The sequence below is a fragment of the Phaenicophaeus curvirostris genome, chromosome 6 (genome assembly GCF_032191515.1).
Source record: "Phaenicophaeus curvirostris isolate KB17595 chromosome 6, BPBGC_Pcur_1.0, whole genome shotgun sequence".
In the NCBI taxonomy this organism is placed as follows: Eukaryota; Metazoa; Chordata; class Aves; order Cuculiformes; family Cuculidae; genus Phaenicophaeus; species Phaenicophaeus curvirostris.
The window spans coordinates 38933703-38989807 of NC_091397.1; the positions used below are offsets into that span (position 1 = coordinate 38933703).

The 56105-nt window shown below is 38.2% G+C and overlaps 1 protein-coding gene across 1 annotated transcript; it reads right to left on the reverse strand.

Annotated features, from left to right (window-relative positions):
- Window positions 1–1471: 1471 nt before the first annotated feature.
- On the reverse strand, window positions 1472–51871 carry DPY19L1 (dpy-19 like C-mannosyltransferase 1). Its single transcript, XM_069859820.1, has 23 exons — window positions 51847–51871; window positions 50618–50686; window positions 45738–45762; window positions 44434–44521; window positions 43661–43798; window positions 38664–38784; window positions 36914–37007; window positions 33374–33431; window positions 29900–29991; window positions 24803–24902; window positions 23155–23232; window positions 21094–21180; window positions 19548–19607; window positions 16971–17051; window positions 16135–16236; window positions 15327–15398; window positions 14157–14206; window positions 13027–13051; window positions 11819–11938; window positions 8790–8964; window positions 7876–7975; window positions 4341–4466; window positions 1472–3362 (listed from the first exon to the last, which is right to left on the reverse strand). The coding sequence occupies exons 2-23, from the start codon at window positions 50679–50681 to the stop codon at window positions 3206–3208; spliced, it is 2013 nt and encodes a 670-aa protein (XP_069715921.1). The 5' UTR covers window positions 50682–50686; window positions 51847–51871; the 3' UTR covers window positions 1472–3205.
- Window positions 51872–56105: the final 4234 nt, after the last annotated feature.

The window sequence follows — 56105 nt, forward strand, 5'->3', positions numbered from 1 at the left end:
TGACAAGGCTTACATAGGAAAGCACTACTATCGGTTAGTGCTTTGACCCCTTTGTCCAGCTGCCAAAATTACTCAGGAGCACGTTATACTTCAGGGTTATAAGATCCCACATATTTTTATTGTAGTCCTTCACATTACTTAAATTAGGTGAAGCAAAAGGAGTTACAGAAACTACACAGCAATGCAATCTGAAAATATAGGTCCCAAGCCATAATTAGCACCTTGTAATTGCTTTCAACAATGCTGACTTTTTACAACCATGTGTTTATAATCTTCCTTACATATTTGCTTTGGCTACAGGAGTTTTCTTTATTTCACTTGACGTGAGTCCAGTATTGTGGAACTCAATGTCTTAATCAAGAAACTCCAAGTGACTGATTTAGTTTCACCATTTAGGTTGAATTGCAAAAAAAGAAAAAAAATAGTAGACGAGAATGACTGAGAGCAAGGCAGTACTGACAGCAAAATGTAACTGTGCCCATTGTACTGAAGAAATTTATTGCACACAAACTTAGCAATATTTCATATTCCAGGCAATAAACCTATCTGATCAAATATCACTAGAATAATAGAAAATGTTTTCAAGTACAGAAGTATTCCAGGCTTGTCCCTAAGTTATGTTAAGGCCAGCGCAAATTTAAAAATTAGTTTACTTTGAGTTACAGATTTATTGACTAGGGTCTTGCAAAGCGAAAAAACACTTCAGTGAGAGCCAAGAAATCTCAAACTTCTGTTTTCTGGTTCAGGTTGCAGTGATTAGCATGTTAACATGGGGTTCCTATGTGCAAGATGTATTATTTATACTCAAATTCTTTCCTTTGGAACTGAGAGCAAATTACTGAGATTACAAGAAATTAATAGCACGATACACCCAATTCAAGAATCTTCCCCACAATCATATATTACATTTTTTCTACTTCCTATTTTTCCATTACTAGAATTTATCATCTTAACATTACAAGACCGTAACTATTTGGGTTTAAGACCAGTTGAGAGGGATAGCATCATATCACTCACTGTAAGATAAAAATTTACAAATATGGTCTGGCTATGTACTTATAACAGCCTCCTCATCAAATGAGGAACATTTTTATCCAACCGCATCTTTGAACCTTAACTTTCAAATGTTTCTTCATTCTACCAGTATTTGGGCTTCATTCTTGATTACCTGAGTTTAGAAACTTAGAACAACAAAAAAGAACAATTTTGAGCTGCCTTCTAAGTTCACTTGGCATGTAAACAGGCATTTCATATTTTCTCACTGTCTTTTCATGTATTCCTGCACTGATACTCAAAAAAAAAAAAGGAGGTCAGAAAGAGCTGTAAGAGTTTGGTTTAATCTGAAGCACTACTTTGCATTGTTTGGTTGAATGTTGAGCTTCATTCATATTTGCTGTGGCAACTGTATTAAAATTCAGTTTAATAGATGTAAAAGCAGAAATGCAACATCCATCAGAAACATGAGAACAACTTCCATCTTTTTCTTTTTTATTTATCCACATAAGTACATGTCAACAGTTGGCATAAACTTCATAAAAATACAGTACCTTTTTGTGCTGTAACACTAGTCACAATATTTATATAAAGATTTTTTCCTGCTTCCTTGAATTCAATTAACATTTTAAAAAGTGACTTCCCAAAAGGCCTTTTTGCAATCGTCTCCTTATAGAAATTTTTCCAAAATCTATTTCTGTAAAAGTTAAAAAGCTAATGCATTTTCAGCCATTCTCCCTCATCCTCTCAATAAAACAGATATTAAAAAAATAAGGAGTCTTCTAATACTGATCACTTGTTACACTACTACTTTATCACAGATTTCCATTTAATTGATACTGTTATAGGCATGACGGATGCTATTCCTATAGCATCTGATATTGCTAGATGCTATTAGGGCTAAAAAGATCAGTCAAATCAACAGACTGATGTCTGAACAAAAACCCAAGCCAAAACAAAATCAAAACATGAATTATACACAGAGAAACATTAGATTTCAGAAGAAGTCTTACACTGTAGAATCACAATTACTGTGATACTTCCCAATAGCAATGAACAAACAAAAGTTCTATCAAGTCACTTAAACAACTAAAAGGTGTCCTTGCACTGGGTATCTTTTCTAAATTCTTTATTACTTATAATATTGGTGTGACACTGAGATGACAGAAAAACTGCAGAACCAGTCTAATATTGTTGGAGCAATTATTTCCACACAATTGAAAATACCCATATCACAACTGGGTTGAAGTTCATTTTCTTTTAATGCTGATGGTAAAATCCAGGCAAGATATAATACATAGTGAAAAAATAGGGCATAAATTTTGAAAGTAATGTCTTAAGTTAGGCGCTGAAGGTCTAGTTAAGGCAGTGAAGAATTTACTTTAGTATCTTTCTAAGGCTATGACAGATTTTTCCTGAATAAAGCATTTTCCCTTAAAAATTTCATGTGTATTATGCCAAGCTCATTCTGAATGCATAAGAATGCTAAAAATCCTCGGACACTGAGAAGCTGAACTATTGCTCACTGCAAATATTACCCTTATTAGTCTTTTTTTTAACGTCAGTAAGATTCCAAGAACATGCACCTAAAAAATGAAGTTTCAAGGCTGCCTACAAACTTTTCCATTTCAAAAGCAAGCTTAAAAGCATGTGGTAAGTGATCCAAAATGACAAATGTTCTTAATCCTCTCAAAGAAAAAAAAATGTGTTTCTCTCAGACATGACCAGTGAAACTGAATTTTAAGAGAATTTCTGTTATCACCTTGTCCAGAAGGGAGATGGGTAATGGAAGAGACATGAGAAATGTGATGCCAGATGCTATAGCACCATTCCTTTGTCCTAGCTGCTAGCACCAAAGCTTTAAACAAACTTGCTTTGCTAAGTCATTCTGACAGTCTCATTTCACAATATCATTGGTTTTGAGAATGGAGTTACTTTCCATAGCTACGTTTAACTTTTTGGATCAGTGTTAAATAAAATGTGCAAACATATAGTCATTTGCATAGCAAATCTCAAGGGACTGACCCTGAAATAGAAATCCAAACTGTTAGGTTTAAGATATTTCTATAATCAGAATTCACTTAAAATGCTAAAAAAAAAATAATATACATTTTTCCATTTTAGGTCTAGTAGAAAAAGTATTTCTGATTTAGAATTCTTACAGTTACTAGTTTAAAAAGTTGAAAGACTGATGGTTCTTTGCATTGAAATGTCATTCCTTTGGAATCTTCAAGACTCTGTAATTGCTATTTTCAAATACTGTGATGAAATATGGCCTGGAATCCTTGCTCATAAGGGTACATAGAGGAGTTTTGCCACTATTAGCAGGATCTTCAACATCCCAAATTTCAGGCATACTGCAACCAGGCCTAGAAAATATATGAATATGAAAAAAGAAATGAAGAAAAGCCATCAAAAACCATACAGGTTGCTGAATGCAGTTTTCTAACTCTCCCCATGAATATGTGATCGCACCATCTATATTTTTTAAGTTTGTCTTTACACTAGAAATTCTTATCAGATTACAAAATCAATAAATACAGAATTAATTTAAAAAACTGTATTGTCAACACATAACATTTGCCTGCTTTTGTGGCTACATAATTAATAAGAATTAATCTGGAAGAGGAAACATGTAAAACAACTCTAATTATACAATATACATGGCCAGGAACACTTACAACTTCCTATAGAATGGAAGGTGATGTTCACACTCCTAACGTTTCTAAAGAAAACTCAGGAAATAAAACACTATTTTTAAACAAAGGTAAAAACTCCTTGCTTTCTATATTAACGCATGTAACCAACATCAGTTCCCTGTACAGTTATACTTCAAAGCTAAAATTACTGTGAATTTCCTAATTTTGTCAAAGATAACAGCAAAGAAATAGAACAGATCCCTTCATTTTATTTTAAATGCAAAGAAAATAAACTAAAAAAATTCAAAACTAGTCATGTTCTGAAGGCCAAAAAGAGAAGGGGGAAAAAAAAGCATAGCATAATACTTTGGTGCTCAAACTACCTTGTACTCTATACCTTCTATTCATACTAGGGTTTCATTACATATGCTATCATAGAATAATGACTTGTTTGTGAATAATTTCTGTATTTGACAGTGAAGTTTAGAAATACATATAACACTGCTTTTCAGGTGCACACAAAGACCACAAGGTCGCTAATGAGGGTAAAGTTAATTATACTTGTCAACATCTGCAGTGGCTGGACAAAAACATGTTTTGGACACCTCAATAAAGCAGAGCCAACATTTCAAAACTACTACTTGATATGAATCTTAGACTACATATTCACATGGCATATCATTCTTGTAATAAAGAGAGATTACTCACTTTTTTCTGCTTACACACAGTGACTCTTCCAGAATGTAGTAATTCACTCCTAGTTTTACCAATTCTCTTTTTACTTCTTTTGCAGGTTTTCGACTGTACATGGAATACACCACTTTAGTTCTGGCCCTTCAAAAAGAGTAATATAAAAGTTAGGTAGCCACAAAAAGTCAAGAAGTTAGCTAACAATTAACTTTAGACTGGCCAAGAACACAAGTAGGCTAAGACAAAGTTTAAATTAATAGTGCCATTTGCATTTATTTCTTCACAAATACAATGATTCCAAGAACAATGTATACAGCTCTTTGTTTTTTTCTGTAGCAGAAGACAATTTTATAACAAGATCCATGGTTATGATGAATAGAAAGTGTAGAGATGTCAAAGCAACACATCCACCATAAAATATTCAAGACTAGAAATGACCTTGCTTGGAATGGAGGTGATCAGAAGAAATCATTTGCCCAGTCTCTCTGCAAAAGGTCATGCTCATTGCCTTTGTTCAGACATTTTTAAATGCAGAGTGCAAGACACAATGTCTCCCTATGCTAAATCAAGCAAAACCGTCATTTGTAAACCGTGATCCTTTTAAATTACTCAGCAATATCCTCTTTTGATTGTGCAAAGCATGATGTTGTTAACTCCTGTTCATTTTCTGATACTGATAGCTTTTTCTCAAACATGCCCTGTCCTATATTTTTGTAGTTAGAATAGAACAGAACAGAATATTCCAGTTGGAAGGGATCTACAATGATCATCTAATCCAACTGCCTGACCAGCTCAGGCCTGACCAAAAGTTAAAGTCAGTTCATGCCAGACAGAACTAAGGACATAAGGCATGTAATAAGAATCCTCTCCCTCCTTTTTCTCCTTTAGCCCTATCTTGTTTTCTTGTTGTGTTCTTTTTCCCAACAGTTTTACCAAATTATCAAAAATGATGCTGCAATACTAAAATTAAAAGAAGAAATTCAGGACCATTTCAGATAAATCAATTTCAATTTAGAAAAATATCCTAATTTTGAAAATAACGAAGTAAAAAACTCAGTAATTCAATTAAAAAGTTTCAACCAGGGCAAGGGAGCCCAGGAGGGCTGGGAGCTCTTCAAAGGGGTGGTCCTAGCAGCTCAGGAGAAAGCCATCCCCGTGGTCCGGAAAAAAAGCCGGCAGGGGAGAAAGCCAGCTTGGTTGAATAGAGAGATCTTGAGGGATATCAAGAAGAAGAGAAATGTTTATGGCCTCTGGAAGAAGGGACAGGCCTCTTGGGTGGACTACAGGAGGGAAGTGAGATTGTGTAGGGAAAAAATCAGAAGGGCTAAGGCTCAGCTAGAAATTGGATTGGCCAAGTCAGTGAAAGATAACAAAAAATCTTTCTACAAATATATAAATAATAAAAGGCGGACTAGGGAGACCATACAGTCCCTATTGGACACAGAAGGGACAACAGTAACAGGGGATGAGGAAAAGGCTGAGGTACTTAATGCCTTCTTTGCCTCAGTCTTTAGTCGTAAGGAGGGTCGTTCCGCCTGTGTACAAACCCAGGAGCTAGAGGAGCATAATGAGGCTCCCATGATCCAAGAGGAGGTGGTCAGAGCCTTGCTAGCCCGACTGGACAGTCACAAGTCTATGGGGCCGGACGGGATTCACCCTAGGGTACTGAAGGAGCTGGCGGATGTGCTGGCCAAACCCCTTTCCATCATCTTCCAACAGTCCTGGAAGACTGGGGAAGTCCCACTGGACTGGAGGCTGGCTGATGTTGTGCCCATCTACAAAAAGGGCCGCAGGGAGGACCCAGGAAACTACAGGCCTGTCAGTCTGACCTCAGTGCCAGGGAAAGTCATGGAACAGGTGATCTTGAGTGCTATCATGAAGCACATGCAAGAGAACCGGGTGATCAGGCCCAGTCAACATGGGTTCACAAAAGGCAGGTCTTGCCAGACTAACCTGATCGCCTTCTATGACAAAGTGACTCGGCTGCTGGATGAGGGAAAGGCTGTGGATGTGGTCTTCCTGGACTTCAGCAAAGCCTTTGACACAGTTTCTCACAGCGTTCTGCTTGAGAAACTGTCAGCCTCTGGGCTGGACAGGCGCACACTCTCCTGGGTGGAAAACTGGTTGGATGGCCGGGCCCAGAGAGTGGTGGTAAATGGTGTGAAATCCAGCTGGAGGCCAGTGACAAGTGGGGTTCCCCAGGGCTCAGTGCTGGGTCCAGCCCTGTTCAATGTCTTCATCAATGACCTGGATGAGGGCATCGAATGCACCCTTAGCAAGTTTGCGGACGACACTAAGCTGGGTGGAAGTGTCAATCTGCTGGAGGGTTGGGAGGCTCTGCAAAGGGATCTGAACAGGCTGGACCGCTGGGCAGAGTCCAATGGCATGAGGTTTAACAAGGCCAAATGCCGGGTCCTTCACTTGGGGCACAACAACCCTATGCAGTGCTACAGACTGGGAGAAGTCTGTCTAGAAAGCTGCCTGGAGGAGAGGGACCTGGGGGTGTTGGTTGACAGCCGACTGAATATGAGCCAGCAGTGTGCCCAGGTGGCCAATAAGGCCAATGGCATCTTGGCTTGTATCAGAAACGGCGTGACCAGCAGGTCCAGGGAGGTTATCCTCCCTCTGTACTCGGCACTGGTGAGACCGCTCCTCGAATCCTGTGTTCAGTTCTGGGCCCCTCACCACAAGAAGGATGTTGAGGCTCTGGAGAGAGTCCAGAGAAGAGCAACAAAGCTGGTGAAAGGGCTGGAGAACAGGCCTTATGAGGAGCGGCTGAGAGAGCTGGGGTTGTTTAGCCTGGAGAAGAGGAGGCTGAGGGGTGACCTCATTGCTCTCTACAACTACCTGAAAGGACGTTGTAGAGAGGAGGGTGCTGGCCTCTTCTCCCAAGTGACAGGGGACAGGACAAGAGGGAATGGCCTCAAGCTCCGACAGGGGAGGTTTAGGCTAGACGTTAGGAAAAAATTCTTTACAGAAAGGGTCATTGGGCACTGGAACAGGCTGCCCAGGGAGGTGGTTGAGTCACCTTCCCTGGAGGTGTTTAAGGCACGGGTGGACGAGGTGCTGAGGGATATGGTTTAGTGTTTGGTAGGAACGGTTGGACTCGGTGATCCGGTGGGTCTCTTCCAACCTGGTTATTCTGTGATTCTGTGATTCTGTGACATTTCAATACTTAGATGTATTATGGGAAAAAAGTTACAACCAATCACAGAAAGCTAATAGGAATAACTAAATCGGTTATATTGAGAAAAAAATTCAAGGCTGTCTAAAATGTCAGGAGTAACTAGAATACTACTACACGTTAATTCCAATTCCATTATGATTCTGTGATTGGCTTGTATATAGGTTTAAAGCCATATCATCCTTTCTGATGAATACAAATGCTGAAGATATAAAGTGTGTGCTTTCAATTTGATTAAAATAAAAAAAATCAAGTTCCATGAGACTTTAATAAATTTAGCAATAGAACGTGATACTGTTCCTACTGTATGTTACCAGCCCTAAGAGAACTAATAGCAAATAAAAATAAATCCCCCACTTCAAAATTTACCTTAACCCTGCGTCTTCATAGTGAGGATGATTTACAATAGGACGGAGGGTAGACAACTTAACACTTGCCATTGTAGGCATTGCTCCTGCAAAAACTGCATCTGAAACAGAATGAAAGGCATGTATGAAATGAAGCATCAAGCAGCAAAACCAGAGAAGTAATTTTCAAGTATCTAAATAGCAATCCTGTGAAAAAACATGAAGAGCGTGGGGTATTCTTTTTGAAAAGGCCTTACATGACACAAACAGGAGATGCACAAAATCACTTTATGGTTTGTTTTGGTTTTTTTTAAAACCTGGATTTCAATATAAGTCATTAGATAACTAAACATCTAAGAATAGGGATTTAATACATCTTATTTTTCTTGAATGGGTAGAATAATGTATTTGTTTTAACAAGTTTTCATTTGTCACTTCCTACACTATCGTTAAATGAGCAATAAAATCTCAGTCCACTTTGGCTTCAAAGTATATTCCTGCTGGTTCCAGCTGGTCTTTTGATGCTTTTACTCATTTTAGTCAAAGGACAGGTGCAACCACAACACACATACTTCAAATTCTCTTCTAGCAAAATTACAATCATGGACCCACATACAGGACCAGTGTAATTTAAGCAAAAACCTATTTTAATTGGACGTTGCAAAACCACTTTTGTTGTAGAAAATACTACACCAGTGGCTGGAACCTCCAAACTGGTAGCCTGGAGCCTAACAAAGCAAGTTTTTGGTGCTTTTTTTTTTTGCCTTTTTTTTTTTTTCCATATGAGATAGCTTATATGTGGACTAAATCATAGCTTTAGGATAGTTCCAGGGTAAAGCCACAAATAGCAGCAATATCTCTGTGGTCATTCATGCCAAGTTGTATATTTACATCTCACACTAAATGTGGAACATAATACATTATTAAACAGTTTACCTTGTCTGGTATTGACTTTTATCCACTCTAAAAGTTCTTCCTGTGGCAAATTGCTAAATTCTCCCATGATATTCCACTGAGTTTGAAGGTTTGCCGATCCTTCAATTGCCATCAATGCTAAAATAGCAAAGACCAATGTTTTGGGCTGGATTTTACAGAAGAGCCATCCAAACAACTGAAATGCAAGAATTGATTAATTTCTAGACAACATTTCTGTAATGTTGTATGCAGCACAATTCATTTATATTTCTCCATACGGAAGGCAATGTATATTATTACAACATGAAACATCTGCTATTGCTTCTCCACTAAACTTCAGTGAGACCTCATAAGAAGTATTCACATTTACCAAATGCAGGGCATTGTATTTGTAATTCTACAATAAAAAGAAAATTTACATTAATGCAGCTTTTAAAGTTGTAGTTCAAACGTCAAATTGTGCAAGTAAAGATGATTGAATAATGCCAACGGCATTTTTACAGTATATGTCCTATTTACATCAAGAGTTTCTAGCTGTAGCACATGTACTAGACATTGTACTGCAAGCCTCCAAAAACATATCAGAATAGCAGACTTTGGGGATACAAGATTAAGCGTTGCTTTATATCCTATACTTCCCTTTCCTGAATTGAAAAAGGTGGCCCTTCCATTTTTTCCTAAATATAGTTTGCTGGAGGCTCTAAACAAATACTCATACAAATGTGAAATGAATAGTTAAGGAGTACCAACTGTGCTATGCTGAAGTTTATGTCGAGCAAGAAAACCTTACCTCATCCATATCTGACCTTCTTTTTCCAAGCTATTGTTAATTAAAACTAAGGCTTCACATTTCAAAAATATCAAATCTGCACTAAATATATACCTTTCAAATGTACTCATATACCTTACTTACTTTTTTAATTAAAGCATGAACTGATAAAACGAAGTTTCACAGTAAAAGCTCCCACCAGGCAGACTACACCAATCAGGTGGTTTTTAACAAAGGTAACATATGCTATGAACTATTTCAATCATTAAAACTCTCAAGCCACCTCTCTAAAATACAGCGTACTCTATTCTCAAGGACTTACTAAACACTCTAGCAAGGATGGCAGTACTATCCAGGGATATGCCAAATATGCCTGACCTCTGTGTAGGTCTGGAAGAATGAAGGAAAATTAATTCATTTGTACACTGCTATGCATGAGCATACATAATAATATAAACTATTCCTAGCTGCTCATCTCCCAGGTATTACCAGTTGCAAGGCAATTTCTTCTGTCTTTCAGAGTCTATTTGTCTCTTCACAGCAAAAAAAAACAGTTAAGATTTTTTTTTTGGCTTTCAGTTCTCAGAAAGCTGAGAGGCCTTTTCTTACAGCAAAAAATACAGAAACATTTTTAGCTCTAAGCTTCAACCACTAGAAAAGCCTACCAAAATTTTTCAACAATAACAGAGCAGAAAAGTCTATCAGTTTTATTCTAGAAACACACAGTTAAAACAAGAACAAATTAACTTTGGACAGAATTAATTTATGTTGTAATTGTTCTCTAGAAATCCAGTGTTAGAAAAAACTAATGTTTTTTCTTTTTGCTTTTCTGACTTGTGAAGAGCAACTTCATTTCAAATTACTTAAACACCCAAAAGTTCGTTTACAAAAATGTAACCAGAGTGTAACTGCTATTACTTAAACAACTAGACCACCTAAGAGGACACCAGCACTTTAACACAACTAAATAAAAGCTGGGAAATAAGACCCATGAATTTGTACACATTGATAAGATTTCCCTGAGCCTTCTCTTTTCCAGACTACACAGCTCCAGCTCTCAGCATTTCCTCATAGAAGTGATGCTCCTTAACCACCCTCATGGCCCTTTGCTGGCCTTTCTCTAGTTGTCTGTGTCCCTCTTGCACTGGGGAACGCAGAATCTAACCCAGGCACTCCAGCTGTGGCCTCAACAGTGGTGATCAGAGGGGAAGGATCACCCCCCTCAACCTCCTGGCAACACTCCTCCTAACGCAGTCCAGGATACCATTGGTGGTCTTTGCAGCAAGTGTACATTGCTGGCTTGTGTTCAACTTGGTGTTCACCAGAACCCCAGGTTCTTTTCCACAAAGCTGTCTTTCAGCTGGTCAGTGTACAGCATGTACTGGTGCCTATAGCTTTTCCTCACCAGGTCCAGGACTTTGGGACTTCCCTTTGTTCAACTGCATGAAGTTCTGCTAGCCCCTTTCTTCAGCCTGTTGAATTCCCTCTGGATAGCAGTATATCTGCCTGGTGTATCAGCCACTCCTCCTGGTTCTTTACCATCAGCAAACTTGCTGAGGTTACTCTCTGCCCCATCATCCAGACGATTAACAAATATGTTGAACAGCACTAGACCTCGTACTGACCCCTGGTGTACACTGTTATTACTGGCCTTCAACCAGACTTTGTACAACTGATTGCTTATCTCTGGTCCCAGCCACGTGGACAGTTTTCAATCTACCACCATCTCTGTTTCCCAGACAAAGGATTGCTTATCTTACTTCTGCTGCAACTGCAAAGCTTCTAAAGTAGCTATTTAGATACAGATTCAATCAACTTCACTGCTCAAAACCTCAGATACTGAGACATGGAAAGCCAGTTCTAAGATCTTCTATATCTGGAGAAAATCCAGCAACGTGTTATGGATGATTTCAAGCAAAGAAAATTAAATCTGAATTAGGTATCTGACTTGAATTTTAAAGCTGAAATGTTTTCAGAATGCAAGACTTCAATACCATACTTCTGGAGAGAATTAATATACAAAAAATATGCAAGGCAATAAGCTCTAAAGAGCTATGAAAACAGTGCAAAGTCAAACGCTGGCTGGATAAAATTAATAGTCAATAAAAAAATTTGCAATGAACTTGTGTGACCATATTTTTTGACAAGCAATATAATCCAGTTTATTTTTAACTGGTACACTCAGATTCAGCACTTACAAACTCAGAAATTTGCTTCAGGACAAATATTTGGGTAATTCTCCAAGTACTGAGGTAGGCATAGGATTAAAAAAAGACCTTACCTGTTTTGAACACACCAAGGAAGCCATAACACAGAGATGTGGTGTCAAAAACAGTTTTAGTCTCATGATTAAAATTGCTAGGACACTGTATGCCAACAGCTGCAATGCATGGTATACCAGCTACAAAAAAATAAACCATAAAACATATTTAATTTTTGCATTAAACATAAAACTGCATTTTCATTATAGCTTGAATGGCAAGCTTGTCTGAAGAAGAGTCAAAGTAAAGATCTTCCCATTTCAGACAGTAATAAGGACTTGCTGCATGTAGTACAGCAAGGTATGGAACAACAGGAAAGATAAACTTTAACAATAAAAACAGTAAGACCTGGAGAACCTGCTAGCTATGCAAAAGATTCTGAAACATAAAACAGACAATAAAACATGAAAATTTCTTGTATAACCTCTTCAAAGAGGTGAGAAGACCTTGCTACTTAATATCTAAAATACCTAAGTATAATGAAAGTAGTAAATAAAATCATCCTTGGTACTAACACAACTTCGGGCAGCTTGCTTTACTATCATCAAAAAAGGTTTAAAAGCAGAGATGTCACTCACCACTCCTGACTTTGAATCTATGTTACTTCTGGAAGTGCTGCTCTAAATCATAGCAGCATTTTTTGAATCAATGCTTCTGTTTAACCGATGGATTATCCTATTGTGAGTGGCATGATATTTCTCCGATAGCACAAACCACACATGAACTGCTGTTAAGAAAGTTTTGCACTGTCCTTGTTTACTTAATTGTAAACAAAGAAACCACATAAGAGAGCTGATATTCAGTCATACTTTTTGGGTAATTTTATTACGAGAACCATGTGTAGAATTATTTTCATTGTGGTATAATTTAAATCAGAACTTGAACATTATCTGTCATGTGAAGCCCCAGTGACGGAACCAATCTCCTTCTCAGTCTGTATGGGGAAAATGGAAGGTCCAACATAATCTCAGTGTCTTTCTGCACTGCTACAGGAAAAGCTCAAAAGCTCTGTTGCACTGTCACCCCAGCATTAGTTAGTACATTTTTTTGTTTAACATTCCAGAGTTATTCTGGTAAAGTACTGGACCCCATTTAAGATAAAGGAATAAAAGACACAAATAATTACCTTCAAGTAAATCACATATCAGGATTAGACCATTGCAATCTGTATTTCAATACTGAGCATTCACATTAATGCAAGTAAAATTGTGCAGAAAAAGAATCTTACCTCACCATGGTAAAAACGTTCTTCTCTGAAAAACAAAACCAAAAAAAATCCCCAGAAGAGTCACATTATTTTTTTTATGTACTACAGAGGCATTGGTTTCACACTGAAGTCATCCATACTGGCTCTAGACAATGGAACTAACCTAGTAAGCATGAGTTAGCACCCTAAACAGATCTTTTTCCCCTTTATAACATGCTCTAAAATATACAGCAAATCAGTTACTATCCTCCATAATTCCTATATCTACTGGGAAATCTGACAATTAATTTTAGTAGCTTTTTTAATTACTTCCATTAATTATTGCTATATAGAAGAGCTTATTTAGAGAATGAAACTTCAGGAATATAAGAAAAGAGTTAGTCATTTACTCAGGTACTAGATAGGTCAGTTTTGGATTCTCAGAAGGAAATACAAATGTTAAATGAGTTAAAATAATGTATACTTGTTGCTGTCCAAAAACATCTTTGATAACATGATGCCGAATCCTGCTCACATGTGTTGAAATATTGATCACAGCCACTAGGCCATAGAAAGCAGAGATCACTGAAATGATTAGTGATAAATCAAGAAAAAACAAACAGAAAGTGAAAAGATACATCAGGAAAATGACAGCATTCAATGGGACAAATCGACTGCTCTTGAGCACAGGATCAAGTGATGCCAAATATTTGTGACAAGTAAAGCATTTATTACAGACATTTGGAAAACAAAATTAATACAGTTGGGATCTCTCCCTAAAGACAAAACTCTGCTACCTTTATAACCTGGAAATAAAAAATGGGGAGGAATGAATTTGCATTCACTATTTATAGAAGAAAAGTAAATAGGCACACAAATACTGGTGCAGGAAAAGAGCAGAAAAGTAAACTATTAAATAGAAAATTTGGTAATTTTCTGGTAAGAGAGGTAAGATGTCTACAACTAAGTTCAGCAACTAAACAATTTTAGACATCCTATAAAAACAGCACATATAGTACATGCAAGCCATTCAGTTCCTGAACTCTACATAATCTACTCTTTTGAAAAGGGCCAACATTATGCAGAACTCTACATTATTTAGCATATAGCAAATAAAATAAACTTCCAGCAAAAAAATTCAGTTTTATATTTAAAAACAAGACAATATTTACCTTTCATGTTGGTCTGCCTGAGATAAGGCCCACATAAGATATTTAACTGCCTGAGGAAAACAAGAACAAACAAAAAAGTACGAATAAACTTTCAAAAGAATTCTAAAGCACTTTCAACATTTGCTCAATTAAATTACACCTGGGTAATCTTATTTTGAGATAATGCTAAGATAAAGACTTGCAATGTTTTAGCTCGAAATTCTTTTTGAAGATGCTTAATTAGCCAGGCAGTTAGCAGTTATCCCATCTGTTCCTGTGTAAACTGTAAGTTGTTTTCACACAAATTATACATAATCAAATTTACAAAAACAGTTATAAACCAGTTATAGCACTCATCAGCTAAGCAGTAGAAATTTTTTTGATGCTTAACATCAAAGCAAGTTTTATCACTGATTCAGGACTGGCCTTTTGCAACAACCCATGTAAAGAGAATACAGAGTTTTAAGCAAACATTTCTGAAAACAATGTATGTTATTTAATTGTATTGGGTTTACATGGCAAGGTTTTGGTACCAGGGGGGCTGCAGGGGTGGCTTCTGCGAGAAGAAACCAGGGGCTGCCTTCACGTTAAAGATAGTTCCAGATAGCTCCAAAACTGATGTATCACTGGCCAAAGCTGAGCAGCACATCAGTGGTGCATGTTGATAACTTGTTTAAGACAAGGTAAAAAACATTGTGCTGCAGTTTTAAGAGAGAACGATAAGAAAAATGTGGGAAAAACAACCCTGCAGACGACAAGGTCAGTGAAGGAGGGGGAGTAGGTACTCTATGGAAAGGACCGATGCTGGAGCAGTTCTTAAAGAACTGCAGCCTGTGAGAGGGACCCACCAAGCCTGGAAATAATGGAGTAGGGACGAGAAGGTGTTTTTAATTTTGTTTTTGTTTCTCACAATTCTACTGTACTTTGAATTGACAATACATTCATCTTCCCTGCTTTGCTCATGACAGTAAATCAGTGAATGATTTCCCTGTTCTTATGTTGACCCATGAGATTTTTCAACACCCACGCCCCGTTGCTGAGGACTGGGAACAAGAGTGTGGCTTGGTGGGCACCTGAGAGTCAGCCAAGGTTAACCCACCACAATAACATCTTCCCAACTCAAAGTAAGCAGCAATTCCTTCAAAAAAGCTAAAAAGCACATCGGTAAAGGTAATTCACTAAATCACTCACCCTTTTGATGATTACCCCAAAAACCACCAGGACAACTGGCAATAGCAGAGTTTTTGTATATCTTACTGGAGTCTGTAATAGAAATAAAATGCATTAATTGCTTTCCGTTCACATATAATTACTTCAATGGTAATTTAAAAGAAAACAATACAGAGAATTCTTCCTCAAACAAAATGTAAATTTAAAATTTCAACAAGAATAAAGTAAGTTTAAAGAAACTCCACCCAGCAATCACACCAGAAACCATACAGTAGTAGGCTCATTAGTAAATTATTCTCAGTTCTTTGGCAAGCCACCCAAACACTAAGTAGATTGTATCTCATTTGGATTTGAGTACTATGGGTTAAGTAACCTATAAATGTTCTAAACACATACCTATAGTGATGAACTGAAGTCTACTAATGCCACGTTAAGAAGCTCCAATGATCTTTCTGTAGTCTAAATTTACCACGCAAGACCTTTGCAGCTCTCAACACATTTTCCATATACTCAAAACCAGTTGCTGACAGCCACATAAAACCTTAAGTTAACAGAAATGCAACCTTTCATTTACCCCTAAGCAAGCACTTCTTTCATTCAAGCAAGCACATATCTTAGACAGAAATCAAACACTGCTTTGGTTTTAGTTCATTTAAAAGCAATAAAACCAATCAAATTTAGCCTAAGTTCATTAATGTCTCCAACTTCGTGAGTAAGCACTTGAACTTATGATGGCTGTAGAAGGTTATGGCTCTCAGATGATTTAAGTTATAAATAAGACAAAACAAAACAATCCTTCTTCCATAATCATCTATTTTGATCAAATTACCTCTTTTTCCATGAAGTCAAACTCTGCAGCACAGGTATACATTAATGTATCAAAATCCTTGTAGCCAATAAATTTAGATTTTAATATATTTCCTATATGAGCCTAGTAGGATATACAGGAAAAAAAAAACAAAACAAAACAAAAAACTGTGGTAAGCAAAATCTGTCCTGTTTTCTGCAAAGTAATTTAAATGCACATGAGATATTTTTAATTAGAACATAAGTTTATACCATTTACCATATTGTTAATAGAGCATCAAAAATCTATTCCTGGTATATTAAATGACATCTTTGAGTATAACACAGATTGGACAGTGTTAAGTAAATAGTAGAAAGCAGAAGGAAAGGGTGTTACCATCGCAACCAGGTTCAACAAGAGTATAGTTTTGCATACTCATATTTTACATTATGAGCCTCCCCTCTTTTGTCCCTTGATGCATGTGTGCAGATAGTTTTTAACAGTAAAACTGGACAATGAAGGGGCTGAAGTGAAGCAGGAAGTCCTAATTACATAGTAAATAAAGTAAGTAAATATAGTAAGTAGAGATGTATGTAGAAGATTTACAAAATAAAGATCTATAAATCCACGTTTGAAAACCTACATACAGAGCATTTACTAATTCAATAGTAAAAATATCTGTCTTTTCACAAACTGGTAATAACACCTCAAAGTGATAATACACAATAAATGAGAAAGAAAATATGCAATTCCTCTCCAATTTTTGCAAAACAAATCTTGGAATTTCAGGAAAGCATAATCGGTGAGATGCCAAAATCAAGATATTAAGTACAAAATTTTTGAAATTCACTGGCCAGATACTCAGATAGAAAACTTACATCATCAGCTATTCCAAAGACTAAAGAAGTTAAGTACTTCAAGGTGACTGTCCCAAACAACCAGGCACATGCTTCAATGACCTTAAAAAATATAGGCAGAATGAAATAAACACCTCAAACTTCTAATGAAATAATTTCTTTCAAAAGATTTATTAAAATTCAGCTACTAACTATCAGCAATAAGTATAGTAATTTAACCAATTACACTTCCAAACTTCAGTACACTGGAATGTTTAAAGTTTTTTTTACTATTACATTTGAAATAATTTTGTGCAATTGATTTATACTATGGCTGTACCACTGCACACAACACTGTGGCAGCGAATGTGCCCCTGTTAAAAACAGGGGCAGCCTAATTGTCAATTCCATCTTTTTTGCATACACCAGTGTGCAGTGATTATTTCCCACCAATCGCTTCTCCATATTATCAGGTTGTACTGCCTGGTAATTCAAATCTTTAGCAGAATTTCCTGATTTTTAGTATCCTCAAGATAATCTCAAGTTAGAACTTGAAGGAAATATTAAGAAAATGTGTACAATTACTACTTTTAGTTACAAATCATGTTTATCTCTGTACCAGAACTATTAAATTCTTTGCAATCTAATCCAATTCTTTATAAAACCAGATCAACTAAAAAGGACAACCTGTCTCAGTATCTTGTGTCTGGAACCAACAGCAGGTACTTTCAGAGAGAATATTACAACAAAATAAAAGTTGGTCTTTATTCTAATGTAATGTAACCAGGGTTTTTATGTGACGATGGGTTGCATTCGATCAGTCCATTTAATGGCTGCGAATGAACCTGAATACCTAGGAGGTAATTAATCATTTTCTGAATGCCTCTATTTTTTTTGCTTCCACAGAATCTCTCTCTAGCATAAGGGGCAGTAAATAAACTACTTCTATTCACTGGTCCTGTCATATTTACCTTTAATTTACAAGATGTAGAATTCTAACCTATTTTAAAACCTCAGCTATTTGGCAAATCCACATTAATAATTTATCTTCATACACTCTTTACTTAAGTTTTATATTAGTACATTTTGGAGGAAGGCATTCTATCGTTTTTATTTTATTTTTTCATTTTATTTATTAATTTTTTTATTTAAGTAAGACACATTGTCTGAGATTGCATGCAATATTGTATGAGTGAACTTACAAAATAATAATTAAAAAAAAATATTTTCTGCCTTCTCTGCAGCTCCTTTTCCATGACTTCTATCATATATTTTCTTTTTTTGGTGCCTGCTCAGCAATGAATTGATGATTTCAGAGAACTTTTCATAAGAACGTCAAGATTTCTCTGCTGAGCGGCAAGGACTTATTTAGGAGCAATTATTTCATATACTTACTTGGGAGGGGGGAGGGGGGGTCTTCTTTTGAAAACTTACTATTTAATCCCACCCTTTGTTCCATCCCTTCTAACATTCACACCTTACCCCAGGGAGCTTATTTTCATCTATAGTTCCAGTTAGGTATCTTCCCCAAAAGGTTTCTGATGCATTACATTCACCCACACACCCTTATCTATACCCTTCAAAGAAGTCAAATAGATTTGTGAGGCATGACTTTATTTCATGTTTCGAACCTATGTCATTATATGAATGTACATATACCCATAACAATTTCATCGCTGTTCAACTACTTATTCTTTTACAAATGTTAGAACTACGGGTCTGCAGTTCTACAAATGCCTTAGATTTCTTTTCTAAAAACTGAGATGAGATTTGCCTACGCTTCCATTTTCGCCGGGAACACAGCTAACTAGATTGGCAGGTTATACATGCACTGCACTTTGTTAAAAACCTATTTTTTAATTACTTTATATTCTAAGTCCTTTATGATAACTGTACCAATTCCACTTCACTTTGCTAACGGGTTACCCTTCATTAAATAAGAAGGTTCATCTTAAGCCAGGTATCGTCTCAGTAGGCTCCCTTTTCAGGTGTTGTCACAGGTTAATCTTAAGCAGCAATTTGCTTCTCATGTTTTATACAGTGCTACAGTTTTGTGTTTGTCATAGTTTTGGGGATACCCTGCATGTTTAGACATGACTTCCACTGCCCTCAAACACCATCCACACACTATAGAGTGTTTTACTCTAACTTGCTTCCTTTAGTGCTTACTGTTATAAAAAATATCCCCCAAAAATTACATAGGACACCCTTAAGTGAATATTTAATGAAGTATCTTAATCTCCATTTCTGCAACCATTGTTAGCCTTTTACTTGCCTTTTCTAAATTGTCCTTTATTTTATAGAGATTTTTCATACAGATCTTGGGTTTTGTAAATATGTCTAAATTGTTAGCTTATCATTCAACATCTTGCCATTTGAAGGCTATTTCCGTTTTCTGATATAAATGTATGTTTATGCCCCTTTCTTCCTTCAGTAATTCCAGATTAATTTCTGAGAATATGGACAATTTACTTAAAGGGAGTAGGTAAGCTATATTTCTTGATTTTCAACTATTAGAAACTAAGCCAGAAGTTATTTCTATATTTCATTAAAACAAAACAATGAGGGGGGGGGAAGTCACAGTTCTTTTCTGAAATTCAAATATATGAAATTCCTTACCCAAACATAGACTTCTCTTCTGCTGCTTTTCAAGACTCTTGGACTCAATTCAAGAATTCCCTATTAATAAAATGAATGTACATTTTCAGGTTACATATAGTAATAACAAGATACTCCAGTACCCTGGATGTGGGTGTTGTGATTTTGGTAAATGCCTATTGAATCACAATGCCATTTATTTAAAAAAACCCTCCACAATTAATACAACCTGAAATAAGAATGAATAATATTCTGATTTCACGCTGCACTGGCAAAACATGCCAATACAGTAACACATTACTGCAGTTCATATATAATTAATGGAAGACCACTCTTCTCATTAACAAGTAGGAGTCTGTATTATAAAGTTCTAGGCTTCTTTAAAGGAAAGCCAATGAGGAACTGAATTATGTGTGCTTCCATGAATGACAAGACATATCTGAAGAATTAAATAAATTACTGGCAGCATAAGACAAAATTTTCAAATGAGGCAACAGATATGGGGGTTAAGAAGAGTTGCTGGTATTTTTCTGTTTCACATCATATTCCTCATTTTACCGCAAAGGAAGATTCACCTTAATTTGATGAACAAAGTAATTAAGAGAAACTGAGAATGAACTTAAAAGCTTCCAGAAACCCAGTCCATGTGTGAAACTATGATGGAGGCCACTATAAGCACACAAATAACAAACAATAAATATTTTTTCCAAAATCGAAAATAGCCAAAAAATTCAATGTACCTACTTACTATATAATTACAAGCTGCTACAAGAAACTAGAGTAGGTTTATAACAAGGAAACTATACTACAGCAAGCACCAGTAGCCAGGACAGCTTATTCTTAGCATAAGCAAAAGATTCCCACTCTTTTGTTTATGGACAAAATGTAAACAAAGAAAAATAAATCACTAAGCTTGACCAAAGCTTCTAGGAGAGGCAAAAAGAATCAGAAATTGAGATGCTTTATAGAGTGATAAAGCAGATCTATTCACACAGTCTTATCTCCTATTACCTATGTACATAATTCCCTTAAGAGAAACAGTACAACACTCAAAAATGTTGGGTGTTGTTTTTCCTATTTAAGAGAAATTAAGATGGTGAATGATGAGGAGATGAGTATTCAGTGAATAATTTCACTAATGTGGCAGTATGACTAAGCTGTTTCAAACAGTACAATATATGGTTATATACTGTTTAGACACTTGTTCTGCATTTTCAGTTTCACAATCAATAAAGAAACATTTAAAATAAACTCCTCCTTGGTCATATTCTTGTTTTACAACTATTCTGGTGAAAAATACACATACGGTAAATCCTGTACTTTTACTAAAACAACAGAACTGAGCCTTAATTGAATTTCTATTATGAAGATGTCTTCGTTTACAAACATATTTTAAACTAGTGTTTACACATTTTCCAAATGTCTTTAAGGTCTAATTCTGTCTGTCATGTGAAAGATTTCTCAACTATCTGGTAACATAGCAATTTCACATTTTACATCAAAAAATACACAACAGTACAGCATTACAGCTGTAGCATGTCATGATTTTTTTTCTTGAACAACTTACCCAGATAACTATTAAAGATGCAGCATAATATGATGTTAGTAACATCGAATTACCAAACATCAGAATAAAACACACTACAAGAGACACCTGAAAGAAGAAAATAAAAATAATTGAAAAGAGAAAAATAAAAAATTGCCCAAGTCTAGAGATTACTTTGTATCAACAGCTTTAAATTTAAAGACATCTACTTCACAGCATGTGCAATCTTCATAATCACATTACAGAACTGTTCCAAAACCACTGATTATAAGGACTTAATGGCAGTAGGTAGCCAAGTGTAGACTATAATGTTAATTTATATTTTAGAAGTACTTACAGACAAAAAGCTTTGATCATATAACTAGTTCATCTTACATTACATGTGCAGCTACATTTTGAAGTTATTCCTAGCATAGTCTTTTTATAATTTTTTCTCAAATTATTATATTATTTCTCCATCCTGTTTTATTATGTTTCAGAATCCTGGACAAACATAAAAATGTTTTTTTCTTTCTTCCAAACTGAGAAGCATATATTTAAAATATAATCATCACCAAAGTCAATGAACCAGAACGCCGACTGTTTGATCACAGGCATTTAACTACATGAGGTTAAAAACCAAGGCTGAAATTCAACTTTTATCAGCTATCAAGATATCTCTCTGTGCCTTCTTTTTAGCAGAAAGCAAGCTAAATTACATTGTCTAACTTGGAGAGCAGAATCAATGATCAACCTCTGCCTTCTTCTATGTACACAAATAAGGAAAAATAGCGTAGTTATTTTTAAAATATGGAGACTTTTGTACTGCCCCCCTCACAGTTAGACTCATTTTCCACAGAAAAGTGGGGAGTGACGCAAAAATTAAAACCACCTCAAAATGATGACTAGCAATTTATCCAGCCGCATTATACTTTCTCTGTAATGTAACAATTGTTTATCTATATGTAAACAGGCTTATGACACATTGACACCAAAATTATGATACTAGCTATTGACATAAGTCAAAAGGCTGAACTATTTAATCCTGCTTCTGTCAAACAATAACTAAACCAAAAGGCTTACTTGCAAATTTTCCCGGTCAATCTGACTGGGAACAAGTGTTTGGTGTCCTGAGTTTACATCAGAAATTAGTTCCGTAGAACTACTGTCTTTAATTTATCATGTATTGTAATTCAAAATATGTTTGAAATCATATGAAATATAATTTATCTCGGAGCTTCTTTCCTGTGGTAAATATTCTTTTATTGCTCAGTGAGTTTGCATAGTAGAATTTTAGCAAAAATCTATTTTTAAAGACAACTATATTTCTTCAAAAATGTTGTTTACATCTTCCTGTATATTTAAAATTGTAATCTCACTTCAAAGAGCAGAATTCCTGGTAGCAAAACTTGACCGTTATCTTCAATTTAAAAATGAAAATAAGATATATTGTGCAGGAACTTAAACGGTTTTTATTTATCATCTCCTTCCTCTGTTGACTTGCTCAATCATTTTTGAAAATATAGCTTTTCCTGAGACTAATAAATTACTTTTTTTGTCCTCTAACTATTTCTTCAAATATTTCAATCACAACATCTTTGCAAGGTCAAGACTATAGTAGTCCTCAAAACCCAATTTTAGTTGCAATTTTTCTCCAGAGATAAAGACTTGCTGACAGTAAGTTTTCACTTATCAACATTTCATTTTTTTGTTTGTACTAACCTAGAGCACGAGATGAATGTTGTCTTTTCAACTTGTTATTGCTCACACTTTATTACTTCCTATGTTTTCTAGTCTGTTGTTTGAGGCTGTATCTTCAAGTTCATATGATAAGCATAGACAGGAGAGGCAAATATTTCTACAAATCTTTTAGGCTGATAATTTTTCTTAAGTTCAAAAACCCCTGTGCACCAGGGGTATCCTAGTTTCTGACATTGTGATATAAATATACATAATATCTAATATTCAAACCCAGGTGACTCCATCTCTTATTATTACATCTTTTCAACCCTCTTCTAACTAAGGAAAATACTTCAGAGAAATGGTCTCTTTCGATGCTCTGAGCTGTTTGAGGGAATTTAAGATTTCAAAAAGAGGTATTACCATATGAGCAGTGAGTATCTTCTGTAATTTGCAGGAATCAATATAACCCATAATACACACAGCAAATAATGAAGCTATCTAGAATCAAAAGTGAAAGATAAGTTAAAATAATTTGCAGCGGTGTACTCTTTCTAGCTCAATGCACATTCATACAAAACTGATTATTCAAACAATCATAAAATAACTTTTATTGCTAGCTTTTTTCTAAGTAAATACTTAGGCATTTCTCCCTATAACTACCTGAAAGGAGGTTGTAGAGAGGAGGTAGCTGGCCTCTTCTCCCAAGTGACAGGGGGCAGGACAAGGGGGAATCGCCTCAAGCTGCACCAGGGGAGGTTTAGGCTTGACATCAGAAAAAAATTTTTCATGGAATGGGTTGTTGGGCACTGGCACAGGCTGGCCAGGGAGGTGGTTGAGTCACCTTCCCTGGAGGTGATTAAAAGACGGGTGGATGAGGTGCTGAGGTGCATAGTTTAGTGATTGATAGGAATGGTTGGACTTGATGATCCAGTGGGTCTTTTCCAACCTAGTGATTCTATAATAGTTTCTTTCAAAAAAACTATTGTGGTGCTCCAAATAACAATTATCAAACATACTAGAATATTTAAGAAATAAGTATTCAGCTTTACAAAAATGCAAGTCATCAAAATACAGCATTAACACATCACCTTTCATCCTTAGATTTTTAGAACAAAACAAAACCAAGAAGGCATTCATTATCATTATTTAACCTTAACTTTTCAGCAAAATATGGCAACATCTATAATTTGTGGCCGAGGTAAATGAAATTCATGGATTGGGCAGCTTGCCAAAAGTCACACGGTAAATTAATGAAATTACAAATTTAACCAGTAATTTCAAGTTTCAGGCCCAGCATCTTAAAGAGATTATAGAAATGAGTGGCTCAAAATATTTTACAGAATTTGATGGCTTACTCTTCTGCAGTTACAAAATTTGCATGTCACAGCATATAATGATCGTTCAAAACAATCAACTCAAACCAAGCAAGATCTGCTTCAAGCAGGACAAAGAAGTGAAAAGGTATGGAGACAAACAGATTTCAATTAACAGGCTACATTTCAATAAACCTCAACACTAAACATATGCTGTTTGACAGTATCCTACTGCTCACATTACCACTTACTCTATTTCAACACCAGCTAAAGTTACTTAAACTGTTTGAACTCTCAGACAGTAAGGCCACTGCTCACGAGCTCATCAAAATTAGATAGGAAATCATGCAAAATCATGCCAGATACTACATGCCATGCAAACATTGCTCAATTTGAAAATCTGTAATAGCCCAAAGAGATTAAAGATCAATGCTGTTTTTATTTTTGTGCTTCAATATACAGAGATTTTTCTTGTTCAGATGTACTGATCTTAGGCTGGAGGCTGCCATTAAGAGAAAAGTAAATTTTTTAGTCCTGGAAACAGGAGACTGAGTGGTGTAAAATGATCACCTTCTAAATGTAAGACAGGAAAAATATTGATGTGACAAATGCTCTGAATCTTTCCTGACAGCAAGAGTGAAATCTGGCTAAAAGGAAAGGATTGCTATAGTTGTGAATTCAATGGCTATCGATACAAAGCAGTCAATTTGCCTAGATAAGACAAAGAGGCTATTTAGAGGTGAATACGGTCTTACCTGTGTTAGAAGAACAAACTGAGCAAACTGCCAGGGAAGCATGAAAAAGATATTAGAAACACACAGTGCAATCAAGCTTCCTGTATTAATATTCGGAATCCTTGGGGAAAAAGAGACAGAATAGGCATCAGTAAGTAAAATTACACGGGTGTTTGCATATTATTGAAAAGCAAAACAGAGAATGCAATAAAAACAAAGCTACCTGGGAAGTTAAGCTAGCAATATTGAACTACAAATAACACTGCTTAGGTAAGCTTAATACCTACATTCCATCATTTTTTCAAAAACAATAGTTCTGATGCTTTATGTTTCTTAACTATGAGTCACTCATTACCAAACAAGTTCTTCTACCAGCACCACATAATATTGCAGGCCAACCTATGTCACCTGCAGTGGTCCACCTTCTTGTAACAACTCTACAGTCAGGTCACAACCATTTCCATTTCAGCTGGGACCACAATGGTTGGCATTGGAAGGGACCTTAAAGATTATCTAGCTCCAACCTGCCTGCAATGGGCAGATATCTTCCACTAGATCAGGTTGCTCAAAGCCCCACCCAACCTGGCGTTGAACACCTCCAGGGACAAGGTATCCACGACTTCTCTGGGCAAGCTGTTCCAGGGCCTCACAACCCTCATAGTCAAAATTTTCTCCCCAGTATCTAATCTATAGATACCCTCTTTTATCTTAAAACTGCTCCCCCTCTAGCTATCCCTGTAATCCCTGATAAAGAGCCCCTCCCCAGATATCCTGTGGGCTTCCTTTAAGTACTGGAAGGCTGCTATAAGGTCTCCCTGAAACTTTCTCTTCTCCAGGCTAAAGAAGCCCAACTCTCTCAGTCTGTCCTTGTATGGGAGGTGCTCCAGCCCACTGATCATCCACAGGATGGCTACAACAGATTCATGTTCTTCCTGTGCTAAGGACTCCAGAACTGAACATGGTACTCCAGATGAGGTCTCACAAGAGCAGTGTAGAGGAGCAGAATCACCTCCTTCAACTTGCTGATCATACTTCTTTTGATACAGCCCAGGACACAGTTGGCTTTCTAGGCTGCAAGTGCACATTGCCAAGTCATGCTGAACTTCTTATCAATAAACACCGGCAAGTCCTTCTTCTCGGGGCTGCTATCAACCCATTCTCTGCCCAGTCTGTATTTTTGCTTGGGATTGCCCTGACCCAGGTGCAGAATCTTGCAGTTGGCCTTGTTGAACTTCATGAGGTTCACACAGATTCACCTCTCAAGCTTGTCAGGGTCCCTCTGGATAGCACTGCTTCCCTCCAGTATGTTGACTGCGTCACACAGCTTGGTTTCCTCAGCAAACTTGCCAAGGTTGCCCTCAACCCCACTATTAATGTCTGTGACAAAGATCACAGAATCACAGAATAACTAGGTTGGAAAAGACCCACAGGACCACTGAGTCCAATCATTCCTATCAACCACTAAACCATGCCTCTCAGCACCTCAACCACCTGTCTTTTAAATACCTCCAGGTTCCTTAGATGGCCTTGAAACTCATTCTCTTCTACAGCTGGCAGTTCTTCATTCTACCAGTCTCTGCCTTTGCCTTTTGTACCTTGGACAGTGTGGCTTAAGCCCTTGCTGAAGCCTGGAGGAGAGGGACCTGGGGGTGTTGGTTGACAGCCAACTGAACATGAGCCAGCAGTGTGCCCAGGTGGCCAATAAGGCCAAATGGCATGTTGGCTTGTATCAGAAATGGTGTGACCAGCAGGTCCAGGGAGGTTATTCTCCCTCTGTATTCGGCACTGGTGAGACCGCTCCTTGAATCCTGTGTTCAGTTCTGGGCCCCTCACCACAAGAAGGATGTTGAGGCTCTGGAGAGAGTCCAGAGAAGAGCAACAAAGCTGGTGAAGGGGCTGGAGAATAAGCCTTATGAGGAGCGGCTGAGAGAGCTGGCATTGTTTAGCCTGGAGAAGAGGAGGCTGAGGGGAGACCTCATTGCTCTCTATAACTACCTGAAAGGAGGTTGTAGAGAGGAGGGTGCTGGCCTCTTCTCCCAAGTGACAGGGGACAGGACAAGAGGGAATGGCCTCAAGCTCTGCCAGGGGAGATTTAGGCTGGACATTAGGAAAAAATTCTTCACAGAAAGGGTCATTGAGCACTGGAACAGGCTGCCCAGGGAGGTGGTTGAGTCACCTTCCCTGGAGGTGTTTAAGGCACGAGTGGATGAGGTGCTAAGGGGCATGGTTTAGTGTTTGATAGGAATGGTTGGACTCGATGATCCAGTGGGTCTCTTCCAACCTGGTTATTCTATGATTCTATGACTGAGTCATTGAGTACCTCAGCCTTCTCCATATCCTGGGCAACCAGGTCTCTCATTTCCTTCTGGAGAAGGCCCACATTTTCCTTAGTCTTCCTTTTATCAATAACATACCTACAGAAGCTTTTCTTGTTGTCCTTGACATCCTTGGCCAGATTAACTTCCATCAGGGCTTCAGTTTTCCTAACCTGATCCCTGGCTGCTCAGACAATTTCACTGTATTCCTCCCAGGCTACTTGCCCTTGCCTCTACCCTCTGCAGGCTTCATTTTTGAGTTTAAGTGTCTAGGAGGCAGGCCTCCATGTCCATGCAGGCCTCCTGGTGATTTTGTCCAACTTTTTCTTTTTTGGGAAGAGCTTGGAAGAAGTGATCCTTGAATATTAACCAGCATTCTTGGGCCCCTCTCCCCTCCATGGCTTAATCCCATGCCACTCTACCAAGTATATCCCTGAAAAGTCCAAAATCTGCTCTCCTCAAGTCCAGGGTAGTGAGCTTGCTGCACGCCCTCCTTGCTGCCCTAAGGATCTTGAATTCCACCAATTCATGGTCACTGCAGCCAAGGCTTCCCTCGAGTTGCACACTCCCCACTAGCGCTTCCTTGTTGGTGAGAACAAGGTTCAGCACAGCACCCCTCCTCATTGGCTCTTCTATCACTTGAAGAAAGAGGTTATGCTCCGCCACATTACCCCTACAACAGATATGGGGCTGGCTGAAGTTAACCATGAGGATCAGGCCTTGTGAATGTGAGGCTGCTCATCTCTGTCTGTGGAGGGCTTCATCCACTTGCTCTGCTTGGTCTGGTGGCCTGTAGCAGACCCCCACTGTAATCTCACCTTTCCCTATCTTCCTTTTAATCCTGACCACAGGCTCTTGGTCAGTTCCTCACCCAGCCCAGACGGAGCTCCATGCACTTCATTGACATAGAGGGCAACACCTCCTCCTCGTCTTCCCTGCCAGTCCTTCCTGAAGAGCCTGTATCCCTCCAACCCAACACTCCAATCATAGGATCCATCCCACCATGTCTCCATGATGCCAATGAGATTACAGCCCTGCAGGCATGTGCACATTTAACTCCTCTTGTTTATTCCCCATGCTATGTGTGTTTGCACAGAGGCACTTAATTTGGGCCCCCAGTGAAGCCATCTTCCTGGCTTGAGATAATCTATGTTTCTCTTCAGGTGACCTGTGCTTCTTCTGTGGGCTCTGGGAGAACAGTTTGCATTTGAAAGTGATTTCACTCCCCTCTCTCCTATTTCCTCCATATTTACTTTTCACAACTGTCTGCTAGCAATTCTGAGTAAGGTTTCAGGGCAGGAGACTGACAAATACATGAGTCTCATCTTTAACTGAAGACAGTTCATTCTCCATTTCCTGCTATAAGCATTATTAATTTAATCCTGTATTAGCATTGAGTTCACTTCAGAAGCATGTCATATTTCAAATTTCACTAAGTGGTCTCCAACAGATGAAGACACCATAAATATTCTGCTGTAAAACCCAAACCAAACAGATCACAGCAGTCTCACTAAATTCTGTAAAATTTTCTTCAGCTTCTTTTACAAAGCCTCAAGATTAACCACTACTGGAAGTCATGCTGATAATTATCCTAAGGTATTAAGTAATACGTTATAGAAAAGTGATACAAGTGATACAAACAATGGAAAAACTCAGTTCTAGTCTCTGTTTCAAAGATAGGCCCTATATTTCATTGGAATACTGCTATAAATAAATCAGAGCTTCTCTTGAAGCACGAATTATAGCTGAGAAACAGGAAGTAGAGCGTATTATCCCCTTTTTGGGACCTTGCTCTGAAATGCTTCGATTAAATACCTACTTCTCATCAGTAAGCAAGCCCAAAGTACTATTTTATGTACCTAAATCTGAAGAACAGCAGTGAATCTATCTAATCAAGAAGTGTCATAATTATAGGTATAGAATATATGTACTCTGATCACCCTAACTTAAAGTGCAATTTCCTCATTTTTTGTTTGACCTCAAAATTTAGCACTAAATGAACAAGTGTTTTTCTACCATGAAATCCAGCAATGACTCTATGAACTATTCCTCAACATATTTTTCTAGACAGCGTATATCTTTTCCTCACCTAAAAACCATAAGCTAGTGATGAGCACAATATATTTGTGGTTTAATCATCAACAGCTACAAATCAATATGACCTAATAAAGGAAAATATGAGGTTACAAGTACAATGTTCGGCTAAATCATAAATATACCATGTTGATGGTAAAGCCCTCAAGTATTAAAGACCATGCTTATTTTTCAAAAAAGAGGCAAGACTATAACACAATCATATTGCGAGGCAGAAACAACCACTATTAACAACTAGTTAATTGGTCACTGAAAACTGCAGAAGCATACTATCTTATGGGTGCCTATAGCACCCACTCTTGCATGGCATAGGCTTATTCTAAGTGCAATCACCATATCGATCTTTAAGGAGGACAAAACCAGTTGATGGAGTAACTCCTTGTTTCTCATGGGAAGGAAATTACATCAGTCAAAAATTCCGATTTTCTTTTTTCAGCTTAGATACGTATTTGCCAACACACTAATTCTGATTTTTATTTTAATTATGTCTTTGCAAAGTTTTTCCTTTTAGTGAGTAGTATGACTGCAGTTCTACTGGTGCAGTGTCTGCAATTTAACAACCACAGGGAAGTTTCTATGTTAATGATATCATTGCTACAGCATACAGAGGAACTTAAATAAATATTTAAATAAATGCATTCAAATAAACGTCCTGTGACATTCAATTTTTTAAATCATTGTAAAGAGCTAAGTATAAATCAAGAGGTACCTGAGAATATAGGTCAAAAGCAACATCTGAAGCACGAGGAATGGGTATGAGAAACTTTCACGAAGAGGTGGAGTCCACATGACGCGAGTGCACTAAAAATAAGAACTGGGTTAGATGATAACATTTGCTGCTACATTTCCATAAAACAATGCATTTGTACTTCAAAATGAATAACTACAAATACTTCAATAAAGCAGAACGCATGCTACATGAGATTTTACTCACAAGCTTACAAAGAACAATCTAGGAAGCAGAAAGGAGGAGGAAAAAGGAAGTGGCTTCCAGACTTGAGGTCTATCTATGATAGCACTGCTTAATTAAAATAGCTCTCTGCTTTTCCAAAATTAGATGTGGCAGCTACAGAACATCAAAGAACAAAGACAGGAGAGCAGATGCCAACTAAACATGTAACTAAAGTCATTCTCAAATTCAGGAATATATAGATGGAGAAAGCGTGTGGGAAGAGGATCTGAAGGACAAACAAACATACTCTTCATTACGCCAGAGTTTGTGAGGTTATAAACATTTCACATTTTTACGAGGAGCAGCACAGAAAGTATAAAATCTAAAGCTGCTCTCCAAAACAGGACAGTAAATTTGAAAACATGAAATTAAGCTCTTACAGAGCTTATACTAACTTACATAATTCACTCTTTAACCCTAATAAAGCAAAGCATAATACAATGAAGTCAACTGAATAGATTTGTCACTCATTTCTTGGGGTTCACGGCAAATGGCTCAGCTATAACTCATCTCCAATGTTTACACTCAGCTCTTTATAAAGTGCTTGCAGACACCGACAATCAAAAAATAAATTACAGCTTTACAGGACAACATTGATATACAAAAAAATGGTTTCAAAATGGCTAGCAGTAAATTTGCACTAAAAATTAGAAGTAGATTTTTTACAACTACAGAACACAAATGTAGTTCATCTTAACATGGACCATAATTAATCTATAAAAACTTACAGGATGTTTATGCCAGGGTGTTCCTTCTCTTTTGCTTCCTATAATCTTAAAACCATGTTTTAAAACACTATTTTAACCAAGTCACTAGAACCAACGTCATACAATTCCTTGCTTATTTTCTTATTCTTTCACAAATATGTTAATAAATGGGTAGAAATAGTGTAAAACAAATGCAAAGTACAGAAGCTCATCATATTAATCAAACAGTCCTTGCTACCTAAAAGCACTCTGTATAAAAGGTGCACCCTGATTACTTTTAAAATAAATCTTCCATAAATATATAGACACTCACGTGTTGTCTTCAGCTGACTGCACAGATGTGATCAGTTTAAAATCACTTTTATTACCAATAAATATAATTACAATTATTCTAAAGCAGTATAGTCTTTCTGAATTTTTTTCAAGACAACAACAGCATTTCATTTACCAAATCTTTTGATATTGGAGGAGATAAAAACAGGAAAGAAGCGGTGAGTACACACAGTGGTAAAAAGGAAGCATTACCTTAAAAGTGGATTAACTAATGTAGCCCATGCTATTTTTCTATATTTGGAATGTAATAAACTCAATCATCTGATGGATGACTTATCAAGGCTGTAAACTAACTTTGAGGCAGGTATAAATACATCAGATCTGTCTAAGCTTGAAATCATTAAAACACAGTAGCATAAGCACAGCATAAATAAAAACATGCTGCCTCAGGTTCATCACCTCAGTGCCAGAAGGCTAACCACTTTTACACAATATTAGATCTGAGATACCAAGACTTGCAGATCAGGCTTATTCACATAGCTCAGTCCTATTAAACCAGAAAAAGAAAGCAAATTTCTAGCAAATGGTCTGGCTCCACTGTACAGACCATTGAACCACATGCAAGATGATTTATGCAGAACCAAAGGCACATTTAAGAGTTAGATAAAACAGAGGGTTTATGCACATATATGTGTGCATACCCCTTGCATGAGATTCAACAATATGCACAGTGAAGCTGGACCACCTACATACATGTAACTACATATACTACCATAATTCTATATACACAAATTCAAACAGCTCCAAGTCATTTCATTAGGTACAACACCAATGCAAAGAGCCAGCTGAGATCTAACAATGCACCTCTGCAACTAAGTCCTGTTGCTCTCCAGAAATCCATACAGCCGAGCCTGAATCAGAGTCACCTTACTTAAGCTCTACCTAAGTCCAGACTAAGTCTACATAGAGCTATGCATACCTAATTTCATGCCATTCTCCAAAATGCATACACTACTCTGTGGTTCCTCCAAGTCAAGTCACCCACAGAGAGACAAGCTCTCCTACAGACTCTTCTACGGATAAGAGAACTGCCTGTGCCACCATGAAATAAACCCTTCTTTTCATTATCGCTGCCATTAAAACTTGTCCTTTCTGAGGTTACCATTTATCACCTTAACATACATACTTCATAAAACAGTGCCTACCCTGTTATCAGTATTTCCTAGTAAAGGATAAAACACTGGATTCTTTTCAGAATACCATTAGGAAGAATGGAAACACACATGAAACTTTGTATTCATCCTCTTACACATCGAAGAAAGTTTAAAAACTCTTTTATCTGATCTGGACCAGGCAGTTAACATCCACTGGTAAAAATTCTTGGTGGAGGACATTTGGAGAAAAACAGTTTCAATGACACTCAAGAATAAAACAGCTATTTAATCACACACACTTTTGTTTTACAAGAAAACTGTCAAAGTTCACTATGAATAGAAGCATCTTTGACTCTGTTATGTTATTAAGTTCAGCTCAGTAAAATAAGAATACAAAATATAAATTTAACCCTTAACATAATCCTAAGTTAGCCAGTTTCCACCTAAAAAAATCTTTATAGTATAGCAGCATTTTAAGTAAAATGAAACAAATATTAATATATGAATATTAATATAATGAATAGAATTAGCTGGGTACACAGGGAGATGCTTTCAGTGACAGCTTAATGCCACTTACTAAAGAAGCTTAGCAATGGAATTCCCTGTATACATACACAGTTACCAAATTCTGGGTATTCTGGCTACAGTATACCACTACTACAGAGGCTTCTTTGCCTTTCTTCTGTGTGTGTAGGTATTTGTGAATTTCTGATAAAATATATAGCAATTTAAAAAAAACCTTCTCTATTTTTGAATCTTCTTCATAGGGTATATGTAGCCCAATTAGGCCTGAGATAGGCACAAAATCAGAACATTTTGATGTTTTGAAACCTGAAGTCATTGTGCTACCAAATTTTCAATCTCAGGACCACTTTACAATATGCTCCCTTTCTAAATGATTTTTTTTAACATCTAAGGTGATATATTAGACCATGCTATACATTTGAGTCATAGCCTATTTTGCTTTCAAAAATGTCTTATTCCCTTCAAATTCATCCCCTAGAAGACAGGCAACATCACTATCATTAATGAAATGAGAATTATCTTAAGCTTAAAAAAGAAAAACGGGGAGGGGGCAGTTGTCGAGGGAGACCTACCTCTCCATGGTTGAAAAAGAAACAAATCACTGTAACAAGGCCTCCTAGACGGCTCCCACTGTGGAAAGGAAGAAAAAAAAAACACAAACAAACCAAAACAGGAAAAATAGGTAAAACAGAATCTCATAATGGTCAATGCTGCTTAAAATATGTGAAGCAACACTTATGTACAGCTAAGTTTATTGGGAGGTAGTGGAATAATTTCAGGCATCAAGGAAGAGCAATCTACACTGTACATACAACATTAAAATATAAGTTAGTCAGCTAATATTTATTTCTGAGTGAACCACTGCTTATATCATATAATCATAGAATCATTAAGTTTGGAAAAGACCTCTAACACCATTAAGTCCAACTGTCAGGTCAATAGCACCGTGCCTAATAAACCATGTCCTGAAGTGCAACATCTACACATTTTTTGAACAACTCCAGGGATGGTGACTCCACCGCTTCTTTGGGCAGCCTGTTCCAATACTTCACCACTCTTTCAGTGAAGATTTTTTTCCCTAACACCCAATCTGAACCTCCCCTGATGCAACCTGAGGCCAATTTCTCTCATCCTATCACCTAGCCACTTGAGAGAACGAGACCAACACCCACCTCCCTACAACCTCATTTCAGGTGGTTGTACACAGTGATAAGGTCTCCCCCTCAGTCTTCTCCACACTAAACAACCCCAGTTCCCTCAGCCACTCCTCATCAGCCTTGTCCTCTAGGCTTTAGAGCCATTGGCCTCAATAAGGGACAACTTATATTACCACATGAGAAAAGATCAGTAAATCTGTAGCACAGAATAGGGAAATGCACCGTGTCAGTGTCTTTTTCAGAAAAGGAAGTGAACTGAGCCTGTTTCACAAAGGGTTACATACAGTGTTGAGTGACACTGGTTATATTCCAACAGGACAATGCTGTCATGTAGGAGATACAGTAGTTTATCTTTCATATTGGCACAGAAATGCTTAAGTGTAACTATTTCCACTGACACTTCCATACCATACTAAAACTGGTGAAGTACATATCCTTCAGCTGGAACCCACTTATCTCACATTTAATAAAAAAGTAATCAAAAACTTACCTAAATTTGATGTTAACTAAAATAATTAGTAATTTTTAAACAACTGCAGATTATGCAGTTACACTTTGTCTAGTAGAGCCAGGTCTGCAACAATGAAAGTAGTAGTCTTTTCACTCCCTGTGTACAACAAGCTGAAGCTTCAAGTCATCTGGGAAAATGCTATAATTCATTGCTGATTAATATGCAAAACCCAAAATACTGAAAAAGTGCTGTCAGAAGGAGATATGGGAAATGTACCGGTCATTCTTCAAGATGCAATATTTGACAATCAGCTTAAGTATTATGTCCCTTGACTACAAGAAAAGAGAGGCGGGGGTGGAGGGGGCAGAATTTTATAATTGCATAAAGTATTTATCATCCAAATGCCACTCCTTTGTCGATTAAAAAAAACCAACTAAAAATGGCATAAGTTCTCAGCATATTGCTTCAGTTATCTTTAACTGAGAATGCTTCAGAGCTTAAGACTAACTTGTATCATATAAGAAGATTCCTACGTGCATTTGCATAACAAGAGACCATACACAGAGTGCTAGGGCAGGGACACAGTATGCCTGGGCATCTTCTAACCTCATGGTGAAATTAGCTAAGGGAGCTACACAGCAACCACTAGCCATACAACAACTAGTCCTACAAAAGCAACTAGCTTTTTGCTAGTTTAACTCCTTCAACAAGTTCATTATAGAGTACAGCAAGCACAGATGCGAGAATTCATGTTAGCCTGGAAAATTATAATAAGAACACAGACTTCCACTATCCTATGTCCTTTCATCACTAGCCATAGTTGCAAAGAGGCTAAAAGTAAAAGGCTGAAATGAAAAGATTACACATTCTATGAACATATAGGGAGATGAAAAGAAAATCTAGAAAAAATAATTACGTAAGACTGAGATGATCACTGCTAACATATTCAGGAAAAAAAGGACAGAGAAAATACTAGAGGATGGTTTCCCACCATCAAATAAGTCTGAGTCAGTCCATAAAAAAAGCATTTAAAAATGCCAAGCAGAAACAAGTCAGCTTTATTAAGGAGACTTATACCAATTCATAAGATTAACTACTTCATTAGAAGAATTTCATAGAATTGTATTACTCTAGATTCAGTTTTTTTATTTTTCACACCTTGTGGAAAAGCCTAAATATTCTGGCTTGCTTTGGCCAAGAGGAACCTTGGAACAGTCATAATGACCAAGCAATCATCTAGATCTGGTATCTGGCTATGACTATTCTTCAGAATAAGATCAAAATCCTACCAGCAGGAAACTTTGTAGTTACTTGATTTTTTATCTTAATAACACTTAAACCCTGGCTTACATCCTACAAAGACTGCATTTATATTCTAGTTATCCTGACTACCTACATTGCAGATCAGTTATAATAAAAACTGAATTATTATAGGTATTTGACAGTTATTTACATCCAACACCACCCAAGCCTAATAAAAGTACTGATAAATTAGGACCTTACTGATTTTTCAATGATGTTAATACATAAAATGTACGTTTCCATGCACCTCCCTTAAAAGAAAGATGACAAGTTAATTGCAAGAATATTCAAAGCTTATCTGCTTCCGCAAAACATGAGACTTGAAGTTCTTATGTTAAGGAATACAAACATATATAACTTTACTCTCAAACACCTGCACCAGGCAACTTCCTTTTTACATTATGAGCTCCTGTCCAACACTACTCTTTATTTGAACTATCTGTACATGCTTCAGAGAAGGGGGGTGGGGGTGGGGAATAAAACCACAAGACTGAAGCCAGGGATTGATGGGAAAAACGATCACACCTTTTAGAAGAAAATGTAGCAGCCTTTTGCTTTTTTGCAAAATCAACAAATGAAAACAGAGCTAAACAGAAAAATATTTCCACTTCCGTTGTTCTGCTGAACATGAAGTCTATTTTTGTATGAAAGTATAATATAGTTCCTGAAATTTAAGGACAGATACTGAAAACAGAAATTCATAGAAAATTGAAGTGTATAGGTATCTCCAAAAGAATGCATTATCTTAAAAAATATTTTGCCTTCTCAGTTAAGTTAAAATTGAAAGACATGCAATATGACCTGAGGCAAAGCACTGGGAAAACTCCAATCTTCATTAAACGTATACTGTCATTCAAGCTTTGTTTAAAAATGAGTTAGACTGATAATTTTAAGAGCAGAAACCTCTCAAAAGCTGTTTAAAACCTGTACAGCATTAGTATCCACAACCCAGTGGTATCACTGAGATATCAATGAGATACCACTTCATTGAAATTTTTCACCACTTTTTCCAGCATCATCACAAGCAAAAAGCTTCTCTGTTCCAGTAACTTTTCAGTGACACTGTATATGTAATAAAAAGCACTGTTACTGTACAAACAAATAAGAAATATCCCACAAAATATTTTAGCACTCACTGTTTAAAATTTCGTAATAAAACTGACAGCTATACCAACTAAATAGCTCAGTCTCAGCTGCCTTACCTGAGGTATGTACCGTATATGAAGAACAGTGACATCATTAATCCATTCAAAAGAAAAATCACGGCGACATAAAAGGAAGCAGGGTCCCCCAACCCTAACAAACGAACAATCAACACGTTGTCAAATACAGAAGAAAGATCATATTGCTTATAAACCACCATACAATCAGTGTAATGCAGCACACAGCATACTACCTTAATATATCTACAGAAACAGACAAGCAAAAAACTTAATGTCACCAAGATTATTGTGGAGATTCAATAGGAAGACTAAACTTCTCAAAAAAAGAGGAAGCATGGACACAGCATTGTCTGTCAGCAACAAAATAAACCAAAAGGAAGTACTAACTGTAAAGAAAAAACCTACAATGTACTGAAGGCATAAGCATCTCCAAGAACATTCTCTACAGACTGTTTTGACTTCACAGAGCTTTTGAGAACAGGTTTGTACTTCCTATACTCTCACTTCTCATCTCTTGCAGGAGTAAATCCATCTTTAAACATATCACACATGATGCTCTTTGCTTGCTTTGTTTTATCAGAAGCCAAGAGAGTCTCCAATAATGCAAATCTTCCATTTATTCAAACACTTCTGCGTTCACAATTCTGTTATTCGTTTTCTTATTATTTCTTCAAATCCTTCTGGCTCCAATCATTTCAGCAGTACAGTGTAAGAAGCCTTATTTATTATCAAGAAGATAGCAAACTTCGTAGTTTTGTATGCAGAAATAACTATTCACCATTGCTGAAAACGCAGCAAGACAGTTCTCTAAAATAAGCTGACATGCTCACTGAACACAGCAGTCTTAGAAGTTAGTGGTTTTGTTGGTTTGGTTTTGTTTTTACAAGAAGTAGGAGTGAAAAGTTATACATTAATTCACTGTTTATTGCTTCTGACAAAATTAGAGAAAGTGAATCATTCAAGCTCTGAAGAAGTTTCTTATAGCCTTTGTGTAAAGGAAGAGTACTAACTTGTCACCACACAAAGACATTTTAAATGATACCATGAAACAACTTCACAAGCTACCATCTACCATCCAGCTTTAACCAGCTGTACAACATCTGAAAAGCACCTCTCAGCAAGATTCTTTTAATGCTTAATACTTAATAAGCCAAATTTGTAAATGTGCGGAAAAAAAATCCCAAAAACATAGCAGCCTCCAAGCTTTGGTAACAAAATCAAGGCATAAGACTATTCAGCATGAGAATTCTGACAAGTCACAAGAGGAACAGGATTCTTCTCAGCAGAAACACCAAGTAAGGTTTCTCCAAAAGGGAACATTGTGGTTACTTTTTTCCCCTTCCATCCTACTCCTGAAGTTGTAGTTAGGGGAGGAAATAAAGAGGGTAAGTTTTTGCAATGCAGGAATTTGGAAAACACAGAGAATTCTACAGAAGCTATAAGAATTTAGTACTTGTACAGTGGCCTCCAATTACATTTAGGACATCTATTCTTTATAGCAGTCCAGCACTACGAAGGCTCAGAATCAAATTGTGAAGATTTGAAGTGCAGTACAGGAATTCAACCTAGGTAGGAGGAGCTATCTAATAAGCATCGTGCACATTGTTACCTCTGGTGTTCATAAAAGTATCTATTTTCACACTTCTCAATTATGTTGTGAACCTGCCAAAACCACAGGTTTAGCCAAATGAAAGCATGTCCGTGACACAGGAATACTGATTGTTTCTGAAACACGTAATGCTACAACCTATAAGCTTCCATGAAGAAACTAAAATAAAACACAACTCACCCTCACAGCTTTCAACAGGACTAAGTCCTTTTCCTCTGTTTACAGTCCAACACGTCTTTGTTGGTAGACCAAGGAAATCCATAATGGCAGTATACATGCGGTACCAGCTGGCGAGGACCACCTAAGTGGAAAACAGGATTTGAAGTTTCTGAAAAGGAACTTCAAGATTAGCTCAATGCCCATGACAACCGACTCACATCCAGGATTTTTTTTTAACTCAGACTTTATCTCAAGTATTTAGCATTTTGACCATAACTTCCTAAAGGCATCCACCATAGACTAACCATTCACTAAAATAATCTCATGCATCAAACTGCAATATTTGAAAAAACTACATATTTCAATATTGAGTGGAGGTTCCCCATTTAACTATTTCTTTATCTGATATTAGATTCCCAGATCTTGTTGACAAACGACAGTCAAATCAAATCCATTAAAACCAATTGTTTTTTTTCTACCTGACAAGAATTTCAATGGATGAAAACTTAAAGAGCTTTTACTTGGATAAACTTTCATAGGTTAAGTTTAGTCATGCATAAGAAAGGGCTTCCAGATGCCATGTAAGACAACATTTCCGTTTTCCATGCAATGTTTATAATGTTCTTATAACAATAACCAAATTAAATTTAACACTCAACAAAAAAAAAAAAAACCACGGTATTTTACACACAGAAAAGTGATGACCCATCTCACAGCAAAGTCACTAGTTAACATTGCCAAGCTATTCTGCCAGATTTATAGAGTTGATAAATGAGTTGTGGCCACTCCAGTTGAGCTACTTTGAAAGTTATAAACCTGGCATTCCCAGACCGAAGGTATGTTTAAAGACTGCAGTATTAGGTGTCACAGCCCGGTGTCACAGAAAACATGCACGAGAAGGATGACTCCCCTTTTCTTTTCCACATACAATTAGTAAAACTCTTTACATCACTTCTGTCTTCAAGAAGGGTAAAAAGGAAGCATAAGGAATTACACCTTGATATCCAAAAACATGATGGAGTATATTTTCCTGAAAACAACTTCCAAATATACTAAGGACAAAAAAGTGATTGGAGAGGTCTGCATGGATTTACAAAGGGGAAATCACACCTGCCCAGTTCCGTGACTTTGAGATATTTGTCTTGGTAGATGACAGAAAAGCTGTGGATGTCTTTATCTGATGCCAATTCTGTTCTACATCTTTATTAAGACTAGATGATGGCAAAAAAACATCCTCAGTAAGTTCGCATGACACAAAATTGAAAGGAATTGTTGATGCTTGTATTGCCACTCAGAGGATCCTCCACATGCCAACAGGAATCTCACAGAAAGGAAATGTAAAGTCCTGCAGGACGGTGGAACACCACCATGCACCAGTACAGACTAGACCAGCTAAAAAGCAGTTTCACAGAAAAGGACCTGTGAGTCCTGGTGGACAAGTTCGTACCTACATGAGCAATAAGCCTTTGTTGCAAAGCCAAATGTACCCTTGGCTGTATGCCACATGGGCAAGAGAGGCAATCTTTCCCCTCTACTCAGCACTGCTAAGACCATACTTCCAGTGCTGAGTCCAGTTCTGGCCTGCCCAAGACAAGAAGGACATAAAAATGACTGAGACAGATTCTTCTTCGGTTAACAAGACAACAGATAAGAGCAAGCTGAAATACAAGAAATTCCAGTTATACATAGGAAAAGCTTTTACTTTGAAGGAGGTCAAACAGTGGAACAGGTTGCTCAGAGGTGGAGATACTCACAACAAAGAAACCAGAGATGGCCCTGAGCAACCTGCTCTACCTTGACCCTGCTTCAAGCAGAGTGTTAAGCCTAGGTGATCTTCAGGCATAGACATCCTTTCCAACCTCAACTGTTCTGCAATTCTATAATTTTTAATATCAGGGCTCCAATTACCATGGCTCACTTCATCTGTGGTCTCTAAACTATCACAACATAAATCTTTATATTTAAAGTACAACCACATCTTTCTAGATCAAGACTCCTTGCCTGCAAAGCACACTATCCTAAATTCATAGAGGCTTTCTGAACATCTGTGCCCTGGCACTTCTGAGTGTGCACATATGCATATGCGAACCAGACACTTGCCCCATCTCTAAATAAGCAACAACGAGACTAGTGAACCAAATCTAAATCTCTCCTCTTATCATCTGAAAATGGTTTGTACACAGCTAACAAAATGCAGAGGGCAACTTAGAGACAATGTGTCTAACATATTTGCATCATCAGCCCTGAAGGTGACACTACCCTAATTATATAAAAAGTTCTTTTGTTGAATCAATATTGCACTAAAGAAAGTATTCACTTATCAACTTAGATTTTTTATGTCACAAATGCTTGCATCTGCTGCAGATGTCGCCACACAAGACCACCATCTAAAAAGGTACCAGGTTAGGTAAACCTGGTTGTGTTTCATGCAAAACACAGAAATATTTTGTGCCAAAGACTAGTTTAAATGTAATAGTAGACATGGTATAAAAATGGAAGCAAATAGTACGAAATTGCTAGGTCAGCTACAGCACAATGGTATTTTTTTAATTTCTATTGTCCCATATCAGATGAGACAATAAATGCAAAATTTGGAAAGCAAAATACTAGCGCTTAGACTCAGGAGATCTCTACAGGCCAGGCCAGTCCTTAGCCATAAAAGAACATGTAGAAAAGTCATTCCCTTTTACTAGATGCCTTTGAGTAAGCTCTTTAACACCAACTATGAAACATTCATCACTCCAACTCAAGTTTCCATCATCACTGCCATGCACAGAAGTATCAGCTGTTCTAAAATGATGAACAGCCACAGAGTGAAATTAACACTTTATTTCTATGCCACAGAAATTAACACATTATATCTCTGCCACTTTGCATCAGGGATCACAGATGAAAAGAACAACTACTGGAACTACCTGACTATGCAGCAAGTACCTGGGAAATCAAAGACTTTATTGGCACTATATTATTGTATAACTACAAAGACTGACTTGTTGCTTTTGAGATTTGTTTTACTGCTCATATTTATAATTTACTAAGAACATGCCATGATTGCTATGGATTCATTTTACCTTTTTTTCCTTCTTTTTAAGTTTTCATGGCTAGTACCATCTGGACGTGCAGGTGAGTTGTTCTGCTTTTCTAAATGAGTTTAGCATCCTATTTAGTAACTGGATTTCAAGGCTATTTTTGATGCAGTTAATTTTGAAATCCACTAAGCAAACAAAAAAGTTCATTGAAATTCAGCCTGAATGCTACTGTTGGGCTGCAAGAGCTGGAAAGATCTTAAAATATCAAACACAGAATGAAACACTTCCAGAAAACATGACTGGATACTGAGTATCAGAAAGATAAATTTCATTGGCAACAAATAGATCCACAAGTATCTTCCTACCATTCAGCCCCATTATAATCATAAGTAAAATTATATAAATTTGGACAACGTACTTCAAATGTCAAGTTGCACCTATTGACAGTTTTATAGATGTAGTTATGTAGAAACAAGAGTACTCAAGGAATAGACTTAACCCCCCCTCCCCCATTTACAGGAAGGCTAGACATCAAGCAGTAAATTACTAAAAGGAGTAGAAGAGACTATTTGTCTGCTTTGCATGCCCACATAGGCACAGAAACGATGAATGAATTCATACCTTAACACCAATTTCTCTGAGCCAGGAAGATCCTAGAAAACTCTGAATAAACAGACAAGCCTACACATTTTGCACAGTAATCTGTCTAATATTCTTACAGAATGTCAGCTGCTATTGCTCCCAATTTACTTAGTCATCTTTCATGGTGATACTCATGATTCTCTAAGAGCAAGTTAATTTGACCAGTTACCTTTGATTTTTGCAAGTCAGACCATAGCTGAAGTCAATAAATCTTTCTCAGCTAGAGAAAATAACTTTACAGTATTCAAATAAGGCATGTTCCTAATGTTGCATTTCTAGAACTTAAATGCAATCCCCTTGGAATTAAAAAAAAAACAACAAAAAAAACCCCAAACCCAGAACAAAACCACAAAAACACCCACACAAAAAATTCCCCAAACAAAACCCAAACCAGTGAAAGGATAACAAAAAACACTCAGATATAGCATTTAGCTTTTCCAGAGCTGAGGAATTAAGGAATTAAGAAGGAATTAATACCACCACACGCAAGTTGTATAAATACACACATGCCAAGAACTCTTGCAGATATAGCTCCAGAGCAGAGGAGTGAATATTAATGTTAGTACCCAACAATTAGAGACATTATTAGTCCTTGGTTCTCCAAAAAATAAGCTGTTGCTGACCCGTGAAGTTACAGAAACGTACATTAACCAAAGGAGTTTGCACTTTGCAAAACATTTGAGGCACATTGGCAAAACTGTAAGACAGAAAAATCAAACATTCTGTACCTAAAGATATGTTTAGTGACAAAAAAAAAGCAGATAAGGAACATAACCTAAGCAGGTAACAAGTCTAAAATCCAGTACACACGAAATGACAGCAATCAGTGTTCCACAGAGGAATTACTTCTACAGCATGTAATTTAACTGCCATCATTCATGGGTTTTAGGGCCACCGTGAATTATGATGATTCGTTAGTACGCTGCCCTATACAAAACGCAAGCCAAATAAACTCAGTACCTGTATCACTGACGGCACTACAGTCATACTACTGATACTTCATGTGACACATTTCCTGAAGTACACAATGTCAGCAACTTATTTGATTTCAGTGAAAAGAACAAAAGACAAGAAGGACACAATTGGATTGCAACTTCAAGACATTAAATATTAAGATCTAGAGAGTATTCACATCTGATTGAACATACTTGAAGTCTGAGAGTTGATCATAATATATTAAGTAATTTTCTCATTAAATCTGAAACTAAAATAAGGTATTTAGGCAACACTTCATTAGTCACAATATTTTTAGAACCACATTCTCGGGTTACATTTCTCACAAATTCCAGTCAAACCTAGAGAAACCAAGGACTTATCCCAAGGCATTATTTTTAAAACATATCTCACCTCTGGGTAAAGATTGAACCTTTGTAAGGTGTTGATCACTAAAGGATATTCAGTTAGTTTGTCATTCATAATTGACCGCACTCCATTCCAAAATGATGGTGCCTCAATAATGATCTTGAAGTAGGAATAATAAAGGCCCTAAAGGAGAGCAGAATCATAATTTACAATCAAAGAGGTCACTTCTGCTTCACAGACTGCCATATACAAGCTTTATTTTTTAACTAAACTTTGTAATACAACAAACAGGACAAAACCATTCAAGACAACTATCTAGTGTTTCAAATCTCTTCTATTACTGCCATTGAAATGAGGAATGTTGGTTTCTTTTCACCTTGTTTCATAGGACATCCAGAAGTCTATCAATTAGGCTGGTAACTATGTACTAGCACAGTATTTCACAACTCTCAAAATAAAAGCAGCCACAAGGTGCATATATGTATGCAAACATTTATTAATTAAAAATTATTTTTTAAAAAGCTGCATAATGCATCTAAAATTGAAAGTATGCTATGAGGTTTTTCTAGCTTAATACTTTAGGTCCACTAGATTCATATTTTTAAACTATATTTTAAGTGAACTGCAAAGAGACACATTCATAGTGATTAGTTGCAAGACACACAAATGCCTGCATGCAAGTGTACTGCAACTTAGTAGCAAGGTATAAATATATTTACTTATCTATAAGGTATTAAGAAATTTTGGAAAGCCCATGATCACAAGGTTAGAGACAGAATTTCTCCAGTTACTGAATTTTTATTGAAATATAATCTAACCATTTCCGTGCGAAAAGCCATTTCTCTTTCTAGCGTTGACAGGTGAGAAAAATGTCGGTCATTTTCAAAAAGGGTTGTTAAGTGACACCTGTAAAAAAAACAATAATTACTGAAACTTAATAAAGATTTTAGAACCTGCACTAAGCCACATATACCAAGGAAGAGCTGGCAAAACATTCAATGAAGACTCAGTCTACTTACAAACTGCTATTTTAATTTACTTCTATAGTATACCAACATTTTCCTTTATTCAGACTATTTTAAAAGGAAAATATATGAAACCATAGAACATTTTTTTAAATTTTATTATGAAACTAGATATAATACTCTCACGCACTTTAAATGTAGACACTTAAGGATCTAAAGTTTAAAGTTTAATGCTATTAAAGCTATCAAGTCTACATATTAGGAAATAAAATTCAAAATTCAAATTCAAAAGGAAAGAATGACAGACTTAAAATTAGTGAAAATAACAGTGCACATAGAAGTAGTGTATGTTTTTTCCATAAAAATTTTCCCTGAATTGTATCTGAATGCACACACGCACTAACCATCAAAAGAATACTTAAATAAAGGCGCAACTACATGGAGGAGGGGAAAGGCAGGAAAAGTACAAGTAATTTTGGAGGCAAAACTTGCAAATTTCAAGAGAAGCTTCATCTTCAGAAAGGATGGAAAAAGGAGGAGATAGCAATATGCATGACACTGCTTTTGAACAGGAATTTGCAAGAAATGCTACTAGAAATCAGTAGTTCCTTTTGAGCTAGGAAACAAAGATGATAGTGGCAGAAGCTGTTACTTTTTATCTCTGCAAAAGCAGCAGCTGGTGAAAGTCACTATAGGAGCCTATTTCAAGTCTGTATTACAAAAAAAAGGAAGTCTGAGGATTAGGATGGAACCAAAACCACAAGGATTATATTTACAAAGAGTAGTTGAAAGGCCATTCTTACATTGGCCAGATTTCTCTGAAGAGGTTAAAGTGATGTAAAACTAAGAAATTAAAGCAGAATCTAAATATGCAGAACACAGGAGAAAGTTGGAAGGATTTACCTGGACTTTCACTTTCTACAGTGAGTGTAAAATGGTCTGTTACTGGAAATGCACATGAATTTGTACAGTAAAGCAACAATCTTCCACATCAGCTTCACAAGAACAAAATTATTCATCTTAGATGCAACACTTTGGTTTTGAGAGGAAAGATCTAAATATAAATTATCCCAAGAGCTTGTCTAAATATAAATCAAAATTGTATTTTTATTATTTTAAAATATCATATTACTCTCAAGCAATAAATGTAATCTTACCAATGTAGGACTCCTGCAACTGCAGCTGTAAAGGAAACAAAAGGTGTCAAGTTACTCAAATATTTATATATTTGAACATAAAACCATGCTCTTTCAAGTAATTACAGCACCACTCCAGAGGTACACATAAGGTACTCAGCCTCCAGAGGAAGAGAAAAATATAAACATCTGAATTAGCTTTTATGGCCAGCTCTTTGAAAATCTAAAATTATTATGATGGCATTCAGCAATAGGCAATGCTCCCACCTATGTCCTGCATCATTCATGTTGATCCACCAGAATCCAATGCACTCATTTCAGCTATCAATAACAAAACTGAATCACAAGCATTTTTTTCAATACACATAAATTTGTCACATTTTGAGATACCTACTGTGACTGTTCACTCAATTCCAGCTCAGACTTAGCTAACACACAGCTCATACTAAGGCATGATGTATGCTAGGTCCAGTGCTGTGAGGTCAAAGTAAGGGCAACAGATAAGCAGGACCCAGTGGCCAGAAAGGGCAAAATGTCATTATGCAGCCATTATCACCTGCAGCTTGTATCTCCTGCAGCCATAACCTTCACATAGGGATTGTCTAGCAGTTTCTTCAGAATCTGTTAACTCATGGAAATGGTATAAACCAAACTTCAAGGTTATAATGTACAAATACATCTGCTTACTCCAAAAATTTTTAAAGCAGATCCAGTAGGACTTTCATGCTTCCAAGTGTGATACAGGAGACATCTGCATCGTGATAGAAGAGGAAGCATGAGCACTTCTTCCCCTGGCTCATAGGTGCAAAGTCAGAAGTTAGAAGTTGAGTCGCATATTAGAGAACCTGAGAGCTAGAAACCCCACACCTTATATGATGAATTAATGAATTCCTTTGTTAGGCTAGTCTGTACAAAGTGGACTAAGCCCTGTTTGTCAGGTTTGTTTTTCTTTCCTACTGATCGGATCAGTTTCATTTACAGTGCATTGTCCTGTAAATTTGGGAGATTCAAATGGACTGTGACAACCAACTCACATCCAATTGAGACTAATTGATAAAAAAAAGGTACATTCTCCATGTATTAATACCTATTTGTTCATTAAGAGACTACCTGCACTGTTGTCATGTAGGTACAGAACAAGGGAGGTAATTTAAGGAACAAAGGGAAAAGACAAATGATGATAAAGCGGTAGGTAAATTGCCTAGGTCTCTGACTTCTTGAGCATGACAACATCCACAGAGAGTATAAGCCACTCCATTCTGCTTGGGCAGCATTCACAATATATCCAGAGCTCACCATGGAAGCAAAGTTAGCACGAGTGAAGGATGAAGGACAAGCATTCAGAGCAACCACAGGACTCCTAGACTGAAGATGCCTTGGTTGCCCTCTAGGCACACAGTGGATCTCTGCCAGAGAAAGGTCAAGTGGACTAGTTGCCTTGAATCCAAGAAAATGTTTATCATTAATGAAGAGTCCTCTCATGCGCACAGGTGACAAGGAGCAGAGAGAAAGAGGAGAGAACAACCACCCCACCCCACCCCGGCTCACACCCAGCTGGTGCCACAAAGGTGCTGAGCACCACATCCTTCTCCAGGGTGCTGATCTGCACACACCTCCCACAGCCAACACACACCCAGGCATGGCCCTCGCCTCTGTGACAACACGGTATGGGTCAAGTTACTTGCACATGGGTAAAAAATATACAACACAGGCCAGCCCACCGATGTGGGATATAGGCAGAGTTAGTGAACATGCACATGTTCAACTGCAAGTTACACACGTATGGTGGTCTGTTTCTGGAAAGCAGCAGGGGCAAAAGAACACCAACTCTGCAAAAACACTAAATTCACATGGAAAGAGGAGTGGATTGAATGTACACTTCATGCCCTAGTAGATATTCCCAAAACCATGACACCTGGAAGCGCTGCTGTTGGCAGTACTTGTTATCATTGTCAGCACAAGGCTGCTGCTGGCAGTATTTGTTATCACTGTCACCACTGACAAATTCATGTAGTAGCTGAGGTGGTACAATACCACACTGAAACCTCCTTAAGAGTTTTTCAGCTCTACTTCAGTCACTGAAGTATTTTTCTTTAAGAGAAGCCTGGATTTCCATTACAAAACTAACACAAGAAATTCTCATTTAAAACTAAGTTTTTACATGTACTTTCTAGGAGAAAAGAAATTATCAAAGGATTGCTCCAAATATTTCACATAAAGTGGAATTTACTTTCCTACGAAAAGTTTCAGGTGCTACAGCTTCTGATGGAGAGCTGCAAATTCCTTTTTTCAGAAAAGCTGATATGGATATGATATAGAACTCCAGGTAAGCACATTAGCTATATCTGCAACACAGCAAAAGATATTCTACAAAAAAAAATTATATATCTTGCAGTAATTGTATGGAAAGAAACAGAGCAGTCCATACCTTTACTAGTTACGCTTACCAAGTTTCCCATTTGCACAAGGAATTATTTCATTTCTCAGTAACATAAGATTAGGTGATGAAATATATTTACACTTACACACACCCCAGCTATAAAAAGTATCAATTTTAAGATGAATTACATGTTAGGTAAGTGTATACAGTAAAGTCAAAATAGACACACATTAGCTACTAGTACTGTTCATGATCTCAAATTCATGTGGTTCCAAATAAGCCAAATACAGAGTATTTTACTGTTGCAAATTAATTACCTATTAATATGGAAATTACACTTCTGATTCAAAAAGACCTCTTATTTCATAGAGAAAACAATATATTTAAATCTGATTCTTACCTTCAGTAAACAGTTTCTTTAATGTCAATGCATTTCATGTAAATCCATTTACAGTAGTTTTGGAGAATTTCACGTATATTTTTATAAGATTTCACAATATCACTACATTACAAGCATAAACCGAAAAGCTTTTATAATCACATAGCAATTCATGTAATTACTCACGAGAGACAAAGCACTCAATTCATAGACTTACAGTACGAGTCCAAATTGATATTTTTCAACAGAATGCAGCCACTTATATTAAGCTAGTTTCTAATGGAAAAAATGCAGATCAACTCCCCTAAATTACCATCCTCTGATCACATTAATGACCTTACTGGGGAGGCAAAGGAGTAAAGGACAGGAAGGGAATACTAGAATCCTAAGGCTACAAAGACTTACACAGCTACTATGTACTTGAACGTGCAGATGCCATTTTCTCACCCAGCTTAAGAATCCCTAAAAGTGAAGCATACAATCAGATTTTTGCAGTCTAGGGCTATTATATAAAATCTGATAGTTTATTCTTCAGATTTCCTGGTTTTGCCTATGTTCTGTTCTAAGAAAAGCACTGTGAATGGCATATAAAAAGCATTCTAATTCTGGAAATTAATTACTGAAGAATAAAGCCATAATATACAAAACTTCTATACCAAGAGACACATAAAAATGGTGAGACACTGTAATGCAACAGAACATGAAACTTACTTGAAACTGATTCATAGTTTGCAAGTATCCCCAAAGTGACTAGGTAGGAATACAGCAGAACTGGGAAGAACATGGAATGTGCAAGTATTGACTACTTCTGCAGCTTAGTCAAGATGTTTCATTGTGAGATTCTGTGCAATCTAGAAAGGATGCTTTCAAGAATAAGGCCTCAATTCAATAGTCATTAAAAAAACTCAACATAATAGGCAAAGTGTTGTATAAGAATGCCCTAGAAAACCTAACGACTTTATTGTTGCCCATAAACTGGAGATAATTCTTAAGAAAAAAAAGCACCACATCCTATAACAAAACTAGCTCCAACAGTGTGAGCCTCTGTTTTTAAGATCTGGATCTTAAAACATAATCAAAATAACAACAAAGACTCAAATACCTCTAAAACTAACTAAACTATTTCATATTTAGTATACGTACATTTTTTGCTACTGCAAACACTGTTTTTACATACTGTGCTATTATGGGTTTACTCCTATTTCAAATATAAATGACTGACTTAAGTATTTAATTGTTTACCCCAGTTTCACAGCCAAATTCAGACTCCAGAAATTATAAAGCTCTCTACATAAGCTGCTCTCAAATTTCAAAGGAAAGCATTTTTTTCAATTTTGATCATCAGTTTAACATTTCTATGTCATTTAAGTTACTACTAGTCTAAGAAATACTGAATAGAGAGAGGTAAGCAAAGCAATTCAGGAACAGTTTATTCATCAATTAGTTTGTAAGCTAAGTGTTGTTTCCCTGCTATTACTTCGCAATGTAATTTATCAAACTGAAGAAACTCCCTTTGGCAACAGGGACTGCTGGTGGTGTGATTAATAGTACCAGCATCTTTGGAAAACCCTGACAGTCTTTTAATAGAACACCTTTAAGAGTATATCTAACTGCACATCAGACAAATTCGCTATTATTTAACATTTGTTAGCTTTAGGAATGCATTTCTTATTTAATTTTGCAAACATTTTATATGTTTTTTCCAAGACTTTGACCATTAACAATCTTATTATTTGCTCCAAAATATTCTCAAAGATAACAACAACTGAATTTATATCCTGCTACAGTCGTGTGCTCTTCCACCCATAATCCTTCCAAAACTAGCTGTCCTGATTACATTACTTCATAACGGTTGCTTCCCATCCGTTCCTACCCCAAAAATTAATGGCTGGCTAAGAGACATCCTTAAGTACCTGGACAATTGTTTTCCTACAAATGGTCCGATACCACAACAACTGCTACAGCAACAGCTTAACAAACGTTACCAGGTAGGAAGTTTTATTCTGTCCCTTTTTTACACAAGCTATGCATTTTTGGCTTTCCAAGTTATATCATCAAGTACATTTTGATATAGTTTACAATGCCAGAGGAAAAACAGGTATAAAGAACAGTATTTTACCCAGACATATTCCTTCTACTTACCCAGAAGGAAAGTGAACCACATCTTGCTATTAGCTTTTATGGTGAAGGCCTTTCTGTCGTCCATAAACACTGTCAAGAGAAAACAAGTATTTCAAGCACTAATTAAGAATAGCCTCTGCAAAAGGAAATCAGTTCGACCTCCTCAGTGTTAGAGTTTTCTGTAAAATACTTGACTTCGAGATCGCTGAAAGAAATTTCACACAGCGTGTTGGCAAGTACACACAGCAGCGTTAAACATTGGAGATAGACTACTGAGGCGACTAAGCAAAGTAGGTTTCTATTTCCTGCAATAACATTTACAAAATAACTTGTCAAAAGGCGATTTGTTCACAGCCATGTTAATCGACAGACTTGCTCAAGCAGAAAGTCAGACTTAAAAATAATAACAAGCGATCTTCCATCCTTTCAGCAAAGTGCTACCGAGAAATTAGGTGGTCATAACAACGCTATAAACAGAGCTGATCAACATGGTTAAAGGGACCGTTTTAATAGGAGTTAGTTTAGACAAACAGCACATTGCCCCATGTCTCCCCTAAAGGATGCCAAAGGGGGAAAAGCCTTTTTCCCTCCCGTTGCTCCTGCTTTGGGCCAATAGCAGTGCGGGCTTCTTTTGCAGAGCGAGGGGGGCGTTCTGCAGAGCAAAGAGGGGGGTCTTTCGCAGAGCAAGGCGGGGGGGGGGTTGTTTTTCAGCTTTTTCTTTTGAACCTCCTCCCGTGCGGAGGACGGGCCGGGGGAGAGCGGGAGATCACGGCGGCGGCCGCCTCGCCCCACTCTCCAGCGGCGCCTTTCCCGAGGAAGGGCGTCCCGGCGCTCCCCCCTCCCCGGGAAGAGCTTCCCCTCCACGAGGGGAGCTTCGGCGCCGCTGCCCATGCCGGGCAAGAGCCCCGAGAGCCGCGAAGCGCGGAGGGAAGCGAAACCGAGCCCCGTCCCACCTCCCCCGGGAGAGGGCAGGGCTGGGGGCCGGGGGGACACGGGGAGGGGCTGGGGGACGACACGAGGGGGACGACTGGGTGCCGGGGGCGGGGTCAGAGGGGACAGGACCGGGTGCTGGGAGGGGGTACAGGGGGAGCGACTGGGTGCCGGGGGGGAGGGGGGGGGGAGCGAGCGACTGGGTGCCCGGGGGGAGCGGGGGATGGGGAGGAAGAACTGGGTGCCCGGGGAGGGGGGGAGGATTGTAGAGGTCTGAGTGCGAGGGAAGGGGGCAGCTCCCTCGCCCCTCGCCCCCTCACCTAGGAGCTCGGCGGCCGCGAGCCCCTCCGCGCAGGGTCTCTGGGGGTCGCTCCTGGCCGGCCGCCGGCCGCCCCCCCTCCGCAGGGCGCGGGCTCCCTGCCTGCCAGGGGAGTGCGGAGCGCGCCCGGCGCCCGTCGGCGGCGGCTCTTTGTTCCTGCCTCGCGCCGGGACGACCATCTCCGCATAGTCCCCGCCGCGGCCGGGACAGCGCGCCGGAGCGAGGCGGGGCGGTCCTCGACGAGGCCGTCCCCCCACCCCCCGGGGCAGGGCCGCGGGGGCGGAGCCGGCGGGCTCGGCGGATCTGCGGGGCAGAAGGGGCGGCCGGGCGCTCCTCCCGCGGGATGGGATGGGGCGGGATGGGGTGGGACGGGCCGCGCCTTCGCCGCCCGCTCCGCCCGGCTGCCCACGTGGGGGGGGCGGCGCTCGCCGGCGGGTAACGGACACCGGCCCCGCCCCGCCCCCCCCCGCCGCCGCTCACGGAAGCGCCGCCCCGGAGCCCGGCGGCCGCGCGGAGCGGATGCTTCGCTTCCCGCCCCCCCTCGCCCCTCCCCGCACACGGAGCTCCTGCTGCTGCTGTTACTGCTGCTCTGCTCCGCTTACCCCCGCGGCCCCGCTCGCGGAGCTCCTGCTGCTGCTCTCTCCCCTTCCCCCCGAGTCCCCGGAGCCTCTCCTCCCCTTTTCCCGCTCTCGGGGCTCCTGCCGCCGCCCCCGCCCTCGCGGCGGAGCTGCCCTCGCTCCTGTGCCGCTTCCCCTCCTTGTCTCTCTTCTCCTGTGGTGTTTCCCTCCGTTGCCTTTCCCGAGCGCGTTCCCAAGCCGTTTAGCTCTGCAGGCATCGTCTTTGTTGAACCAAGTGCACCCCAGAAAGGCAGGAGATCTCTCTGGCACGGCCTGGATTCCCCAAATTTCGTCTGCCAGAAGATGTGCCAGGGACTTCACAGCCACACCAGACGCCTCTTCCTCCTTGTTTTGGAGTTTAATCCTAGAATCCCTAGGTTGGAAAAGACCTTCGAGATCATCAAGCCCAACCGTACCCGTCCACTACTGAATTGTATCCCTGAGCACTTCATCTGCCTGTCTCTTAAATACCTCTAGGGAGGGTGGCTCAACCTGGAGTCACCAGGGCAGCCTCTGCTAGTGCCTGACAACCCTTTTGGTGAAGAAATTTTTCCTAACGTCCAACCTGAACCTCTCCTGGTGCAAATTGAGTCCATTCTCTCTCGTCCTATCGCCTGTCACTTAGGAGAAGAGACTTGACATCCACCTTGCTGCAACCTCCTCTAAACATGGGTTTTCCTTATCATGTACCAGCCATGTGGCAACACCCGTGTGGTCTTCACCACAGGCTGGAATGTTCAGCAGGGCTACTGGCCACAAGGAGATCCCAGTGGGACAAAGCCACAAGGAACCCACTAATACGTTTCTCTGGACTCAGGGGAACCTCAAGACCTGAAATCTCATTTCACAACTTCCTAGAGAAGTCATCTTCAACACCTCACAGTGGCAATTACTGTGACTCCCACGCTAACAGCTGCAATTGCTGTACTTTCAGGGGTCGTGGATATACAACATAACTGCCAAAAAGTCCCAGCTCCAGCCAAACTATCTTTCCTCCCGTGTATGCATCTTGGCACAGTACACAATGGTGGTCAGCCAATGGTTCATCCAATAGAGATGTATTAATTTCATCACCATTATCTGATAACGTTGATTAAATACAGCAGAGTATAGTATAACCGTTTCATTAACTGAAACCTCTCCAGATAGATCCATTTCACTCTTTTCTCTCTGTCCCCTCATAATTTTTTCCCCACAGGAAGTTCTTTCTTGGCCACACATACTCCTTGCTTTCCAACTGCTCTTTATTGCTGACCCTGCTCACACTATTCGTGTCTCCCTATATATTTCTGCTCCCAAGTTTTCTACACATTTGAGTTTTCTTGGTGTCAACTTTCCACTCAATTCTTTGCTTATTTTTTCCTGGCCTTTCCACCCCTTTCCTCTGGCATAACAGGCATATGACTCTTTTTGAAGTGTTTATGACCTGTGTTGTTATTTTAATCTCTTTTACTAATTATTTTTATGAATCTTACCGTGTGAAATGCAAGGTTTGACCCTTATGCAGCAAATACTGTACTAAGATAGTATTTTAAAAACATGTTTAATAAAGATACAGTCAGCATGGTGTTAGGACAGGAAGGCAGTTTTAGTGCAGATACACTGACTGAGTTAATAAATGTGTGAGGAGAGGATGGCCTTTGCTGTATTTGTGGGAGTAGGAAGGTTGTTACCACACTAAAGGTATAAAGATAGAAGCAGGTACAGCTGGATAAAACAAACAAGTCTATGGGACTGGCAGGGGGCCTGTGCGTTCACAACATCTCCTCATTCCAAATTCCTTGTTGAGGAAAAATAGTCATTCAGCTGTTTTGGGGAGATAATTGCAAAAAAAGCATGTGTTACATGGATCTCAAAAAATGAGCAAGGAAGAGTGTTTTTCATTTGACCCACTTATGTAGTTATCTAAAACAGACAATCTCCTGAGCATGCAGGACCTTCTTCCAGTGTGAATTACCTGCAGCAGTTTAATATTCCAAGAAACATTCATCTGTGCTTATTAGATACTAAATATAAATGAAAGTGTAAAAGGAATACCATTTGAAGGTTTGACACTACATGCTATTCTCCCACCTGCTTCCCAAGAGAAAAAGTTCCATAATCTGCTCTTTTTAATATTTGATTTTTAACATGCAGCCTTGTCATAAATTTAGTAGCCAAAGGAGTCTATTGTTGGTGACTGAGTGATTGAAATGTACAGGCTTCAGATAGTTAAGGAGTTTTGCATGTAACTGCCATAGAATAGGAGTAAAATTATATGTTCTGCTGATTTTTAGCTCCTGAATCCTACTTTCAATTTTTGCCAAAATTAATAGGGTCATAGAACACTTAGAAACTTGAAGGGCTGAGATTATTAAGGTTCAAATGATTGCTGTAGGATGGTTTGACCATTGAGATTACCTGCACCTGCTCCAGCCTGCAGCAAATCAATTACCTTCAGGCTCTTTTGTTTTATTAAAACTCCTCAGGCAATTTATTTCAAAAGGTACCACCCACAGAACCTGATTACAAAGGTACTACTACACTAAAAAACTCTAAAGATTTTAGAAGTTATTGTAAGAATGCAAAGACAGAACATCATATTCTTAAACATAAAGGTGCCCATATTCAGCAACCATGAATTGCTAAAGGAAACTGTCAGCGCTACTTCAAAAGAGCTGCAGTAGAGCAGTACATCTCTAAAAATAAAATGGCACTTGCTTCAATCTGTAAGAGATGTAAGTAGTAAGAAACAAACCTTGGGTTTATATCATCACAGGAGTTGTGCATTTTTCCAGAAGTGCTCTTTTTGTTTCCAACGTTGTTTCATACAAAATAGCTCATTACTAATCCTGAGCATCACAGCAAAAGGAGTGATTCCAGTAAGCTAGCACATAGCTTGAGTTCATAACAGAAAGGGGGGGAGGGGGGGAGGAAAAGTGATAGCTCTGCAATTAAATTTGATATCTCTCAACTCTTGAGGGTACTGAATGACATATACAAGGCAATAGGACAGATGTCATCTTAATCAGCTCACCCTAACTTTTATCCAGGAGCAGCAAAATCTGTAACACATTGCTTCGTCATTTTCTGCTGCCCCAGGGCAAAGCAAACCCTGGACCACAACATTCATGTTTCTACTAGGTCTTCCCCATCTCTGGCCGTACGTTTTCCATGATCACTGGTGTCTCTTCTTATTTTGAAATCATTCTGCCAAATACCAGCAATTTCCGGATGCTGAGTTGTATGGTGGTTGTGATGCACTGTCCATAGAGATAACTCACAGTTCTCAGGTATCAGGACTGGCAAGTGAAACATGTTTCTTTGGCAGTTCCTATATATTCTCTAGCAGTTTTTATTCCTCAGGACACTGGGCATGCACCCTTCATTACTAAATAGTCCAAAACTTCCTCTTTTTTCCTCCACTCATTCTCATCTTCCTACTGTTTCTTGCCCTCAGTTCTCTCACTCTTCCTCTTGCCTGAAGTGAGACCTCTGCAGTGTATTGCCAATACCAACCCCTTCTCTCCCCCAAGGTGATCTGAATAAGAGCGTGCATAGGAAATTTCCTTTTTATATCTATAGTAGTGTTTCTTGTACTGCTCTGCTTTGTTCCAGCGGCTCTGCTTTAGAGCATATTCTGCAGATCTTGTGGCAATGCTGC

Excerpts from the sequence above, each read along its gene's own strand:
- DPY19L1 (XM_069859820.1), bottom strand. The coding sequence starts at position 50,681 with ATGGACGACAGAAAGGCCTTCACCATAAAAGCTAATAGCAAGATGTGG. Across the intron at positions 45,763-50,617 it reads GTGGTTCACTTTCCTTCTGG|CTGCAGTTGCAGGAGTCCTA; the intron begins GTAAGTAGAAGG and ends TTTCCTTTACAG. Across the intron at positions 16,237-16,970 it reads TCTTTGGAATAGCTGATGAT|GCTCATATAGGAAATATATT; the intron begins GTAAGTTTTCTA and ends ATATCCTACTAG.